Source organism: Nelumbo nucifera, chromosome 3 (assembly GCF_055504915.1).
Source record: "Nelumbo nucifera cultivar China Antique chromosome 3, China Antique-T2T, whole genome shotgun sequence".
Classification (NCBI taxonomy): Eukaryota; Viridiplantae; Streptophyta; class Magnoliopsida; order Proteales; family Nelumbonaceae; genus Nelumbo; species Nelumbo nucifera.
The window spans coordinates 63156967-63229055 of NC_142651.1; the positions used below are offsets into that span (position 1 = coordinate 63156967).

Here is a 72089-nt window from a genome sequence, read left to right on the forward strand (position 1 = left end):
AAAATTTCAACTGAATCATAGGCAAGTAAATTATTTCAGTTTTGTAGGAGGCCATATGAGCCTATATTGTACTGAACTCTGCATATGTTGCAGAAATTCATTAATGTTTGGTTTTAACTTCTGTAACTTTTTATGTTGCCCAAGTTACAGAATAGAACAGAAAATTATAATCCTGTTGCAGAAATTAATCAAAGTTTGTTTTTATTTCTGCTGTTTTGCCGAAGTTAGAGATCAGGATAAAATTTATAATCATTATAATTGTTCATTTCTAGTATTAGAACCAAAATTCCTTTGTGAGGTTTGTTTCATGGTTAGTGAGCCTTGGAATATATAAATTAGTACACATCCTAGAATTGGGTATTGCCTCCTTCCACTCTATGTAGTGATTGACTTGTAGCATCCTGGGGCTTAAAGGGGTTGAGTAACAATCAAACTAAATGCTCAGAATCTTTAGATGACTCCTGCTGCATTGTTTCACCTATGTAATGAAGGGTCAATTGTCTGGCCACTAGGAATTTTGTTTGGATGGTACCTCCACATTTTGGAAGGGCTTTTCAATGTTACCTTTGTGGATTTAACACCATGTGGTAAAGGACAAAGAAAAGCATTTTTTTATGTGGATTCTAATGGCCATCTTTAAATGGTTAATGGGGTTTCTAGTTTCTGGTGGCACTGTTGATGAGAAAATACCTTTCTTTGCTGTATTGAAATTATTCAGCCAAATGCCTGAGGCCATCATGCAAGATATATGTTTATGTTGGAGGGTGTAAGCATCTGTCCAAATCTCAAAATGAAATTTTAACTGCAGATCTAGAAAAGGGCAAGGTGCCAACCAGCTGGTTGGTAAGGTCTCCTGCTGGTCGTAGTGGAGACTTGGGATCGAATCCCGACTGCACCTGGGTTGGGGGATGGGCTACCCCTGTTGTGTATCCCTTCAAAATATAAAAAAAAAACTGCAGACCTGGAAAAGGGCCTACAATAATTGTGTAGTAATATTGAAAAATGACTTATTGACAAATTAATGATGAGCTTTGGCAGCATTCTGATTGAAGCAGATTTCTTCATTTTTCCAGGTTACAGACAGAAGGTAAAGGATATTTTGTTCATGGAGCTTTATTCCCTGAAGCTGGTTTGGATAATGGAGTTGGCCATGCAGGGGGAGCAGGTGGACTTGTAGTTGTTCGAGACCTTGACCTATTCTCTTACTGTGAATCTTGCTTGCTCCCATTCCAGGTAAAGTTCCATGTTGGTTATGTTCCATGTGGGCAACAGGTGGTTGGCCTAAGCAAGCTCTCCAGGGTGGCTGACATCTTTGCCAAGAGGCTTCAAGACCCTCATCGTCTGGCAAAAGAAGTCTGTCTAGCATTACACAATGCAATTAATCCAGAAGGTGTTGCAGTAGTCCTTCAGTGTTGGCACATTCAGTTTCCAGAGGTAGAATATAGCAGTCAATATCAAAATAGAGACCTTACCAAAGTGGACATGGAAGGGTGGGAGAAAATATCTGTTTCTTCGGGTTCAGGAGTATTTGAAAATGAAAATGAAGATTTTTGGGGTGATTTTCTTTCTCTTCTGAAGTTCAGAGATGTAACTGTAGAAATCAACAATACTCAATCTTGTTGGTGCCCATTTAGGTCTTCGGATTGGCTTGCCTGTGATGGTCACATAGGCACAAAGAATTCCAGTTATAGGGATTCCACCAAGACAGTACCTGCCCAGCCCTCCATGATTGCTGCAGTAGCTGCAATTCTACAGTCTTTAGGTGAAGACCCATTAAGGAAAGAACTTGTGGGTACTCCACAACGTTTTGTGAATTGGTTGATGAACTTTAAGCGATCCAGTTTTGAAATGAAGCTAAATGGTTTCGGTTCTGGTAGAATTGGTCCACTTAAATCCGACCTACATAGGGACAACACAGAGATTCATTCTGTGCTGAACTTGCCGTTCTGGTCACAGTGTGAGCATCACCTCCTGCCATTTCATGGTGTGGTACACATGGGATACTTCCATCCCCGAGGAGCTGATCCTGTTGGGAGATCCATTTTGCAGTCAATAGTACATTTTTATGGTTACAAGCTCCAAGTACAAGAAAGGCTGACCAGGCAGATTGCTGAAACAGTTTCTTCATTGTTGGGAGATGTGATGGTGGTAGTAGAAGCCAACAACATCTGTATGATATCCAGAGGGATTGAGAAAGTGGGTAGCAATACGGCCACAATAGCTGTATTGGGTCGATTTTCAAATGATCCTAGTGCAAAAGCAATGTTTCTACAAATTATTTCAAACAATACTGCCAATGGAGCAACACATCTATAGTTTTACCCCCTTATTCTTAGATTTTCAAAATCTTCTTTCTCCCCCACAAAATTGTTAGCTTCCGCTTTATACTATTTGCAATGTGTAGGCATGCCAGGAATAAAAATTCATACAGATTCTTTCATGTATGAGTTCATGGTAATCTGGGTCTTTGCCAAAATATTCTGTTGGTGGTGCAGGACTTGCATTCAGTAGCTGAAGTCCTGAATGTATCATATAATCTTCAACAAGGATGTGATAGTTGAAGATCCATTTGCTCAAATTCTTTTTCACTCATCTTCTGCTTGTAGCATATAAGCTCTCAGATGATAATTATAGGAAAACTTGTTTTACTTTTGACGTCTTTTTATTTTTTGATAGGAAATGGTGACTTTCATTGAATTTAAATTAAAACACAGATACAACTGTCAACCACCCACGTATAAGGGTGTTGACCCCAATAAAACAATCTTGAGTTACAAAATTGCCCAAAACAAGTTCTCTCTAAAAGTCCCTTGCTTCGCCAACATTTCAGCTAACCCATTAGCCAACCTTCTAACCCACTTGAAAGAGACTCCCATCTCCCTTGATAGCCAATTTATTTCCTTCATGATTTGTCTGTAGACCCAAACCCCCAAACTTTGTGATTGCATCACCCAATGCTAGCTGAGAATCCCCTTCTACCTCAACTTGATGAAGGCCCATCTGCTTAACCAATCTTTAGCCTTGAAGTAGAGCCATCACTTCTGCTCTTAGTGAATCTCCACTTCTATTGGCCGCCCTGAGAACATAGCAATAAGTCTGCCCTCTTCATCCCCTAGAACTTCACTTATTCCAGAAGGGCCTGGGTTGCCTAAAGAGTAAAGAGCTCCCATCAAAATTTACCCATTGGGAAGTAGGAGTCAAAAAATCCTGGGTTCCAACCCTCAAAGAAGCAGATATTACCACTACACTCCATCCTCTTGAGATGTCATCAACTGAGAAGCCCTTGAAGAGCTTTAATGTTTTCAGCCAATGTATAATTTTGATGGTTATTCCATCAATGACTTCTTCCTTAGATTTTCCAGCATCTCTAAAGATGTTGTTGTTTCTTTCTTTCCAAACTGACTAGAAGATAGTTGCCCTTGTGTCTCTTCACATTATTTTACCCCTCTTCTTTGGTTTCCTAAAGAAATTTGGATAAATCAGGCCCACCACATCCTGGGGAGGATCCCACCTACAACCAAAGAGAGGAGAACCAATTCTAAATGTAAAATAAGTGGGTAGTTGTCTCACCACATCCCAAGCAAAGGCTACATACATGAGGTGAAAGGCACCAGTTTTGGAGGTGCTAGGCTACACTGACCTTATTTCGTGCCAAATTAGTAGATTGAAGATGAGTATTGTAAAAGGGGGAACAAGTGAAGTAACCAAAGGGGAAGGGGATTAGATTCTACTATCTAAGCAAGATTGATCTAAAAACACCTAGCTTAGAAGAGAAATAAGTTCATCTACCATCCCCATTTCAAATTCCTTTAAACCTCTTATCAACTCTAGATCCCAGGAATTGTCGACATTAAAGATAAATCACTTTTCCTTTATTAACAAAAAGGGAGTAAAGATAAATCACTAGAGAGAGGACGCCCCAACCCAAATATCTTCCCAAAAATGAACTTTATTACATATGCAGACATCATATCTGAAGTGTGGAAGGAGAGAAGGCAAAATGCTGCAAATAGCTTTCCAAGGAAAAGATCGAGTGGCCCTAGGGTCAAGACCTATCCCACCCATTATCTACTAATCCATGAATACTCACAATTACTCTATTCCAAAGTCTATCCTGCTCCAAAGGAAACCTCCATAGCCATTTCCCAGCAAAGCTAAATTCCTAATTTTGATATTGCCAATACCTTGTCCTCATTGTCCCTACTCCTTGATATCACCTCCCACTTTACCAAATGATCTTTCTTTGTATCACCCAGTTCCCAAAGAAAGACCCTCATAATCTTTTCTAATTGGTTAGCCACTTTAATAGGAATTTTGAAAGTTGAGAGAAAGTGCACTGGCAAATTAGTAAATGTTAACTTAATTAAAGTAATCCTCCCACCCTAGGAGATGCAATTTCTCTTCCAACCTACAGGTTTCTTGTTTTTTTTTTTTTCCGGAAAGGTAAGATAAATTTTATTAGAAACAACAAGTGAAGGGGATGAGAGATCCATCCTATGGACGCCCAAAGATTGCGGAATAAGGGGCGAATTTCAAAAAATTTATCTCTCCCTTCAACTGGGAATCGTATTCCCTATTTAGAAAATCATATTTTCAAGGATCAATCTTGAACCATAAACTGAACCAGATCTGAACCAAAAGGAGTGGGAGAGGATTATACCTGATACGGAGAAATACTATCTCCCAATGGAGGTGTTCACGCCCAAGGAAGGATCCAAAATCTGCTCCCACTGAAGATGGCGCAGTGAAGGATGGAGCAGAATCAACAATGTTCTTCAAAAGAACTTGACCCTTCGCAAGAATCAACTGGACGGCTTGTGAGTACAGCCCCAACCAATATTTTCCCAAAAGATTGAGACCAAGATCAAATCTTGATTGCTCCCAAGAACTGGAGATCGAACTGAAGGAATGGCAATGGCAGGAAGGTGGCAGCAGGAGAGAATTCGCAGTATGCAGGAAATCTTTCAATCTCTCTTTCTTCAAAGAGAAGAATGCTGTTGATCATATAAAAGGCTGCCGCCCCCTTCCCCTTTTATAATCTCAAAGGGATCAGCTCCTAATCAGATTAGGAGTTGCTAATCCAAATCATGTTTGGGTTAGAAGTCCCTTAGTGATAAGGGATAATCCTTATCTTATCTGCAGATCAGATCAGCTATCTCCTAATATAATTAGGAGGTTTCCAGATCTAAATCTCATTTAGATCTTGGACTCTCTGAGTGGATAGGGTCTAAGCCCAATCCTTTTAGCTGACCCACTTTAGAATTCGCCCCCTTTAAATGACTGATCAAATCAGCCTAGTTCGAAATGGGCTTAAGGCCCATTTAAGGTTATGTACTCAAAAAGCCTTCCAAACTGCTGCCCAGTTGGGCTTCCTTGTATGGCGTGGGACCCAAGCATTGATCTACACATCAGCCACATGGGTTCAGCCCAGCCTTTGTTACATGGCATGGCCGAATGCACTGCTGAAGACAGTGTACCCCCTAAAACCCATCAAATGGGCTCAATGGGCCCAACACTTACACTAAGTGGTCCCTGGGCCAAGCCACCTTGTAACACCCAGGGACTGTGGGCAGATGCAAGATTAGCTCATCAGGTGTTATCCTCAATGGTCTTACACTTAACCTCTCAGCCCATAATGATCATACACTGCCCGACAAGAGAGGACCTCTCCCTCGGCTGCAAGGAACAGTGTTGCACTCTCCACTCATATGGATCCCGGGAATTAAAACCTTCTTGCAAACATTTTAGAAACCATAATATATATACTTTTATATCTTATATAAAATATATTTTGCAAAACAAATCTCAACGGTTGAAATCGGCTGCCGGCAGTCTTGGTTTCCATCAGTGAGAGTGCATCCCCGATCATTACCTTTGTCCGATAAAGGGGCTGATCCTGTCACTATGATCACCCACTCAGGTGAATTCTCGGACTGTCCCAACATACCCAGGTTTTGACCCCCGCTAAGGATCTCACTGATTGGTACATCAAAGATAGCCCAATCTGACACCTAGTGCAGTATCATAAACGAGTCTAGGGGTCGGGTGTAACTTTCCAGTTTTGCCCATCAATCTCCAAGGTCCAGGGCAATACTGGAAATCTGGTCCAGTTCAAAGATTCAATTAATCCTACACTGTATGTGCCTAGGGTCTCACCCTGGCAGCTAAGACAGGCCACCCCAACCGACTTGGTGGCACCACAGTGTCAGCCTTGTCAGGATAGGTCTCCCCAGACCGACCCACTGGCTGTGAACATTCTAAACTAACACGGGTCTCATTAGGTGTCCAGTTTAAGGGTATTACACAGAAACATACCAAGGGAACATGAATCAAATATGTATCTTTATTCATTTACAATAAACTCATAAAGTACATCATTCTGATTGAAGCTAAGGGCATACAAAACTGTCTAACAACAAGCAAATATTACAACAGCTGATCCCAACAGCATTAAGAAAGTGTTCCCACACCTTGGAAGTGACAAAACAGTGGATACTCAGATGATCTGTAGTTTCACGCACTAGGCCACAGAGGCCACAAGACATATCCAAGAGTTGCAGGCCCCTTCTCTCCAGACTTGTTCTAGTGAGAATTTGGGACAAAGACAAATCAAAGAGGGAAGCACTTTTTTTATTCTTATAGCCAAGACCTTGGAAATAATTTTATACATGCTTCCTACTAAATTTATAGGTTTAAAGTCCTTTAGGTGTAAAGCATCGATCTTCTTAGGAACCAAGGCTATGAATGAGGCATTTGCACCCAAGTTGAATTTTCCTCTCTCATAAAATTCCTCAAAGACCTCCATCAAGTCGGCTTTAATAATCTCCCAACAATCTTGAAGGAAATCCATTGTAAATCTATCCGGACCCAGTGCTTTGGATCTCCTCCATAGAATAGACTGTATCTTTAACTCCTTGAGTCTTAAATCTCTTTTCCAAGGTATCCATCAATTTCCTCATGCCTACCCTCCAATCTAGAGCCTCTGAACTATCTCTGTCAACCCTTTGACTATCATAGATGGCCTTGAAGCGGTTCACAAAAGCTTGTGCAATATCCTCCTTCTGTGTTAACAATTGTCCATTCCACTCCAACTTAGAAACAAGATTCTTCCTTCTACTATTTGACTTATCTGTATAACATTTTTTTGATATTGAGATGGATTCTAACATCCATGATCAAAATCAGAGTGTAACATGTATGAAATCATTCTCTTACTACCTTGAGAAGTCAGATAAGTTATAAGGAACTGACCTTGGAGACTAAATTCTAATGAGTAATGACACTTAAATGAGATCTTTGTTTATTTTGGTACTAAGATTTCAGGAAGCAACTTTTCAGATGGAAGAAAATATTGATGAAAGTATGTAAACAACTAAACATGCAGTCAGAAATCTTAACTAGTATTTGAGAAAGACAAGTCTTGGTAATATATTTGGAACTGCAACATTAATAATGGCTGGGGATTCAATTTGTGAATAGCATTCCCTCTGATTTTGACTGGCAACCCTTATTGAGAAAATAACATGGAAAACCAATGCTATATGTTGACAAATCTAATTCCTTTATGGTGTGTTTGGTTTAGCAGAAAGTGAAATAAAATTGATGAAAGTATGTAAACAACTAAACATGCAATCAGAAATCTTAACTAGTATTTGAGAAAGACAAGTCTTGGTAATATATTTGGAACTGCAACATTAATAATGGCTGGGGATTCAATTTGTGAATAGCATTCCTTCTGATTTTGACTGGCAACCCTTATTGAGAAAATAACATGGAAAACCAATGCTATATGTTGACAAATCTAATTCCTTTATGGTGTGTTTGGTTTAGCAGAAAGTGAAATAAAATTGATGAAAGTATGTAAACAACTAAACATGCAATCAGAAATCTTAACTAGTATTTGAGAAAGACAAGTCTTGGTAATATATTTGGAACTGCAACATTAATAATGGCTGGGGATTCAATTTGTGAATAGCATTCCCTCTGATTTTGACTGGCAACCCTTATTGAGAAAATAACATGGAAAACCAATGCTATATGTTGACAAATCTAATTCCTTTATGGTGTGTTTGGTTTAGCAGAAAGTGAAATAAAATTTCAGCCGTTTGGTTTGATACAAAGTAGGGGGATGAGAACAGAAATCTGTAATGTAATTTCTCAAAAACAAGGATGTGGGATCACCTTGAAAAGGTGTGACCTTGCTTCTGCAAGAAGCCATGAAAAAATTTTTTCAAGAAAGACAAATTTTCTATCCTCGAAGCCTCCTCCCCTTTCAACAACAGCAACCAATGGCAGCAACAGTCATTTGCTATCCAAGCTTGCTGATCAGCAACAGTCGTTGGGTGATTTTCTTATTTAGATCTTTTTTCTAAGCTTGCTGACCAGAAAGGTTTAATGGTAACTATTTGGTTGCCATGGCTTCTGAACAGGTGAGTTCCATCATGGAAACTTCTCAGATCATGAGAGATCCCAGTGATTGTTCTCAACAGATCACACCTTAGATTTGTGGATGTTCAACTTGGATCCAGCATAAAACATGATAGATCTGCTCCTTTCTGCCCAAATATGCAGTCGTCTCATGGGAGTTTCAAATCTATTATCTATCTTTCATTCTCATTCTTCTTTCAAATTTTGCATTTCTTAAGTTGTTTCATCATGTCTTGTATGTGTAGGTTGTCTACTAAAAGCATTTTACTATTAAGGTAAGCTCGTGATATGCTTTGTGAAGCAATCTGCAAGACTGCAACAATGGTAAAGGGAAGTAAAACAGAGCTTCATTAGAATGTTGAGGTAAGCTCTTGTATATTTTTGAAAAGTGATTCCTGGTTTTATAGATAAAACAAAGCTTCATTAGAATGTAGGTCTTTCTTAAACTCACCAGGTGGTATGTTCTAATCTTGCTTATTGAACTAGGAAAAAGATATTGATAAAAAAAACTAGGGGAAATATGAGCTAGCCATGAGTAGGGGTGTCAATTGGACTGGATTTGGTTCAATCCGATCTGATCCATTATAAGTCCATTACAGATGGACCAGGTCCAATCCAATCCAATGAATATTTTGGACAATTTTGGACCAGTCCAATTCAATGTCTGAACCATCCAATCTATTCAATTTAGTTTTATTTTAGATTGGTTCCAGCCCAAACCTGGTCCATTGTCATCTGTATTGTTATCTTCTATTAATGGACCAGATATTGATTCAATCCAGCCCAATCCAATATAAATCCATTATGGATGGACCAGGTCCAATCCAATCCAGTAAATACTTTGGACTATTAAGTCAGGATTGGTTCAAATTGATTTTGATTTGGACGGGGTCCAACCCAAAACCGGTCCATTGACACCCCTAGCCATGAGAGTTTGCTCTACAGCTTTAGCTTTGGCTCCTATTTAACTTGCTATTTCTAGAGCTTGATAGCTCAGCTATAGTTGACCATGGAAAAATGGCTCGTAAGTATAATGATTGACATGATAAGCAATGGTTTTTCACATGTCTTGGAGTTTCTATTCTAGTGTATCATAGGAGAAAATAGTATGGGCATGCCTTAAGTCCCATGTGATACCAGCTTTTTATTGCATTTTTGTTCCCATTCATTGCCAAAGCTAGTTGTAAGCCAATAGGGATAAGGATGGACTTAGAATCTTGGAAGCATCCACCAAAGGGAAAGGAAATGGGATTTAACTCAGAATAAAATGAAGTCAGATCCCCTTCACAGAGGATGGTCTCCCTATTTATAGAAGTGAGGGAAAGTGCAGCATTGCATGAAACAAGAATTTTGGAATATTCTCCAATTTGGGTAGTGTCTGAGAACAAATCCTGTCTATCCCTCCCTTTAGAATATGTCCCTTAGGACCACAAGGTTGTTAGAGCACAATCTTAGGCTTCCTCCAAAGGTGATGCATGTCAGTAATCGTGGCTTCCTTGGGGCACTTTGTACCCCTGATCTGATGTTACGAGGTTCAGCTGGATTAATGGGTTTTGATCTGCCTCGTTAGGTGAAATTAGTATTGCCTCATGAAGTTTGGTTCACAAAGCCAAATTAGTCTTGCCTCGCAAGGCTTAGTTTTGCGAGGTCAAATTGCTCTTGCCTCGTGAGGCTTGATTCGTGAAGTTGAATCCTTTTTGCCTCGCGAGGCTTGATTCGTGAGGTCAATCCTTTTTGCCTCACAAGGGTTGGCTCACGAGGTCAAACTGTTTTTGCCCCGCAACGCTTGGCTCACGAGGCTGAATAATTGACTTTGCCTCGTGGGATTAATTCACAAGGTCGAATTATTCTAATAATGTGAGGTTCAATTACTATTACGTGATCCTGTAAATCTCTCCTTTGTCTCGTGGGGTGTATTGTTCTGCTTCTAATACACTACAAAGCGTTAGTTTTGTTGTTATCATGAATCTCGTTGTTCATGCTAGTGGGGATTTACCTCTTTAGTCTTCGATATATATCCTGAAAGAATGGTAGGATCCATCTAATGGACGCCATAAAGGTTGCGGAATGGGTGGGGCGAATTTCAAAAATTTCCTACCTTCTCCCAACTGGGAATCATATTCCCTGAATTTAGAATACAATATTCAAGGATCTACTTGAACCCTAATCAAACCAGATCTGTACCAAAAGATAAATGGGAGGATTATACCTGATCCGGAGAAGCAGTATCTCCCAAAGTTGGTGTTCACGCCCAAAGAATGCTCCAAGATCTGTCCCTGCTGAAGATGACACAGCTGTGGATGGAACAGAACCAGCAGGGTGCGTCCTACACACTGGATCCTTCACAAGAATCCCCTGGATGTACTAAACACTGAATTCTTTCAGTCTTTCTTGCAAGACTGATGTCAAGAACTGGTTTCTTGACTTTCTTTTCTGCAAAGATCAAATCTTGCAACAATGCAGATGGCGGCGGCAGGAGGAGATTTCCAGAAACGAAAAGGCTGAACTGTTTTCTTTTCTGGAGAGAATGAGATCTAATCTCAATTCGCAGGAACCTTTCTTGCTTACCAGAACCTCTTGGATCGAAATCTTATTTCTCTCTCTTGGTTCATTCGAAAAAATCTCCTCTCTTTTCTTCTTGATTAAGAAATCTCCTAATTAGGAGTTATCCCAATCCAAATCAGTATTTGGATAGGGGATAATCTTAATCCCTTTCCCAGATAGAGTTAGCTTACTCCTGATCTTATCAGGAGGTTACCAGATTCAAATCTGATTTGAATTTGGTCTCTAAGAGTGGATAAGGCTAAGAGCCCAATCCTTTTTGCTAACTTCAATCTCAAATTCGCCCCATTGATGGGTGATCATATCAGCCCACTTCGAAATGGGCTTTTGGCCCATTAAGTATTCAGTGTTTAATTAGTTTCCAATCTGCTGCCCAGTTGGGCTTCTTTGTATGGCGTGGGACCCAAGCATTGATCTACACACCAGCCACATGGGTTCGGCCCAGCCTTTAATACAAGGCCCAGCCAAATTCACTGAAAATCTCAATGAACCCCTTGAGTCCATCGTATGAACCCTATGGGCCCAACACTTACATTAAGTGGTCCCTGGGCCAAGCCATCTTATAAAAACCCAGGGACTGTGGGCAGGTGCAAGATTAGCCCATCAGGTATTATCCTAAATGGTCTTACACTTAACCTCTCAGCCCTTAATGATCAAGCACTGCCCGACAAGAGAGGACCTCTCCCTCGGCTGCAAGGAACAGTGCCGCACTCTCCTCTCACATGGATCCCGGGAATTAAAACCATTTGCAAACATTTTGAAACCGTACATATATATGTAAATATATTAATTTTGCAAAAACAAAATTCCAACGATTGAAATCAACTGCCGGCAGTTTGGTTTCCATCAGAGAGAGTGCATTCCCGATCATTACCCTTTGTCCGACAAAGTGGCTGATTCTGTCACTATGACCACCCACTCAGATGAATTCTCAAACTGCCCCAACATACCCAGGTTTTGATCCCCACTAAGGATCTCACTGATTGGCATATCAAAGGCAGCCTGATCCAACACCTAGTGAAGTGTCATAATCGAGTCTAGGGGTCAGGTGTAACTTTCCAGTTTTGCCCATCTATCTCTAAGGTCCAGGGCAAGACTGGAAATCTGGTCCGGTTCAAGGATTCAAGTAATCCCATGCTGTATGTGCCTCGGGTCTTACCCTGATGGCTGAGACAGGCCATCCCAACACTTGGTGGCACACCAGTATCAGCCTTGGCAGGATAAATCTCCCCAGACTTATCCAACGGCTGTGAACATTTAAAACTAACATGAGTCTCTACAAATGTCCAGTTTTAGGGTTTTACACAGAATTAAACCAAACAACATGAATCAAACATGCACTTTATTTATTTCCACTAAATAACAAAAGTACATCAAAATGATTGAAGCTAAGGGCATACAAAACTGTCTAACAGCTCCCACTTGCACTTAGGTCCAATCTGGTACAAGCCGGAGTCCCATACTTTCCACGTGTTTCTCAAACACCTTCTGTGTCAGTGGCTTGGTCAATGGGTCTGCCACATTATCCGCTGATGCTACCTTTTGAATTAGGACGTCCCCTCTACCAACGATCTCCCGCAGTACATGGTACTTCCTCTCGATGTGCTTTGACTTCGAGTGGGCCCGAGGCTCTTTAGCCTGGGCGATCGCTCCATTGTTGTCACACAACAACGGGATGGGTGATGTGCTGGATGGAATCGCTCCTAATTCGTGTATGAATTTCTTCATCCACACGGCTTCCTTGGCAGCTTCACTTGCGGCAATGTACTCGGCCTCGGTTGTGGAGTCTGCAGTGGACCCCTGTTTGCTGCTTTTCCAGCAAACAGCACACGATCCTATCGTGAAAACATACCCAGATGTAGACTTTCTATCATCTGGATCCGACTGGAAATCGGCATCGGTATACCCTAGAACTTGCAGTGAACCACCATCGAATACCAGACAAAACTCTTTCGTCCTTCGAAGGTATTTGAGTATGTTCTTCACAGCAGTCCAATGCTCCTGTCCTGGGTTTGCCTGGAATCTGCTTACCACACTCACCGCCTGAGCTATGTCCGGGCGAGTGCACAACATGGCATACATGATGCTCCCCACAGCTGAGGCATAGGGAACGTCTCTCATGCTCTCAATCTCCTCAGAAGTCTTGGGAGACATCTTCTTGGAGAGAGTGACTCCGTGCCTGAAAGGAACGTTTCCTTTCTTGGAGTTTTCCATGCTGTATCTTTTGACAATTTTGTCAATGTAAGCAGCCTGGGATAATCCAATTATCCGCTTCGATCTATCTCTATAGAGTCGAAGACCCAGTATGTATGAAGCTTCTCCAAGATCTTTCATGGAGAACTGCTGTGATAGCCATACCTTGACCGAAGTCAACATTCCTACATCATTCCCAATGAGTAGGATATCGTCCACATACAAGACTAAAAAGGTGATCTTATCCCCACTGGATTTCCTGTAAACACAGGGCTCATCCGGATTCTGCTCAAAGTCAAACGTTTTGACTGCAGAATCAAAACGGATGTTCCAACTCCTAGAAGCCTGCTTAAGTCCATATATGGATCTATTAAGTTTACATACCATGTGTTCCTGACCAGCAGCAATGAAGCCTTGCGGCTGCTGCATGTAGATATCTTCACTAAGATCTCCATTCAGGAACGCTGTTTTGACATCCATTTGCCAAATCTCGTAATCATGGTACGCTGCTACAGCTAGCAGGATCCTAATGGATTTAAGCATGGCCACCGGTGAAAAGGTTTCCTCATAGTCGATGCCTTCTTTCTGAGTATACCCTTTCGCCACCAAACGAGCTTTAAAGGTCTCAATCCTGCCATCGGGGCCCTTCTTCCTCTTGTAGATCCATTTGCAACCAATTGCTTTTACCCCGGAGGGCGGATCCACTAGAGTCCAGACTCCATTGGTCTCCATTGAGTCCATCTCGGCTCTCATGGCCTCCACCCACTTCTGGGAGTCTATGTCTAACATAGCTTCCGCGTAAGACACGGGATCCTCTTCACTAGTCAAGGCTTCCACCAGGTAACTATCCTGGTCATAACCATATCGGACTGGTGGTCTGGATACCCGGGTGGACCTTCTAGGTTGGTCATTACCTGGAACTTGTGGGTCATCTCCCACTGCTCCTGAGCTCTCCTCATCAAGAACTATTTCCTGACGATGGGTGTCCAGGATGTAATCGGATTCTAAGAATCGGGCGTTTCGACTGCAGAACACTTTCTGCTCACTTGGGTCATAGAATAGATAACCCACCGAATCCTTTGGGTAGCCTATAAACAGGCAACGGCTGGTTTTAGATTCCAACTTGTCCGCACTTGTTCTTTTAACGTGTGCAGGACAACCCCAAATCTTCAAGTGTCTCACACTTGGCTTCCTTCCGGTCCAAAGTTCATATGGAGTTTTCGGAACTGATTTGGTTGGAACCCTATTCAGCACGTAGGTAGCAGTCTCTAATGCGTATCCCCAAAAGGATGTGGGTAATTCTGAGCGTACGAGAAGTGACCGGACCATGTCTAATAAGGTCCTATTTCTCCTCTCTGAAACACCGTTGAGTTGAGGTGTAGCAGGAGGAGCTAGTTGTGACACTATCCCATTGGCCTTTAAGTAGTCCCTGAATTCGTCAGAGAGATACTCGCCACCTCGATCTGATCGAAGGGCCTTAATTTCTCTCCCTAACTGTTTCTCGACTTCCTGTCTGAACTCTTTGAACTTTTCAAATGATTCAGACTTATGTCTCATTAGGTACACGTAACCATATCGTGAAAAATCATCTGTAAAGGTGATGAAGTACACGTGTTGATTCCGTGTCCTAACACTCAGGGGACCACATACATCAGTATGTATTAGGTCAAGTGTGCCTGCACATCTTTCAGGCTTACCGTCAAATGGCCGCTTAGTCATCTTACCTTGGAGGCAAGGTTCACAAGTGGGAAGATTTTCTACGGCTAGAAAATCCAAAGGACCATCCTTTACCAGTCTTGTGATTCGGTCGACACCGATGTGGCCAAGTCGGTAATGCCAGAGGCACGTGGGATTTACTGTATCACGAGTCCTTTTCTTGGGATTTTCGACCGACGTAGTTTCGGTTAAGTTAGTTTCCAAAGAAGGATGCAGAACATAGAGACCGTTCTCTAGCTCCCCGCATGCGATGAATTTATTATTCCGTTTAACAGTAATCATATTACTAAAGTAAACAGTATATCCATCAGCACACAATTTTGAAACAGAAATTAAATTCCTTCTCAAGTTCTGTACATAAAGACAATCTTTAAGTACAAGGACTCCTTCTTTAAAAACTAATTCTACGGTTCCTATTGCCGTAGCTGCAACACTTGCAGTTGTTCCCAAGAACAGTGTCACTTCACCTTCACTCAGCCTTCTGCTAACTTTGAACCCCTGCAGTGAGTTACACGCATGAGTTGAAGCCCCGGAGTCAACACACCAGGACACAGAAGTAACTAACATATTAGTTTCTATGACACAAGTTTCGATATTACCTTTCTTAAATTCCAGGTAGGTAGGACAGTTCCTCTTCCAGTGGCCGGTCTGCTTACAGAAGTGACAGACATCAGATGCCTTGTTCTTCTTCTGCTTCTTGGATTTGGTAGTCTTCTTCTGGGGCTTTTTTGCCTTTCTCTTTCTCTTGCCCGATTTGTTAGCTTCAGCAAGCATAACCACAGGCTCATCCTTCTTGAGTAAATCCTCGGCCCTCTGCAACATATTGCTGAGTTCCTGGACGCTGACATTCAGCTTATTCATATTGTAGTTCATAGTGAACGCATTGAAGGAAGAGGGCAAAGAATTTAGGATGGCATCCACTTGCGTGCCAAGATCTAGCCCGGATCCAAGAGCTTCAAGTTCGTTGATGTATCCCATCATCCGAAGACAATGGTCATGAACTTTCTGCCCTTTGGTCATCTGCGCGGTCATGAACAATTTCAGGACCTTCTGTCGAGTAGAACGGTTCTGCTCCTCATACATTGTCCTTAGACTGTCCAATATGTCCTTGGCAAGTTCGATCTGATCGAACTGCCTCTGTATTGAGTTGTCTAATGAGGCAATGACAAAGCAGCGGGCTAGGGAGTTCTTATCCTCCCAATCTTGGTAGTCCCTCCTACGGGCCTCAGAAGCCCTATCACCCGGACGTTCCGGGGTAGGATTTTTCACTACCTTGTCTAACTTTTCAGAAGTTAGGACCAGCATAAGATTTCTGTACCAGTCGGCATAGTTTGGGCCCTTAAGCTTGTTATCGTCTAGAAGCTTTGCAAATTGACCGTTTGCCATTTTCTGATAAAACAGCAAAATCATTAGTCCACAACCTTAGTTTGATTCATGTTTACCTACATAGATATGGCTTTTAATCTATGTTCCATTCCCATTTGTTCATCTCTGAGATTTCCCTCCTATCTCAGTGACGGAGACGACGAAATGTCTCTGGAAATGTGGGAAATCACATGGGGTGCGTGAAGCCAACTGTTTCAGCTGCATAACCCCACCACCTTTCTGTGACGGATCATATCCACTCATCAAATGAGTTTCCCTTTGGCCTCTGTCAGACAAGGTTCAGAGCCGTTTTCAGGTAAACCCTTCTGTCAGTGAGTGCACACCCATCATATTCAGGTTACGCCAAGGTACCGTGAGAGAATTCCCATTTTCTGGTGAAGCCCCTCCCACATCGGTCTATGACGCCCCTATCATCTTATGAAACACTCTAACAGATCGAACAGCAAATGGATAGCCCAATTTTATGGTGCGTTTCCTCATTACTGATGGACCCATCATTGTGCTAATGACGGAAGGCCTTTAGAGAGTCCATCATATGGATCTCCCTATCACTTGCATTCATATTTGCTGGAGGGAACAAAATCACGGCCTAGTTCTAATTTAGGTCAAACCAAAGTGGCTCCCACTGACTTTCATAAAGTCAGATTTCTGGTGGGCCTTAATCGGCTAGGGGTTCCGTACGCATCCCTTTTCAGGGTTGTGGGGCCCACCAGGCAAAGAGGGGGTCATCCAATGACCTTCAGGGACACCATGGCAATGATGTGCATTCAGCCATGGTGTGCGCAAGAGCCACTAACGAGTCATCACGGGCCAAGTACTTATGGCCCATGGTCGCAGCACATCAAACATCCAAACATCACATGTAAAGGAGGAATTGATCCAATCAATTAATTGCTGTAAAGCCCATTCAACGGCCCATTTAAAAACCAAGTCATTAACGATTAATGTCCACTAGGTGTATGGGCTGAATCGCAGATAGCAGTTCGGCCCATACAGCTTATCTCACAATAATGGGCTTTTGCAGTTTTAACCCTTTAAAACTGGGCTTTACAGGTGGGCCGAATTAATCCCTGTAATTGAACATCAGATTTGGAACAAAAGTGTGAGACAATTGGACTGAGAACAGCCCCTTTCGAAACCCAGATTCGGTCCAAACAGTTTTGGTCCAATCTAGTCCGAAATGGTCCAAAACTGATTTTCAATTCAAGAATTAATTATTGAATGATCTGAAATTAATAGTTTTGATTTCTAGCAAACACAAAACAATTATGGACTGTTCGCACCACCTGCAAAACAGAGGTTAATCACAAGGGTTGCAGTTTCATAAACTGCAAATCGCAGAAAACGATTTCTCCATCTGCAAATCTCCTGCGCCGCCATCTTCTTCCATCTTCTTTAATCAAGAAAAATAACAGAAATCCTATTTCTATTAATTACATTCTTGATCAAATCCTATACATTCAGTCTAAAAAATAAAAAAAAATTATTTACAGACCGAATTGAATGAAATAAATAAATAGAAAAGAAAAAGGGTGCGCAGACCATCTGCGCTAAAACTGCACTGCGATCTCCAGGTTTGAACAGTCCATTAAATCAAAATAAATAAAGAACAATTCCAAATAAATTTTGGATTTAATAGAAATTAATTTCAGATCAATCGCCCTTAACAAGAAACAGTTTCTTGAAAAAAAAGAAAACAATCTGCGCAAATCTTGAAAGAACACCTTCTATCCATCTGCGCAGGGTCAGATCTGATTTTCTTTTGGTTCAAGATTCGAACCTGTGGCTCTGATACCACTGAAAGAATGGTAGGATCCATCTAATGGACACCATAAAGGTTGCGGAATGGGTGGGGCGAATTTCAAAAATTTCCTACCTTCTCCCAACTGGGAATCATATTCCCTGAATTTAGAATACAATATTCAAGGATCTACTTGAACCCTAATCAAACCAGATCTGTACCAAAAGATAAATGGGAGGATTATACCTGATCCGGAGAAGCAGTATCTCCCAAAGTTGGTGTTCACGCCCAAAGAATGCTCCAAGATCTGTCCCTGCTGAAGATGACACAGCTGTGGATGGAACAGAACCAGCAGGGTGCGTCCTACACACTGGATCCTTCACAAGAATCCCCTGGATGTACTAAACACTGAATTCTTTCAGTCTTTCTTGCAAGACTGATGTCAAGAACTGGTTTCTTGACTTTCTTTTCTGCAAAGATCAAATCTTGCAACAATGCAGATGGCGGCGGCAGGAGGAGATTTCCAGAAACGAAAAGGCTGAACTGTTTTCTTTTCTGGAGAGAATGAGATCTAATCTCAATTCGCAGGAACCTTTCTTGCTTACCAGAACCTCTTGGATCGAAATCTTATTTCTCTCTCTTGGTTCATTCGAAAAAATCTCCTCTCTTTTCTTCTTGATTAAGAAATCTCCTAATTAGGAGTTATCCCAATCCAAATCAGTATTTGGATAGGGGATAATCTTAATCCCTTTCCCAGATAGAGTTAGCTTACTCCTGATCTTATCAGGAGGTTACCAGATTCAAATCTGATTTGAATTTGGTCTCTAAGAGTGGATAAGGCTAAGAGCCCAATCCTTTTTGCTAACTTCAATCTCAAATTCGCCCCATTGATGGGTGATCATATCAGCCCACTTCGAAATGGGCTTTTGGCCCATTAAGTATTCAGTGTTTAATTAGTTTCCAATCTGCTGCCCAGTTGGGCTTCTTTGTATGGCGTGGGACCCAAGCATTGATCTACACACCAGCCACATGGGTTCGGCCCAGCCTTTAATACAAGGCCCAGCCAAATTCACTGAAAATCTCAATGAACCCCTTGAGTCCATCGTATGAACCCTATGGGCCCAACACTTACATTAAGTGGTCCCTGGGCCAAGCCATCTTATAAAAACCCAGGGACTGTGGGCAGGTGCAAGATTAGCCCATCAGGTATTATCCTAAATGGTCTTACACTTAACCTCTCAGCCCTTAATGATCAAGCACTGCCCGACAAGAGAGGACCTCTCCCTCGGCTGCAAGGAACAGTGCCGCACTCTCCTCTCACATGGATCCCGGGAATTAAAACCATTTGCAAACATTTTGAAACCGTACATATATATGTAAATATATTAATTTTGCGAAAACAAAATTCCAACGATTGAAATCAACTGCCGGCAGTTTGGTTTCCATCAGAGAGAGTGCATTCCCGATCATTACCCTTTGTCCGACAAAGTGGCTGATTCTGTCACTATGACCACCCACTCAGATGAATTCTCAAACTGCCCCAACATACCCAGGTTTTGATCCCCACTAAGGATCTCACTGATTGGCATATCAAAGGCAGCCTGATCCAACACCTAGTGAAGTGTCATAATCGAGTCTAGGGGTCAGGTGTAACTTTCCAGTTTTGCCCATCTATCTCTAAGGTCCAGGGCAAGACTGGAAATCTGGTCCGGTTCAAGGATTCAAGTAATCCCATGCTGTATGTGCCTCGGGTCTTACCCTGATGGCTGAGACAGGCCATCCCAACACTTGGTGGCACACCAGTATCAGCCTTGGCAGGACAAATCTCCCCAGACTTATCCAACGGCTGTGAACATTTAAAACTAACATGAGTCTCTACAAATGTCCAGTTTTAGGGTTTTACACAGAATTAAACCAAACAACATGAATCAAACATGCACTTTATTTATTTCCACTAAATAACAAAAGTACATCAAAATGATTGAAGCTAAGGGCATACAAAACTGTCTAACATATCCACTGTCCCACACTAGTAGCTCTTTATTTTCTTCAGATAACAAGGCATTAGATTTCACATTCCTGCCTCTGCATAATTCTTATAATACTTCCTTGCAGAGGTCTTCATTATCTCCACCTGGTTGCTGAGCAATTTCTTCTCAATCCTGACATGGATCAGGTCCAATCCCAATGAAAATTAGAACTTCTAATTGATAATGTGGAGGTATCACCAAAAAGAAAACAGCCTTCTGGGTTTTTTAAAAGCTACAGGTAGTGTTTATTGGAACTATTGTCAGTTTTTCTATTGGAACACTGAAATGTGTCAAATCCTTTTATGCCACCTACATTAGAAATTTGAGGATCAGTTAAACCTGTTCATTTTCCAACACATTCCATGCTTGAAAATTAGGATGGTTATCAAGTGCTTCTGTTCTTCAAAACTGTCACTTTATGTTCTATGCTTCTGCTATTCAAATTGTCAAACATTAGCAGTTTATAGTATTCTTTGTGTTCTTGGTCTATAACTATAAGCCATAACATGTACTTAGCATGCGTAACTCAACAATATTGAAAAAAGGATAATAAAAATGAAAATTGACCACTGCCTGTTGAGTTTAGGTTAGGTCAGAAAATTCAAAAAAATGCCAAAAAATTTAAAAAATATTAAACATAATATTAATAAAAAATATAAACTTAAATTTTAAAATAATATTTTAAAAAAACTTATTATCTAAAATTAAAATACATAAACATAAGATGTAAAGCATATTCAAATGAGAATTTAAAAATAAAATCAAACATATAAAACATTTTCAAGCATGTAAAACCTCTAAATCCTTGTTTTTTTTTTCAAACATATAAAACTGACCATGCTTTTACTCAATCCTTATTTTTTTTTCTCTTGAAGAACAATAGTACTGGCTTTTATTAATTAAAAGGAATATATTAGTACATTATATTAGAAAGCCCAAATAGGGAAGCCAGCTCAGCTAACCTCCATAAAAAGTTGGTCGAACTAGCTGTTGATATCAAGGAATTTAGATGCAGAACTTGTTCTTAGGCTTCTTATTCTTAGAGAAATCTTTGGCTGTCCGCACATATAGGGTCTGTACCAGTGCATATCAATTCATAACTGTTGTAAACTGTAACAGGCCCACATTCAGTTGAGCCATTACAAACTATATTCAACTGTTACAAACCATTATGTTTACAGATTCATACTAAACCATTACAAACTATATGTACCTAATAAAATCCCATACTCAGCCATTATAACCAATAGAGACCATTACATACTCATAGTTAAACCATTATGAATCCATACTTACCCATTCTAAACCATATTCCAACTGCTACAAACCCATAGTTAACCATAACAATTTGAGAATGAATTGGTACAAATCCATAATCAACCCTTACAAAAGGTACTCAACTAGTATAAACCTTTACAAGTCCACTCTCAGTTGTTATAATCCTATACTCAACCATTATAAATCGATATAATCGTTACAAACCTGTACTCAACTCAACTATCACAACATATGCTCAACTATTACAAAATGATATAGATTGTTACAAACCTATGTATACTTATATATTTCAAATTTGAATTATCCTATTAACTAACATTTCTAAAAATTATTATAGATAAATGCAACTGTGAAACTTGAACACAAGTCACCACATGAAAGAGAGATTCTTCCGGTTCCACTAAGCTTTAATACTAAAATGTCAAAATGACATGTACTTTTAACTTTTTTACTTTCTAAGCCATTTATCAACTTTTCTTATTAATATTATATTTACTAGAATGAGATTGATTAATTCTCAGTTTCTTGTGCACAAGTTAGGTGGGACGATTGTGTGAATTGGGATCTTCTACCAACAGAACATATTACAACCCCCTACCAACTTGATGCAGATCTCACCATGATACTGGGACCCAAGGTTCTAAGTATCGGCCCGTATCAGCCGATACGTATCGTTCTGGGACCCCTCCGATATGCCCCTACAGTGGGTGTATCGGGGGTTTGACCGGTTTAGGGGGTGGAGGAGCCCTAAACCGCCCCCTGAACCGGTTGCAAAAAAAAAACAATAAAAATGAGTATCAATTCGCCCGATACGCCCCTACTGGTGTATCGAGCGTATCGATATTTTGAACCTTGCTGGGACCTGCCATGTATGAGATGTGCAGTGTGAGATCATGTTGGTAGGTTGTTGGAATGAATTTTGTTGGCAGGTGGTCCAAACTTAATCCAAGTCTAATAGTGTCACTCTTTAGGTGGGAGGACATTGAGACAGGCAGACAGGGAGGACAATATCTGCTACCCACAAATTGTTCCTACATCCCTACCCACAGGGCACCACCACCATTCATTGGTAACATGTTCCCAAGAATGACAAGGGAAATATTCTCAATATACAACTGTAATGTCTTGTGGGTAGAGATGTGGGAACAGCTCATGGGTAGATGATCCGAGACCGGAGGACAGCCCATCCCAACCATTGATACATGGACTCACGAACCTGAAGGCAATCTAGCCTTCTAAGCATTCTGATAATTGTATGGACAAATAAATTTAACCATTTTACTATCCCTCCCCTTTGTCTGTCTTGGTGTCCTCCCAGTGATGGAATGACATTAGTCTCTTATACGATCCCCCATCCCCATTATGCAAGCATATAAACAACTTGTCTCTCAATAAAAAACTAGCAGAGGGGGCCCTGCGTTGTAGGCTCATAAACTATCAAGCTTGAGCACGATTCGAATTAGAGACTTGAGTTCGAGCTCGAGCTCGGTTCGAATCAAAATCTCGGAAGCTCGATATGGCTACCTTTGATTGCAGGTCTCTCAAGTAACCAAGGTGCTGAGCCGAGGTCTCCATCAATTGTTGAGGTGCCAAACCGAGGTCTCCCTAAGCTACTAAAGTGTCGAGCTGAGGTTTCCCTAGCAGGCGAGATGTCGAGTTAAGGTCTCCCTTAGTTGATAAAATGTCAAGCTGAGGTCTCCCTCAGTTGTTGAGGTGCTGAGCCAAGATCTCCCTCAATGACTGAGGTGTTGAGCCGAGGTCTCCCTTAGTGGTTGAGGTGTTGTCTAGCTCGAGCTCGATTCGAATTAGAGACTTGAGCTTGAGCTCAGGAGTTCGAGCTCGACTCGGCTCAAGCTCGACTACCTTTGATTGCAAGTCCCCTAATAGTCGAGATGCTGAGCTGAGGTCTCCCTTAGTTGGAGAGAGAGTGGCATTCTTGTAATTTATAAGGAGAGAGAGAGAGAGAGAGATGGCATTCTTGTAATTTGAAAGAAAAATAGAGAAAGAGAGTTGGTAGGAGAGAGAGTGGCATTCCTGTAATTTTTAAGAAAAAGGCAAAAAATACTGTTAGATTCCATTTCTCTCATCCTCAGGCCTTCTTAGGTACACATTTCAGTTTAATATATTTATATAGATATAGATTAAGTCACCACTCCCGACCATGTTGTTATCTCTTTTCTCTCCCCATTTTAGATTGGACGAGTCTTGGAACTTTGGGAATATGTCAATTTCAACCCTAAAGAATAAAAGAAAGGGTTTTTACTGTTTAGTCTACCCCAACAAATCTTAGCTCCATCGTACAATTGGGGTAGGTGTCAATTTGGAATTGATGTCAATACACGGGCGAATATTGGTGTTATAGGTGGAGTTGTTTGAAATTTTGAATTGTTGTAAGTTTAAAATGGAATTCAAAATTCTGAGGTGGAGTGTAGTCTACTTATCCCTAAAAAAATGTCATTTTTAACTCAGATTTGATGAAAAAGTCATTTGTAGGCAAAAATAAATGGTGTTTAAAACGATGTTGATAGATCCATTGGGCAATGTTGAAAATGGGCTATTCTAATAAAGTTAATTAAGTAAATTACTTTAGGGTCTAATTAAATGACCCTAAAGGATAATTAAGTAAATTAAATAAATTATACTAATTAAGATAATTAAATAAATAAAAAAAATTAATTAATTAAATTTGACAAACAAAGCTAATCAATCTAAATAAGTAAATTAAGCCAATTAAGTAAGGTTTTAAAAACCGATCCAAAATGGAACTACTTTGGTCACCAATTTCTAGGTCAACAGTTCGATCATTTGGTCTGAAGAGATTAACTCATGATGTTTTAAAAATAAAAAATAAAATACAATTAAAATAAAAATGACCAAAAGCCATTTACCAAATTGGGCAATTTAGTGGTTCAACCATTTGAGTCAACGGTTTGTTAACCAAGTTAAAAACCGGTCAATTGTCTAGTTTTGTTTTATACTTGGCCCCAAAATTATTCAAAAAAAAAAGCATTAACTTGATCAACAAACCATGCCCCAAATAGTTGAAGTGATACATTGTTTGATCTAGTAAATGGTTTTTGGGTCATTTTCATTTATTTATATTTTTTTAAATGTCATGGGTTGATCCGTTCGAACCAAACAATGGAAATATTTACCTAGATATTGGTGGCTAAAGTGATTCCATTTTGGGTCTACTTTTAAAACCTTGCTTAATTGGCCTAATTTTCTTATTTAGATTGATAAGTTTTGTTTATTTAGTTTAATTAATTAACTTTGTTTCTTTAATTAATTTAATTGCTTAATTTACTTAATTATCTTTTCGTGTGAGGATAAAATGTGAAAGACGTGAAAAGTTTCATTTAAAGCTTCCCAAAATCAGCCTGAAATGGGCTTCTCGCGTCTTTTCAGCACTCTGTCTTTTGGCTGCTGGATCTTCCTTGAGCCAAATGGGAATAGATCGAAAATCGATCTTCCTGGCTTGTAAACATCCGAAAGACTGCACAGAAAGATGTGCCAAATGGGCCCTTAATTAAGTAAATCAAATACTTTATGGTCAATTAATTAACTTTATTAATTAATTTGTTTATTATACTTTAGGGTCATGAGTGGCCTTTTTCAAACTTTAGTAATCAACATCGATTGTTTTTACCTATAAATGGCCTTATTATCACCAAAGTTTGGGGTCAAAGATGAAATTTTTTATTTTTTAAAAGACCTTTTTTTTCACAAAGTTCAAGGATTGTCATAACCAAAAAACTTAATATCATTAAATCAAAAAAATTGGGATTTGCTTCTCATAGAGCGCACCTCACACCTACGTCAGAGTCCCATCTCACCACCTATTAGGAACATCTCCTATGAATAAAAACACATAAGTATAGAAGATGTTTCAGATACATGGTGGCTGGTGGGATTTGCTTGTGAGGTGGGTGTGAGCAAGGTTTAAAATTTTGATACGATATGTCCGATACGGGCATATCATATCATATCTTTTAATATAAGATATGGGGTACACAACATAATCGTGTGTTGCGTATCTATTCGACCGCATCGGTACCTATTGACACGATATGGTACTGTATCACCCGTTTCGGTAGTGTACCGTTTGATAAGCCACCGATACGAGGGTGTATCAGTTACGCCCCCAAAACGATATTGGTGGAAAACAAAAAGTTTGAACTAGAGAGAGAAGGCTTCTTTCTCCCGAAAAAACCCTTCTCTTCCTCCCAAACCACTCCAAACCTCTCACGTACTTGCCTAGACTACTAGATCTACTAAAAAAACAACAAAAATGCATCAAACTTGAAGATTTTTAAAGTTTTGGAAAATATTGCGAAAATGGGTGAGTTTTTCATTTAATCTCTTTGATTTGTTGTTTCTTTCTTGTTTGAATGCTTGGAAGTGCTTTAAACTTAGTTGATCTTAGTGATTTATGGCGCGTCGAGGTGCATTTTGGGGTATGCGCCTTGCCCACGTCCTAGGCGCACCTCTTTCAAAAGGCATGCGCCTAGTGTGCCTAGGCATGCGCCTGATGCGCCTTACGCCTTAACCCAGGTGTGCGCCTTTTTAAAATTTTGTGCTTTTTTTTTTTTTTTTTGAGTCTAACGGTTGGGTCGGGGGCATGCTACAAAGGCAACTCATAGAATCAAGAATGCAATATGTTTTACATCACATTAACTACTCGAAGCAATGCAATTAAGGAAAAAAAAGAGATTGTAGGAAAATGCTTTATATGTTTGGTTTTATTTTTAAATTTTCATTTGAATACACTTTACATGTTATGTTTATGTATTTTAATTTTAGATAATAGGTGTTTTAAATCATTTATTTTAAAATTTAAGTTTATATTTTTATTAACATTATGTTTAATATTTTTTAAATTCTTTTGGTATTTTTTGGATTTTTTTTTACTTTTTTTTTTGTAATTTTGCGCCTTTCTTAAAAAGGTGCGCGCCTCGCCTTGTGCCTTGCGCCTCAGGCGCAAAGTGGCCCTTGCACTTTTAAAACACTAGCTGATCTACATTTTTCATGTCAAAAATAACAATTTTTTTTGTTATATGTGTAGATCTATGGATTTTTATGAAGAAATATGGAAAAACAAAAATAAAGAAAAAAATTTTAAAAAAATGTTTGTTTTTTTATTTGAATGTAAGAACTTAATATGTTAGAAACCTATGGATGATCTACCATATCCATGTAAGATTTGAAATTTTCTATGTAATATTTGTTTTTGTTTTATTTTTTATTATGATTTGTCCATAACGATTGAATGTATTGTAGATCTATGGCTGATCTATCATATTCATAGATTATTTGGCATTTTGGCATTTATACTTTAAATATATGATTTTTTTTAATTTTTTTGTAATTTTTAGAATTAAAAATAAATATTAAATAATTATTTTTTATTATGATTTGTCCATAAACACTTAATATATTCTTAATATATGGATGATCTATCATATCCGTAGATCATTTGACATTTATCATTCAAATACAATTTTTTTTCGAAATTTTTGTAATTTTCAGAATTAAAAATAAATATTAGTTAATTATTTTTATTATGATTTGTCCATAAAAACTGAATATATTCTTAATATATGGATGATCTATCATATCCATAGATCATTTAACATTTATCATTCAAATATGATTTTTTTAAATTTTTTTTTGTAATTTTCAGAATTAAAAATAAATATTAATTAATTATTTTTTATTATGATTTGTCCATAAACACTGAATATATTCTTAATACATGGCTGATCTATCATATCCATAGATCATTTGGCACTTATCATTCAAATATGTTTTTTTTTTGTAATTTTCAGAATTAAAAATAAATATTAAATAATTATTTCTTATTATGATTTGTCCATAAACACTGAATATATTCTTAATATATGGCTGATCTATCATATACATAGATCATTTGACATTTGTCATTCAAATATGATTTTTTTAATTTTTTTTGTAATTTTCAGAATTAATAATAAGTAAAATTTATTTACATTTTGTTATGATATAGCCCTAAGGACTGAATATATTCTTAATATATGGCTGATCTATCATATCCATAGATCATTTGACATTTGTCATTCAAATATGATTTTTTGAATTTTTTTTATAATTTTCAAAATTAATAAATAAAATTTAATTACATTTTGTTATGATATAGCCCTAGGATTAAATATATTCTTAATATATATGGCTGATCTATTATATCCATGGATCATTTGACATTTGTCACTCAAATATGATTTTTTTGATTTTTTTATTTTCAAAATTAATAATAAATAATATTTAATTACATTTGAATATGAAATATCTTAATTTAATGCTGAACCTGCTGCGCCCCGGCTCAGTGGGCGGGCGCAGCAGCTACATGGACCCCTTCCTTTCTGTTGTTGCCAGCGCTTTCCCGGGCCGAGCGGGAATTTTTTATTAGAAAGGGCAGGCAAAGCCCGAAGGCTGCTATCCCAATAGGCCAGCGGGCGGAACGAGGAGAGGGCCCGGCAATCATACCACCGCGGTCGAAAAAGCGTGTTCCCTTCAGATAACACGCACCGTAGGCCATCCTCGGCCTTCTTCGTTTTCGATGAAAAACAAATCAAATCTCGATCTCCGAAAGCGTTTTATATATATAAAACTAGGCAAACTTGTGATACCCAATAATCTCTTTCACATACAACATTGCCTCTGCTAATTCCGTTATGTTCCTCGCCTGCGTGAACCAATTGTTGGATTTCCAAGATCTAGTGAGTACGATGAGCCCTCGGGGGAAAATGATTAAACTTGAATTCAAGGTTCAAAGTATTGACACGTATCAGCCTGTACCGATTGATACATAGGACCCCATTGATACATCCCTATAGTGGGTGTATCGGGGGTCTGATCAGTTCAGGGGATGGAGGAGACCTAAACCAGCCCCCCTGAATCAGTTTCAGAAAAAAAATAAAAAAATAATAATATCGATTCGCCCAATATGCCCATACCGACGTATCGGGCGTATCGATATTTTGAACCTTGCGAATTTTTGCGATTGAAGGCAAGGTTCAAAATATCGATATAGGGGCATATCGGGTGAATTGATACCTTTTTTTTTTTAAACTGGTTCAAGGGGGCCGGTTTAAGGCTCCTCTACCCCTTGAACCAGTCAGACCCCTGATACACCCACTGTAGGGGAGTACCAGAGAGGTCCCGGAATGATACTTATCAACCAATACGTAACGATTTTTTTAACTTTGGTTGAAGGTAAGTTTGCAAATGGATCGAATCGGATTCGGTAAAGGGTATAGATCTAATTCGACAAGAAATCAAACTGATCTGAATTCAAGAAAATTTTGTTAGCTTTTCAAGATTATGATTTTAATTCGGGTACCTAATAATATATTATAGTATATAATATAATTATATAAATAATGTAAATAATATATAATCTTTTATAAATGGATCGGCTCGGGATAATACAAAAGCTCTTGGATTTCCCAATGTTAAAACAAGACGCCAAATTTGCATTCAAAACTTTAGTTGTTGGGGGCCAACATCAGCTTTTCACTTGCACTTGCTGGATGCTGGTTAATGACACGGAGGCACTATCTATGAATTAGGAAAAAGTTGAAAATAAATCAATTGTGAGTTGTGACCCAAGCGGATTAAATTCAAAAGACAAAGGGTTGATCAAATTACTTTAATAGCTTATATATATATATATATATAACGGCCTTTTAATGGTCAAAACTTACAAATCAAATTCTCTCAGCCTTTTTGCATCTGTTCCATTCTTCAATTTGTAATTCTATCACTAAACAAAATTTAATCTTTTCATAGTTTCCCACCATGATCAATGCTGACTTTAAATGGAAACTTGGCGTCTTCGATTTCAATAGCGATAGGAGACAAAAGAGTCCATGAGAAATATGGAGATGGAACGGAGTGGTTGAAGTTGGGGATTGAGGCGGTGTTGGTTAGATTTCCAGCTATTGAAGAAGAGAAGAAAGAGGCAGTGAAGAAAGTCAAGATGAAACTAAGAGGTGCTGGTTAGATTTCCGGTGGTCAAGCTGGATTTGGAGTAGGGCTGATCATTTCAGCCTGGCCCGGCCGAAAAATCCAGGCTTGGGCCTAACTTTTTAGGCCCGGCACGGCCTGGCCTGGATATTTATGAATAATATATATCTTTATATATATATATGTTATTTAAAAATATTTGATAATTGATGTTTTATACTTTTATATATTAAATAGAGATTAATAGAGATTTGTAGGAGTTTAAAGATTTTAAGCCTATGGTCTTAAATCTTACCAAATTCTAATCTAGTATTTAAAAAAATATAGAAATTACTAAACCCTAATCTTCTCGGTTCTCTCTCTCTCTCACCAATTTCACAAAACCACCGCCTCGCTCAATTTCTCTCTCTCACCAAAAGACGAATCTTGTAGTGATGAAAACTCCATTGATGAAGATAAATATGAAGTTTAGAGTGGTTGCAAGTTTTGGGTAAAATTGAAACCATATTCAATTTTTTATTACTTATTTATTTATATTAATTTGAACTATTTTTTCTTAGCTTGCTAATATCTTTTTTATTTTACTTTTTATTTGTAAGAGTTGAATGGAAGATGGAGCCCCTTATAGAGATCTTTAAAGTTGTTTTGCAGATATTACATGACAATGGATGGTTATTTTTTGATAGATATTATAGATTTTAGGTTGATTTTTTGTTGATAAAAGATTTGGTTTGTTAAAATTATCATTTTTAACATACTAATGACCAATTGAAACTTATAAATTACAAGGTATAATGATTTAATTTCTTTTATGTTAGAAGCTTTTATCTTGATATTAAGTTTAAAGTTTCTACAAGTTACCATAATCTCTACAACAATAAGTAAAAAAAATATACAATTGTTTAATTTTAGAACTGAAATACAATAATTAAGCCCAGAATCTTGGCCCAACCCGGACCCATGTAAGACCAGGCCTGGGCCTAGCCTAAGCCCATTGTTATGAAGGCAAAGCCCAGCCTGACCCGGCCCATGATCACCCGTAACTTGGAGACGATGGGCATTCCGTGAGAACCAGAACCCAAGCCGAGTTCGTACTTCGTAGCATTTGTGCATCAGAACTCGATATGATGGAATCACCGAACCACAGAGACGATCTCACCCCCGTCACTAAGGTAAAACCTAAATCATTTAAAGGGGCAACAGTGCGGGTCAAGAAGCGTAGAGAGATATCAGAGCAGTCAGGAAGTCATAGAAGCATTTCCGGAAACCGCTCGCCTCCGCCTCCAACTCTATAACTATTAAGGCTATTCCCACTAGATACACCTTGTACAAGACATTGGTTGTCAAACCATGGATGATGGAACCAGGTAAACTTCAAACAAAATAGCCTGGATTTGCCACAGAATTTGCTGCACAGCATTTCGACTTTTGAGGACCAAGAATTATTCACCAAATGAAATTTAGCCATCTAACTCTAGACTCTTTCAATGGACCGGTCTTGGATTGGACCCATCCAGTCCAAAATCAATTTTGATAGACTCGAACAAGACATTAAATTAGACCAATCCAATCCAAAATATTTATTAGATTGGATTAAACCTGGTCCGTCCGTATTAAATTTATATGGGATTGGACTGAATTAAGCCAATATCTAGTCCATTGATATAAGATAAGAATATAGGTATCAATGGACCGAATTTGGGTTGAAACAAATCTAAATTAAAACAAATTTGAACAGATTGGACGATCCAGACATTGAATTGGACAAGTCCAAAATAATTATTAGATTGGACCTGATCCATTTGTAATGGACTCACATTGGACTGGATCAGATTGGACCAAATACAGTCCAATTGACACCCCTACTTGCAGGGATATTGTCTCTCACCTCATGCTATCAACCAAATAATAGAATAACTTCTATAGTATAAGATAATTATTTCTTCATGCTCACCAGTAGATTTCTTGCACATCAAGTAGTGATTCAGTTTGTGCATATCACTGTGCCTGTGCTTAAGGAAGGCTCTGCTAATTAGCCCAACATTTACCTCATTAGACCCGTACATATTATGCAAGCTTAGGTGATGACAAAACTAGGGACTCAAAACCAATCAAGAGGATAATCATAATTCATGGGGCAAAATTGAGAAGAAAATAGATCAATAAATGCTTACAAGAGAACTAAAGGATAAATGAATGGGAATACCTCTTGCTTTCTCTTTTCCCTCTATTGTACATTTCATGTAAATAAGACTTATGTTACAAAATCAAAATTGTGGTGGCGTAGCAAAGACCACTCCAAGCTTCTCTCAATTAGAAGAGCTTTTAAGCTTCAAAAAACAAATGGAAAATAATCGCACAAGTTAAGCCATCTTTCCAAACCACATTTCCCTTTTCTTTCTGTTAGCCTGACATATTGATTTGGAGTACATGGCATGTCTCTTCTGATACACCTATGATGGCTCTGATTGATTAGTACTCAACAGAAGGGGAAACCAAAAACCCTCTAATCCAACTCCTGTAAAGATGCACCAACGCATGGAGCAAGTGAAGGGTAATCTGACACATTTGATTCCATATAAAACAATTTCAGGACAAGGTGAAGGCACAAGCATATATTAATGCAACAGACGTCGGAAACATTTATACCTGAAAGAACAGGGCGTCTTAACAACTGGATAATGCAGTATGAGAAACTGACAACCTCAAGACCCAGAAGCTGCCATACCCTTCACAAAGGGTCTTTCCTGGCCCCTGCAGTGTTGAGATGGAAATGGCAAGAACGTCAAGTCCACTGAATATCAATCAGTATGGAATGACATATGGCAGTGCACAAACATCAGCCGACTCTATCTGCAAAGCTTCACCCCACACTTGTGTTGTCTCATCAACCCCCGAGGATTGCTGCTTGCACTTCTCCAGTCGGAGGTTATCACTACTGAATAGCCATTCTTGGTCATCAAAATCAGACCATTCCTCCATTTTAGGTACTGTCAGTATCTGGCTTAGATACTTCAAATCACGATGTGGTGGTTTTGCAGGTGCTTCACCATTCCCATTAGCTTTTACTGTGGTGAAAGAAGGCTTTGCTGAGAAAGTGGGAATAGGTCGATCTTGTATTATACCATTAACCTTGTGTTCCTTATCATCCACCTTATGGTTATTGGCTGCACCCTGCCTATCTGAAGAAAACTGGATAGCAGTTCGGCATGTTTCTAATTTCCTTCCATTCTCCGGGAATGGGTGAGAGGAAGAGCTGGGTCTTGGCAACTTATTAGGCTGAATTTCATTGTCTGAAAGAAAATTGAAAGAAAACAGTACAAAATTGCCAATCAGCTAATAAGAAGCTAAGACAGGAATAAACCCACAGAAGAAAATGAATTAATCAACAGAAAATGATCCTAATCAGTTGGAAATAGTTTAGTCAAAACCAATGGTCAGCATCCCCAAAACAAACCATTTATGACCATCAAGTACTGCAATGCATCTATTACATCCCTAGTTGAAAGCACATAGTACAAGATGTGCTTCCAACAATTTAAGAGAAACAGAGATGCTGCAGTGCTACAATAGTGCAGTACAAAAATCACTGACTCACCATGTAAAAATCCATTCATCTCAAAGTCTTTTCTTTTCTTGAGGTTCCCATCTGTAGCAGCACTTTTTTCATTGTCCTTGGGAAGGTGTAAGGTTTTGACATTTGGAGTAACTACAGGGTCTTTCTTGCTACTCTCCCTGGACTTATCCTGCTCATTAAGTCTGTGCTCGTTCTTGTCCTTTCCTTTCTCCTTTTCTTTTTCCTTCTCTTTATTCTTTCCTTTACTTTTCTTCTCTCGATCTTTCTCCTTGTGCTTATCCTTCCGTCTATCATTACCTTCCTTGTCTTTATTTTTTTCTTTCCCTTCCACCCTCTTCTCAGTATCCTTCTCCATTGGTCGAACCACTTCTTCAACTCTTCTTTGGTCCATTCTGGTGGAGCTCTGAAGCATAGCATTTCCCATGCCTTTTTCCTCATCTTTGTTCCTTTGCCCATCTGTTCTTCTATCATCACCTTTCTTGTCCTTATTCTTTTCTTTTCCTTGAACCCTATATTCCATACTCTTTTCGACCAGTCTGGACATAATCTCAGCTTTCCTATGACCTGTACCTGTGAAGTTCTCAACCATTTGATTTCCTGTCCCCTTTTCTTCATCTCTAATCCTCCTGTCCAACTCCTGAACAAATTTAGAATCCTTGATTTCCTCAGCACACTGAATGTTCTGACCAAGTTTCTCAGCATTATGCCCCTCAGGTCGCCCTTCATTTCTCTTGTCGTCCAAGGTCTTGTGTTTATCTTTCTCCCTTTCCTTGTCCTTCTTATCTTTGTGCTTCTCCTTTCGGTCTTTCTTCTCCCTATGTTTATCTTTGCTTCTCTCCTTGTCCTTCTCCTTGTCCTTCTTCTCCTTTCCTTCTTTCTTTTCTTTGTCCTTTTTCTCCTTTTTATGCTTCTTCTCCTTGTGCTTTTCCTGAAAATCACCACCCAGTTAGGAACAAGATAAATCCGACTAAGGATCCAAACAGAAGAAGGTTCACGGAGTGTCATGCACAAATCATATAATTAACTCCAAGCTACAACAAAATTTCCTTTTATCAAAATTTGATGTTTTCAGTTTTCTTTCAGGAAGACAGGCTTACAACGTAAGTAGAAAAATTACATTGTTGATCAAAGGAATGTAAATAACAAAGTCTATACATCAAGTACAAATGAGCACGAAAGCAGCTGCAAAATGGATTTCCAAACTATGAAAAAGTTGAAATACATTACTTTATAAACTGAGAATATATCATGCATATTAACTGGAATTCAGAACAAGGGGTGTCAATTGGACTGGATTTGGTCCAATACGATCCAGTCCAATGTGAGTCCATTATAAATGGACCAGGTCCAATCCAATCCAATGAATGTTTTGGACCAATTTGGACCAGTCCAATTCAATGTCTGGACCATCCAATCTGCTCAAATTTATTTTGGTTTAGATTGGTTTCAACCGAAACCCGGTCCATTAACACATATATTCTTATCTTATATCAATGGACCAGATATTGGCTTAATCCAACCCAATCCAATATAAATGTGTTACGGACGGACCAGGTCCAATCCAATCTAATAAATATTTTGGACCAGATTGGTCCAATCCAATATGTCTTGTTGGTCTGTCCAATCTGTCCAAATTGATTTTGGACTGGACGGGGTCCAATCCAAAACCGGTCCATTGACACCCTTATTCAGAACTACCCCTAATTAGTGTGACTCATTTTCCATTGAGGCCTATGGAGTACAGAGTACAGAGTACTACTACTGAATGGTCAACTTTACCATGGGAAAAGATGGGGAATACACGTAAGTCTGCACGGTCATATCAATAGAGAAGCAACAATAATGTCTAAAACCAAGACCAGACAGAGTGGTTCAAATATGTTTTTTGGACAAAAAACAAAAATAATGAAAATAAAATATATTCTTTAGGATTTCCCCTGTGACTGAATTTCTATCTTGAAAGAAATTTGTAAGCCAATAAGAAAGCTAAGTTTTCTAACTAAAAGTTGATCAAATCAATAAAGAAAAGATTTCCATATGTAAAATTTAATGACTAAAGGAGAGAGATTGTTTCTTTGAATTGTTCAAATTATTACTCTTAAGTATGGATCCTTTAGTTTAACAACTTATAAACTCATGATTTTTCTCTAATATTTCTGATTTTTCTGAAAGTTATTATATTTTTATTTTGCTCTAGTTTTCTCTTTAATTAACTTTAATTTTGGTGTCGCAGCTAAACAACCCAGTAGTTGAACTATTCACCCAAGACCCAGTCCTTAAACAAATCACTGCAGTTCTAAATTATTGGTACACAACCTAATAAAATTAAAATATTCTTTGAAATAGGCTCAGTTTGGGAAGAGTGCAAATACAAATGTGTAGAGTGCAAAACCTTGTAATCGATATTTCTAAACCTTGTATTTGCACTGCACATATTTGTATTTGCACTCTTCCCAAACTGAGCCATAGCTACAATATTGACTCCATATAAAATCAGTTTCACCTGAGTTGCTTGCCATGTTAAATACCCAGGACTAGAGAACTGAATGACTAAATGTTTTGTCTTTTAATGGATAAAATAATTAAATAATAAAATATTTGACAGAATGTAATTAACCCAACTTGAGTTTCAATCATTAAGGAGCCCACAACCCCAATACCTTACTAAAAGACAAGCAATAAATCATTCAGTTCAGCTATTTCAGCAGTTATCAAACAATCTCTAAAAATGCATTTCATAATACATGCTAGGGGTGAGCATGGGTCAGTCTAGTTTGGTTCCATGGCAGAACCTGGAACCTACCCTGTAGGGGTTGGTTCTGGCCTTGGTGGTTCCAGGGTCGGTTCCGGGGTCTACCCATGGAACCTGCTTTTAATTTACTCCCATAAAAAAAAAGAAGCATGTTTTTCAAAAACATGATTTTCAACAAATATAATATATAGTTTAAAACTTAATTATCTTTATTTTTTTTTGATCAACAACACTTAACTTATATTATCTTTATTGATTAAATTGAGTAACTTAATATGTAGATTATCATTATTCAAAACTTATAATTTAAATTTAAATTTTGTAAATATTACCTTTTACATTATTTATTGTACACATCCAAATATTAAAATGAAAACAAATGATCAAATCACTTAAGTAACTCAATGGTCAAGTGAGACCATGGCCTTTGCAATCATGAGTGCTTGGATTCAAATATTGACATCTCCAAAGTATTATGAAGTTTATTTCAAGGTAAGTTCGTTCCACCAAGGCCAACCAAGGCTGGTTAGGGTAGGTTCCACCCTGCTCTGTAACAGACTGGATAAGGTTGGTTCAAAGCCGGTTCGAGGTTGGTTCCATTCAGTTCCAGGTAGAATCTACCCATTTGCTCACCACCAGTACATGCAAGGACAGGCAACTTAACAAAGCCTTGAAAATATATGTGCCAACTACAAAAATCCTGTTTTGTCTTTTCACTCTATCAAGTGTCATAAAGAACAAGTAAATATTAAATAATTTCTTGGGAACTACAAACAAATTGTAACCCTCTGATTGATACCATATCTATATTAATGCCATAAAAACACCAAAGAAAGAGATACCCTTTGGAATTGCAATCTGTTTCCTTGTGGGTTTTCGTAACTGTCCCTAACCCCAAATGCAATCAATTATTTTATTTCAGGAAATAGGACTGCAGAATTTTTTATTATTTCTTCATAGGTAAGTATTGCAGCTCATGTTATAAAAAAATTGCTGGCCTGCGAGGTTTAAAGTATCAATACATATTGTATTGTATCATGCATATCATATTGGTATTGAAGGTCACTGAAAGCCAAAATATTGAGTTAGGGGATATTAACAGTTTCAACCATTAATATCCATCCTAATAAGCCCGTTTTTAAATAACTGAAAAAAAAAGAGAGAATCAACCAACTAATACGCACAATACACAATTTTTGGTATTGTGCATGTCAAAATTTTGAATCTTGCTAGTCTGTATGCAGCACAACTTCATATCCTCAAGCTACCACCATCATCATCATCGCCGATGCCTTATCCCAAGTATATGAGGTTGGCTACATTAATCCTGTTTCTCCAATCCGTTCTATTTAAAGCCATAACAATAAATCAACCAGGCATCTTGGGTGAGCACTGGGAAAGATATTCCAATTCAAATAACAAACTATTGGCAAGATAAAAGAGGACCCTGGTTCCAAAAAAATAAAAAGTCTGATGTGTAATTTTTGGATCCATAAAATCACAGTTGGAAAATTTTGGCAATCCAGATGACAAATTCAGTACTTAAAAGGCCATAAATGAGAAGTCGATACCTTTTTCCAAAATCCAGTACAACTAAATTAAACAAAACAACTGAGAACTGCACAAAAAAAGTCTTATGATTCATTCTATGCCTTGTCATATTTTGCAATTAGGAAATCAAACAAAAAAGGGTCCCCCTTCCTTCGCTTAAAAGGCCTTGAAATTTGGCAGTTAACAAAAGTGAGCCAGAATTACAAATAAGATGGCTCTGAACCTTCCTGACACTCTACCTTATGGTTTGGGAAAACAACTAGGTGGAGAAGATAAACATGTACATATCCACCTTTGCCACATTCTTCCTAACCTCATGTTTCAAGATTTAAGATTAAAAGACATGTATCAGTGTGAGACATGTCTGAGCCTAACCCCTGTTGAGTTCTGATAGGCCTGAGCACAAGAACTGCCCTGACAGAATTGAACTTAGGGGCAATCTGTTTATGGCCAACTCAAGCATGCACCTCTGAAGAAAGTGATGACTGATTTTTTATATATCAATCTTGTCTCTATGTTAAAAAATCCAACAAAATAACCTAATTTTTTGTCATAGTTAGATTTTTTTTTTAGTTTTGTAGAGAAACTGATGTGGGCCCCACAGCTGTGGGGCCACTCTGCCCGTAGGGTAGAATATACCTAGTCTATCTGTTATGTTATTCTGTTATTCTAGTTATGTTATTCTGTTACATGAAAGGACATACTTGCCCTTGGTGTTTACATCATAACACTTAACAATATAAAAAAACTGAAAAGTAAATAATAGAACTAGAATAACAGAATAACATAACAGATAGACTAGGTATATTCTACCCTACGGACAGAGTGGATCAGTTTCTCTACACTCCCCCTCAAGTTGGGAGTAAATGTTTATCATTCCCAACTTGGATAGATCCGCTTCTAGCTTCTTTCTTGATACAGCTTTAGTGAGGATATCTGCTAGTTGCATACTGGATGTGATGTAAGGGAGGCATATTTCTTGAGATGAGACCCTCTCTCGTACAAAATGTCGGTCAACTTCAATGTGTTTGGTTCTGTCATGCTGCACTGGATTATGTGCTATATTAATGGCTGCTTGATTATCACAATACAGCATCAGAGGCTTCTCATACTCAATACCCAACTCCTCAAGTAGAGATCTTAGCCATAGGATTTCAGCCACTCCGTTGGCCATGGACCTGTATTCTGCTTCAGCACTAGACCGGGAGACAACACTTTGTTTCTTACTTCTCCAGGAGACAATATTTCCTCCCACAAGGGCACAATATCCTGAGGTAGATCGTCTGTCATCAACACTCCCAGCCCAATCGGCATCTGTATAGACCTCCACCTTCATGTGGTTATTGTTCTTGAACAGTATACCCCTACCCGGGCATCTCTTCAAGTAGGCTAAAATTCTTTCTTCCGCAAGAAGATGTGTGGTTCTAGGAGAATGCATGTACTGGCTGACAACACTAACAGCATAAGTAATATCCGGCCGAGTGAGACAGAGATAATAGGAGCTTTCCTACCAACCGCTGGAACATAACTTTGTCTTCAAGCAGCTCCCCACTCTCTGCACTAATCCTGTGGTTCTGTTCAATGGGTGTATCTGCAGGTTTGACACCCAGCTTTCCAGTTTCAGCCAGCAGATCTAAAACATATTTCCTCTGAGAGACAAAGATCCCCTGTTTAGATCTAGCAACCTCAATGCCCAAAAAATACCGTAGTGTACCCAGACTCTTTGATGAAGGAGCTGTTTGAGGGACTCAATCTCATGGCTGTCATTTCCTGTCACCACAATATCATCAACATATGCTGCAAGTAGTGTCAGTGAAGACTCCACCCTCTTGATGAACAATGTATGATCTGACTGGGCCTGTACATAACCAAACTTTCCAAGAGCTAGTCTGAATCTGTCGAACCAAGCTCTAGGTGACTGCTTCAAACCATACAATGCCTTATTGAGCCGGCATAACTTCTTACCTGTCTCTGTATCATAGTATCCAGGAGGCAACTGCATGTAAACCTCTTCCTGCAAGTCCCCATTCAAGAAGGCATTTTTAACATCCATTTGGTACAAAGGCCAAGTGTGGCTTGCTGCAAGAGATAATAGAACCCGAATGGTGGTCATCTTGGCTACCGGGGCAAATGTCTCCAAGTAATCTATACCATAAGTCTGAGTGAACCCTTTTGCAACTAGCCGAGCTTTGTACCTATCAATGGATCCATCCGCATTGTGCTTCACAGTAAATACCCATCTGCATCCAACTGGTTTCTTTCCTTTGGGCAAGTCAACTAGCTCCCAGGTATTATTTTTCAACAGGGCATCCATTTCAACTTGCATTGCACCTCTCCACTCCGGGACTGATAGGGCCTCTTGTACTGTTCTTGGAATAGGGACATTGGAAATGGAACTAAGGTAGGACCTGTAGGTAGGAGATAGGCGATCATAGGATAAAAAATGGGAAATACAGTGGGCTGTAGATGTGGTACAATGTCGTTTCCCTTTACGGACTGCAATCGGAAGATCAAGGTCATCTGTAGGAGGTGAAATGGCAACAATAGAAGAAGTCTCTGTGGGTCCTGGGACTGTAATGTCTGGACCTGGAGCCGTAGATGAGATTGGAGCTGGCCTAGACTGCTGATGATCGGGATCAACCTGCCTGCACCGCCTGTGATAGACCCTCAACTCCTGATCCCTCTGACCACCCTCACCATTGCAGCTCCCATCACCCAATGGAATAGGTAAAGGAACTACCCCACTCTCACTGCTCTCCCCTTGAAGACAAGGACTTAAACCCCTACTCTCACTGCTCTCCCCCCGAGGAGAAACCTGAGGATAATAGGGTGTCTCCTCAAAGAAAGTGACATCCATGGAGACGAACTTCCTCCATGTGACAGGATCATAGCAGCAATACCCCTTTTGAGTTTGTGCATAACCAAGGAAAATGCATTTGGAGGCCTTGGGTTCAAACTTGGAGTGATGGGGTCCGAGAAGCTTAACAAAGCAGGTACAACCGAATGTTTTAAGGGGAATAGAAAACAACTCCTCATGTGGGTATAAAAGGGAAAAAGGAGATCGCAAATCAAGAACTCGGGAAGGAATCCGATTAATAAGATATACTGCCGTGAGGATAGCATCACCCCAGAAGCGAATAGGGACATTGGAGGTAAACATAAGACTTCTAGCCACCTCCAAGATGTGCCTATTCTTCCTTTCTGCAACCCCATTCTACTGAGGTGTATGAGGGCAAGAGCTCTGATGGATAACCCCATGAGCAAGAAGGTAAGATGCCAATGACTTAGCAAAGTATTCCTTTGCATTATCAGATCTAAGAACTTTAATCTTGACATCAAACTGGGTTAGGATCATTTGGTGAAAGTTTTGGGTCAGGGTGGGAACCTCATCTCGTGAACGCATAAAATAAACCCAAGAAAACTGGGTATGGTCATCAACAAATAACAAAAAATATCTGTACCCACCCATAGAAGGAATGTGATATGGCCCCCAAACATCCGTATGCACAAGATCAAAAGGACGATTACTCCTTTTATTACTCAATGAATAAGAGTTTCTACAATGTTTAGCAAACTCACAGCTTTCACATTGCAACTGAGACAACTCAACAAACTCAAACAGAGTAGGAAACAGACTCTTTAAGGACCGAAAAGATAAATGACCCAATCGGTTATGCCAAAGCATAACCGAACTCACACTCTGGGAAACAAGTGACCTCTTACCCACTGACTCTTCCCGACGAGAACTCTCCCCGAGCAGATAGATCCCATTTGTCTCACGGCCAGTCCCAATCACCTTCTTTGTCTCCAGGTCCTGAAAAACACACCGGTCAGGGAAGAAAGTTACTGAGCAGTTCATGTGTTTGGTAATACTACTGACTGAAAGGAGGTTAGTATCAAGCTTAGGAACATGTAAGACCGAAGACAAGGAGATCGTATCTGATAACTTAATGTCCCCCTTCCCAGAAATAGGAACCAGGGAGCCATCAGCAATAGATACTTTATCCCTACCAGATGACAAATGGTAAAAGGTAAACAGTGAAGGCAAGCTAGTCATGTGGTCGGATGCACCTGAATCTATTACCCAACAAGGTTCAGTAGTACCTGGAACTGAGGCAGGGTAGGCTGAAGCTAGAGTACCTGAATTTACAGTTGTAATCTGACCACCCATCTCAGAAACACTGCCATAACTGATACTCCCAAAGCTGCCTTCTGCCTGATTTTTAAACTCCATCTCGGTCAAGTCTTAAAACAGCACTTGGACTACCAATCACAATCAAAAACAGTATAGGCCTGATCTGTATTCACAGTGTATGTGCACAAAACTGGGATAACTCTGATCTGAAATCAACTAACAAACACAACAGTGGCTGTCCATAGAGCTCTAACCCCTTTAAGAGAGTTCGAAAACCCCAAAAAACTCTGAAAAACAGCTTAGAAGGAGGTCTGATTTGCCTTTGCAGAATTAGGGTTTTAATCAGTCCTTAAAGTGATCAATTCAGTTGCACAATCTAATCAGTACTGTATAGATAGACTTGTAGTAGGGTTAATATGAAACCCTAGAATCTGATCAATGCTAACAATAAACTTGAGGACAGCTCTAGATAGATCACAAGATTCAGTCCAGCACTAGAGCTTGCCGCAAGATCACTTTCAAACTTCTAGTGCAGAAAGAAACAAGGCTAAGACAGTTCGGTGTAAAACAGTAGGGTTTTAATCACAGCAGAACAGTAGGGTTTGCTGTAAAACCCCAGTGAATCGAAGTGTAAAACAGTAGGGTTTTAATCACAGCAGAACAGTAGGGTTTGCTGTAAAGCCGTAGTGAATCGAAGAGATGAAAACCTAGAACGGTTCAGCCTTCCTCTCCAGATAGGTCCAACCTATCTTTTCTTAGAAAAGTAGATGACTTACAAGAAAAGAATTGTTCGCTGCCTTCTAGGGTTACCCGAACCCTAGTCTTCTCTGATCCTTCCTGACCACCAATACTCTGCAACCATAACAAAACTTCCAACAGCTGCTAGCACTTCTGGCGATCTCCAAGAATCAGTCTGCGAACTCCACCTTTTCAGCTTCTAGTCCTAGGAGATTCTCATGTGGTCGGCCGGTATTAGACTCACATAAGAAACCCTAACTTGGCTCTGATACCATGAAGATGATCAAGACTGCTATCAGTCTTGGACACTAAGGAATTTCAGGTTCGAACAGAAGAGAAAGTGAAGAAGAAAGAGGAGAAAGATTAGTGAGAGAGCAGTAGAACACAGGTTTGAAAGGAAGGACAGATTCAGAATAATCTGCCGCCACCACTTCAATTTAATATTTATATGTTATTGCTAGTTACATGAAAGGACATATTTGCCCTTGGTGTTTACATCATAACACTTAACAATATAAAAAAAACTGAAAAGTAAATAACAGAACTAGAATAACAGAATAACATAACAGATAGACTAGGTATATTCTACCCTACGGACAGAGTGGCCCCACATCAGTTTCTCTACAAGTTTCTGTTAGGGAAAGCATACTATAACTCAAAATTTTATCCTCAAATTAGAACAGAAAATCATACATGTTAAGGCCAAGTCCAATGATTCAAAAATAGCACTTAAGGCTACATTTGGTTGCAGTGCAAATCTCAACCAGAAGCAAATTTTGCACCTGGTTCAGTTTTGCATCTGTTTGTTTGTAACTATGATTTGCACTCCTACCTGATACAAAACTTGTACCATCTTATTTGCACTCAGTAGCAGTGTAAATTTTGTGACTCAAAAACTGATCCAAATTTGCAACACCTTCCTCCTACATCAATTCTCTCTCATATAAAATAAGGACCACATCATCTTGCTTCCTATCTCACTTCCAAACAAATAACCCTCCTCCTACCCCATTCTCTTTCATACAAGGTGGGACCTCACCAGTTACTTCCTATTTGACTTATAGTAAACAAGACAAGGTCAAATCTGAAGCAAAAGTAAACCAGAATTTTCACACAACCTATTTGCACTCCCATGCAATTACAGCAACAAAATGCAACCTAAAGAACTATAGAATATAACTTCCATGCCACTCTTTGTTCTTTGAGCTGGTATAAGTATCAGAGTAAAGCATAAGGATAACTTTCACAGAAAGTGAAAAGGCAAGGTATTATCAAACCACTATTAAACTCATTATCTCAAGTATAAAAGAAAAAATTATTGAACTATGAGGTATCATTTAATGGAATAAATAACCATACTGGTAGTATTTGCCAAAGTGTAACTTTCTTCTAGTGAATAGTGAACTAGAACTGAGAATTCGTGGCATAGGAGGACAACTAAAAAGAAAATATTGAACATTTAAAATGTAGCACCAGAATCCAATGGTCTTGGAACTTGACTAGTACCCAATGTGTATACTCCACCTGAAGATCCTAACCAAGTGGATATCAACTCCAAGTACCAAAACAAATCATTTTGGAGTGCAAACGTCCAACCAGTTTTGCAACTATTTACCTGGACATGGTGTAAACACTGCCAAAACCAAAATAGGTTTGCATCCAATTTTGCACCATAATCACTACAGATCTTCAGCCTTTATCAACAAAAAAACTAAACCTCTATTAAATTAGTCGCATTAAAGTACATTCTCCACAGCCTGCGCACATACAAAATAATATTAATGGCCTATTGCATGGGGTGGAAGAGGATTGTTGGTTCCCTAGAACTAGACAGCTAACCTACAGCTGTGTGGTTTATAGGAGGCATTGAGAAAGTGATGGTTTTGGTTGATAAGGGAATATTGTTCATGATTGGAGGTGAACATGCTTCTGGATGGACAGGTGGTGCACCAGTCAGTGCCTCAGCCATCTATTCCCCAATGTCTTCTCCCATGCCCTAAACAAAGAGGCAAAAGTGGTGGACTGTTATGAGTTCAGGGGAGACCAGGTTGTTTGGTGTCCAAACTTCCATTAAAATCTAATGACTGGGAAGTTGAGGAGATGGCAGAGTTATTTGGAACTATCCTCAATTACAGACCCAGGGTGGGAAACCAAGACAGTTGGATTTGACTTCAGGACCCTTCAAGTGCATTTTTGCTGAGATCCTTGGCAAGATGACTATGTAACTCTGGAAGTGAGTCTCTCTCAGCCAAAATGATATAGAATCCACCTATCCCCTCAAAGGTCTCCTTCCTATTGTGGATGGCAGTTTGGGATAGACACTTGAGACAGATTCAGCTGGAGAGGCATGAACTTGGTCAACATATGGGTGTTGCAGTATTTGAAGAATGCTCCAATAGATGCAGATCGGCATGGAACTTCATCAACAAAAGATCTACAATAGGTGATTATACATACTTGGGAGGTAACTTGGTAACTTGGAAGGTTAAGTCGTTATAGAGTGTAATAGCCAAGAGCAGTGCCAAAACAGAATATAGAGCTATGACTCATACCACATTTGAGTTAATGTGGCTGAAGAATGCACTTAGTGAAATTGGGATATCTGTCAAAAATCCTAAAGAGTTACTCTGCAACAATCAAGCAGTTGTATAGATTGCATCCAACCTAGAGTTACATGAAAAAAGCAAACATATTGATTTAGATTGCCACTTAATGCATGAAAATGTTCTTAATATAGAGATTTCTACACCATGTATGAAGTCTGAAGACCAGCTTATTAATTTGTCAACTACATGTTTGAGTAGTAGAATGGGTTATATTTGTAATAAGCCAGAGTTGTATGATGTATATGCTCCAACTTGAGGAATAGTGTAAAAATAAAAAAGCTTGAGGAATAGTGTTAAGAGTTTTTGAAAGTTGAGTGTTCGAGTTTATACATGTTTTTCTCTTGTTTAAAAAAGGCACTCTTGCTTTCCCTATTTTATAACATAAGTAGGGATAGACTTGTAATGGTACTTCATCATTACTAATCCATATATACCACATGCCTGCCATAGTTGTCAAGGCGATGCCTAGGCGCCCTTTGAGGCTCGCCTTGCCTAATCGTCAAGCAGTTTTCTACTTCCTACTATAAAATACTTTTTTATTCATTCTTTTTTGATATTATAATTATAAAATAGACATTATTAAACTAAAATAATCATTTAGTGTTTATAGACTAATTTCTTTTTATTATTTTCTTATTTATTAGAGTTTAATCAATAGAAACATTGCTAAATGCTGTATTGAACCCTCAAAGACTAGAACTCATTCATTTCAGACCTTCCCCAACCTACCCTTTTCTTAATTCCGACCCCAAATAGACCTACCCTCAATCTATCAAAAACCTTCCAAATTATCACAACTATGCAGATATTCTCGTGTATGAATCTTTCGTCTATAGAAGGATTGGCCTTAATCCTTTTCCTCTCCCCATAATTATCATTAATCCTTTCTAGCCCTACGACTGCATTATTCTCAAATAGTTGCTCCGTTGTGGAAGTCATGCCCTTCTGAAGCTCTTTGACTGATGACCCAACATCAGGATTTGGAACTTTTGCCTTATCTTCCAATAATCCCACGGCCATTTCTTTCACTTCCTTAAAAGCTTTTCTAGAAATTTCCTCTCCACCCAGTTAAAATAAACCCAGTCTTTTACTGACCTCCACCTCTTTGTTAATAACCATTTCCTGATCTGCTTTCCCCTCGACTTCATGTTTTTCATTCGTTATAACCACATCCTCTTCATCTTTGTCATCCAAGTCTTCATTGAGAGGTTTCATTCTATAGACCTTTTTCTTTGATAGACCTTTGATCCTTCAACCCCACTCACTTCTTCTTCCCCCCTCTATCATCTCCTTCACTAGATCCATCCTTTTCCAGCTTCTCTCTCCATCTATCCTCGTCAACATCGCTTACACTTTCCTTTTCCTTTCCTTTTGCTCTCCAAAACTTCTACCCTTCTGCCAGCGGCAATTAAACCAAGCCTTTTTCCATTTTCTTCACCAACTGGTGCAATTCGCTGCTTGCAAGAGAAGCCCACTCCTTGTTCACCTCCTCCATAAGTAGCCCCACTACCCTTTCTACCTCAGCTTCTTGAAGACCACCATGTTCAAGCCCATCAGCAACAATCCCCAATTCATCTTGCCGAACTCTAATAGAAGAGGATAATGATAGACCCGAATAGGCGTCCATTATCACCGCCTTGCCTATGTCCCTCATGTGATCACTTAAGATCAAATGCAGTGTTTTAAAAGCGCAAGGCACAAGGCAAGGTGCACGCCTTTGAGGCAAGCCGCACAATTTAAAGAAAAAAGCTAAAAATTAAAAAAAAATGCAAAAAATTCAAAAAATTATAAAACATAATATTAATAAAAATATAAACTTAAGTTTTAAAATAAATGTTTTAAAAAACCTATTATCGAAAATTAAAATACATAAATATAATATGTAAAGCATATTCAAATGAGAATTTAAAAATGAAATCAAACATATAAAACATTTTCAAGCATATAAAACCACAATCTCTTTTTTTTCTCAATTGCATCAAGTAGCTAATATGATATATTACATTCCTAATTCTACGAGCCGCCTTTGTGCCACGCCCCTCGAGGCAAGCCCAAACAAGTCCATGTTAGGGTCTCAAATTCTTAGTTTTCACACAAAAAATAATAATTTTATAGTTTTAATTGCTTTTAAGAAGATATTTTATTAGGATGAATAAATGGACAACGTTACCAAATAGGGGATTCTCGAAGCTCTGATTAAAACTATAAAATTATTATTTTTTGTGTGAAAACTAAGAATTTAAGACCCTAAAATGGACATGTTTGGGCTGGCCTCGAGGCCCCCGGCCCAGTGGCCAGACTCAAAAATAAAGGAAAAAGCGGCAAGTTTTCAAAAGGCGCAAGGCGCACGCCTTTGAATGGGCTGTGGCTAGGACCTGGGCAAGGCGCCTACCCTAAAATGCACCTCGTCTGTGCGCCTAGGCGCGCTTGAGGCACGCCTTTTAAATCACTGATCACATGAGCCTCCTTTCTAATCAAAGGGCTATTAATAATTAACCCTTGGTCCTTACCTGGCCCAACATCTTGGAGCTTCCTCACATTGGGTTCAACCACCTCAATTGAGCAATCTCCCACATGAGCATTAAAACCACCACGTGAACTAGCATGAACCAATTCAGCTGCTTGACTAGAGCGAGTGACCCAACCCATCTCCAACTCCTCCACTCTTAAAATTCTCCTTCGACACTTATTGTGTATGCTCAAAATCATTAATACCATTTGTCAACGCATAAATAGAAGGCCTTCTCAAGCAATGCCCTTTACCATTTCCCATGTGGAGAAAATGTTCCATCTGCATCACCCTACTTCTAGCCTCCTACCCTACCTTGCCATCTCCAAAAAAAGTCACACTACCTCTCAACCCACCATCTTCTACAACCCCACGTAAGCAAGCTTTCTCCATCCCTTCATCTTCATCCCTACAAGTTTCTCTCCACAGAGAAGCTTCCATTGAGGTAGCAATCCAAACAGGGTAGGATCTACCATCTGCAAACACGTCAATCCTTCTAGGAATATCCCCTAGTTTCACTCTTTCAAGCATAACCGCTGCTGACTGGAGATCAATTGCAAACACCCTATCAAGCCAAGCATTGCAGATGCAAGCAAGAGACTTAAAGAAATCTTCCTTCCAAAGATGAAATGGTAATCCAAGTATTCTAACAAATACTTCATCCTCCATCCCAATCTCTTTCAAGTTTTTATTTGGACACCAATTCAAGACTGTGATTGGACCACCCTCCACCTGAATGTTAATTGTTGCAATTTCAACTTTTTTTTTTGATAAATTTGTTGCAATTCCGACTTTGTCTTCCACCATTTCTACCAAAGCCTTGCAATTAGCAACAGGAGAAATGACTATCACTCCTTTCACCCTCAAACCCCGTAAAATACCTTTTGCAACCTTTTTCCAATCTTTTGGTTGATAATGAGTTTCAACCAAAATTTTCTTCATCCACTCCTTGTCACCCAATGCATACAGATTTCCAATCCAAAACCCTTTCCCTATAACCAGGTCCTCTTCCCTCCTCAGTTCCTTCAACTTGTAAACATTAGAGCCATCCATCATATCATTTTTAACCTGAACCGAGCCCTTATCATCCCCTTCAGATTTCCAAGCCAGAAATTCCTTAAGCATAGCAGGCACCTTCTTCCACTCTTGTACTTTTCTTTTTTCAGGATTCAGGAAAACACACTAACTGCTTCTTTCCTCCCCCAAACACCTCAAACAATGCAGTAAATCTTCCTTTCTTGTTAATCCTTCACTCTGCCCGATACTCTCTGTGACTTTCGCACTCCGAACTTTTCCATTCCCTTTCATTTCTTAAAATCAAAGCCTCATAAACTAATATCTGCAACCCTTTTTTGATGAATGATTAAGCAATTTTATTAAAGAGAGAAAAAGGGGAAGTACAAACAGCCTTGGAGGAGGCACAAGATGCTACATCCCCATAGGTATGAGTGCAGACCCAAAAACTGTGAAATTAAATGAGCCCAATACAAAGATACCCAAGAAACCCCTTACTTAGCCAAAGAGTCTGACAAAGCATTAGCTGATCCACTGACCAATTGGAAATTGACAGTCATGCTTCTTGTAATCCATTTTACTTTCCTCAGAAGATCTCTGTAGCCCCAAGTGACAGTGTCCGGATTCTGCAACCAACTATGACCTTAGATTCTCCTTCAACTACCAGATTTTCCACTCCAAGTTGGCTTGCAACCTGTAAACCTTGTACAGCTGCTAGTAACTCAGCTCTTGTTGAATCTCCAACTCCCACTGGGCCTGAGAATAAGGAAATAAGAACGAAACTCTGCAACCCTTGAACTACTTCAACTCCTACTAACAACACCGTCGCCTTTTCCTTCTCCCTAATCTTAAGGGAAAATTTAACTTTGATTCTTATCTCCTCAAACAGCAATCTCTTGGCTTCTATCTTCAGGAACCTTCTCCACAGAGACTCCATTTGCACGAGTGTCCCTAACATTTGACTTTACAAATGTGACTGATCAATCACAATTTTGTAAACTATAAAATAGATTTTTAAAAGATTACCTTATACCTTGATAACATTTTGTAGGAAAAACGGCATTTGATATGTACATTAATTGTTCATTTATGTTAAATAAACAAGGAGAGGAAGAAAAATGTCATGTAGAAGTGTCCCTCAAGAATCAATGGAGTGTCGGAGTCCAATGCATGTCTGACACAGGCTCTTCCTCCATTTGGGAGATTGCAAGGAGAGAACTGTTTTCTGTTTTATGTATTTCTTTTTGAGATAGAGTGCTAGCTCATCACCTTGGCACCATACTCCTCTTTATTTTTAATGGAATATTTCTTTAATTTACCATCCAAAAAAAAATTGTAATATGTTCTTCAAGAAGCCTATGTGCTCAAGAATAGTCTCAAGTCCCTAAGCATAAAGCCTGTGGCATGATATTCCCCTCCAAGACAGAAAAAAAATCAGGTCCAATATTTGTAGATTCCGTAAGCATGCCAACATGGATACAATGTTCATCCTCAATTGCTGTGGTACCAATTTTGATGCTCAAATACTTAATGGAAGGCAAGATGCCATAACTCATTCATGGTGAATATTTTTTTATAGGAAAATGTAACTTTCACTAATTAAATTAAAATAAGAAATGGTAACTTTCATTCATGGTGAATGTCATCTACACATCTAAGCACCATCTCGAACATCATAAGTGGTGAATTCATTTATCTGAACCAGAAACTCTGGGATAGGGTAGTTCTGAAAAATATGCACAACTAAGCCCCTCATAAGGTCTTGATATAAAAAACATAGATAGCTCAAGTGGCACCAATTATGTATAAAGGATAATTAAAGTCAATTTAGCTTTCTCTATGGGCACATGGGACAGACCTATTAAATGGCATTACCTAGCTTGTTTATTGGGCTGCTTTTATAATTAAAACTTTCCCATTGCTACCACAATTACATGCAAATAGTCTGATATTCAGATATTGGCAATTAATCATATTAATGCAGGACAACTGTCTGCACTAGATTGAAAAAGATTTATTGAGTACCCAAAAATCAATTGTAAATACAATATCTCCAGGCATATGAAAGAAGATACCATGACCTGATTGTGTTCACATTTGCGCCCCACAGCACATCCGAACCATGTATTGGGATCTTCTACTCATAAAACATCTATGAGTAGAAGATACCATTGACAAGTACAGGAGATGTTCCCAATGCAGGCTGAGATGTGCACGTGGAGCACAAATGTGAACTCGACCTGATTGCCTTTATTTTCAACTGCACTTTAAGGTGTCAGAATTGAATTGCAAAGAATAAATGTGAGGATATGAAAAACAAAAACTTGCATTTATTTTTTGTTGTCCTTTTTTGTTTCTAGCCTTTCTCAATGGTTTTATTCATCTATGAGTAGACGATAAACACCATATGGCCCAATTCATAAAACACCTGCAGGAATGGATTGAACATGCAAAAAGTGTTATCTGCAATAAGACCCTGAGAACATGGGGAAGAAAATATGAACCCATGAATTAAAATACTTTGCTTGATAACCTAACTGTTTCAGAGACTCTTGAGAAAGTAGCCAATTCAACACATAGAAACCATCAGCATATACAACATAAGTTACATAACAAATTCAATGGTTTAACCCAGACAGAATGTCATACCAAAGCTTCACGAGATATCTTATGTCACCAACCCATTGATAAATATCATTGTAAAACAAGAAAATAGGAAGCTACAATAAACAATTCAATGCAAAATAACTGTAACTGAAGCCAGCAAATATGTTCAATCAAGAGAATTGAGAAAATAAATAAGAGATGAACCTTTGTCAGTACGTCGGCATCATCAGTCCTAGCCTTCTTTTCATATCCTGGTGGCGGAAATGGAAAGCAGCGAGACATTGCACGGAATCCCAGAATTAGCAACTTGGGCTCCTTCTACCAACAAAAAAGCGCGACTTAGTTTCCAATACTGTTGTTCCAAGAAGGGAACGGACCAGCAGCAGCGCTCCTGTCCATGCACCATGTCCCCGCACTCATTTCCAGGTTCAATAACGCCCCATGATACTCTCAGCCCCAAAATTTCCCAAATTCTTCTCTTGCCAGAAATGGAACCGGGGATGGAGAAGATAAGTCTAAATTCCACGCAAAGCAAAACTAAATGAATTCAACCGATCATCTACTGCAAGGGATCAGTGAACTAGCTTGACTGGTGCCCAATAAGGAAAATACCAGGAAAAAAAAAACAAATCTACTGTATCCAGACAGTGAACTAGCTTATCTCATGCCAGACAGAGAAAAAACAACTGGATAATAAGATAGCATCTAAGCTAGAGAATACATCAAGCTAAGTCAATCCGAACGGCTTCTTGAGGAACGAATAAGATCCACTGCAATCCGATCCTATGCTTCCCCTTATGGGACAATAAAAAACCACCACCTGTACCTTATCAGAGAAAACCAATGTCAAGGGCATCTCCCAGCACAGCAGATCAACTACTCGGAGAGCACAAGATACAAGCACCCAAACCTTTCAATCAATGAAATACTTAATTCTGCATCACCATCTTTACAAATTCTAAAATGCAATCTTCTTCCATGTCCAAAAGAACAATCTTCCACCATCGCCTACTGCAGATTCACCGTTCTAAAACGTCATTAAACACAAAACCAGAAGAGCTGAGTCCACAAAGCCAACTCGTAACAAAATCCAAGCTTGCACCCATAATATAACGCTTCTCGATCTTGACTTAACACTGAACGACACCACCTCAATAATCCAATACTCCCCTCCTTATTCCGCCCACCTGTATTCTGATCGTAACCCTAACAGTCGAACCCCACAAAATTAGAGCCGTCCCGACTGACGATCCGACCACAGAAAAATCCACCAGCAGAAACACGCCAATCGCACCCCAAGTAAGAAAAACCCTAATCTTAAATTCTTCAAAAAAGAATTAAAAAACAACTATGTCAAACCCACAAAAAAAATAAATACAACAAACAAACTGTTATTCTCTCTCCCCTTTCTTCTCAGCTTCCATCGAAACAGAAGACGAGTTGCAGAAGCTCGATTGAGAGCGTTAATATCAAAATAATTAGAGATTTGCAAGGAGGAGAAAGGGAAGAGAGAAGACTTATGATGATAAAAACTTTATTAATTTTTACGTTTATTTACCTTGTCCGCTACAAAGAAGACATTGTAGGAGGACAAGATCTCAAAAATCAAAACCGATTTCAAGAGCTGTTCTTATTTCTCAATCTCCCTGTCGTGGGGTGCCTCTCTCTCTCTCTCTCTCTCTGTGTGTTTGGTTCTTGCTTCTCTCTCTATATATATTGTTTTTTTCTTTTTTTCTCTTCAGACCTCAAATGGGTTTTGTTCGGAAATCATACGCGATTGAAAGGAGTGCGGCTTCTCTCTTCTCTCGTCAAAAGAAAACCCGAAGAGGGGAAGAGAATTCTTTGAAGGATATGATCTAGGCCTATTTATAAATGATGAGAGGAGAGAGAGAGAGTATTAAGGGAGAGAAAGTGAAAAGGGTTAATTAAAGCTTAAGAACGAAATAAAACAAGTTGAGATTTGAGAAGAAGATCCGATCATAGAACGGTAGTGATAATAAAATGGGATGGAAAGAGAAGGGTTTTTGAGTCGTAAGTCGTAACTCGTAAGTGGGTAAAACCGTAAAAGTGAACAAACAGGTCTCACACGCACACACGCACAAGAGAAGCAATAGTTGGGAGAACACGTGGGCTGGTTTTCTTCTCCTCTGCAACCAAGGTATTGCTGTCTGACACGTGGCAGTCTTGATCTAATCAATTCTATTGGAGTTTTAGAGCTGTCCATACACGTGGCCGTTGCTTTGCTAGGGAATGGACAATCCATGTGAGGCTGTTGGTGAGAGTTCTGTTTGGCATCGTTTCCCCTTCACCGGTTCCATTTCATGAATAAATAAACATGCAGCAACCAAACATTTTATGACCGTTTCTACTAAGGGGGTGTTTGGTTTCATTGTGTTTTTTTTTTTCAAAAAATGCCACTGTATTTTATAAGAAAATGGCGCCACAATAGGACCCACATCAGCCATCATACCACAAAACATCTTGGAAAGAAAAAACACCAAAAACGGTGTTTTCAAAAATGAACAGTTTTTTAGAAAATGGCAAAACGTTTTTTACTGTTTTTTTGAGAAAATGGTTGACCAAATAGCATATGCCAATTTCTTTTTTATCATTTTTTGAAAATCTGATGTGGTACCATTTTCTGAAAAAAACGACAATGATCCCTAACACCACTTAAAATTACCATTAGATGCTGATTAGGCACTTATTGAACGGTTTTACAAAAATCATATTTCATATCTAACTTAAATTTTTTTTCCTAATTCCAGTTTTCGTGCACACAAGTACCAAGGAAGAAGCAAGTACACTGTTTAAACGTACAATCAGTGTCTAAATTCTCATCTAACGGTTGTGCAATAATTTGGAACACACAAATGGCAGAACATAAAACCTCCAAATAGTGTTTAGATTAGAGATGCCAAATTTCCCCATTCCCGCCAGGTACCCATCCCCCTCCCCAACTTAGGAGTGAGCAAGAAAAGATGAAAAATCGAATCAACCCAAAAACCAATCGAAACTGAATCGACTAGTTCGGTTAACCAATTTTTTTTGTTTCGGTTTTGGTTAACCAAAAATAGAAAATCGGCTTTTAACCGAATCGATCGGTATACATATATTTATATATATTTTATATTTTTTATATATTATAAATTAATAAATATGTATTATATATAAATATATATTTATAATATATAATATATTATTTATTATTTAAAGTATAATATTTCATATATATTTCTAGTGCTTTATTATATATTTATATATTTTTTATAATTAATATTGTAAATAATAAAAAACTGACGAACCGACGAACCGAACCAATGGTTAACCAAACCGATCAACCGGTTAACTGATCGGCTTCAGTTCAGTTTCAGTTACCAATTTCCAAAAACCGGTAACCCTAGTTTGGTTTAAAAAATAAGCCTAAAGTTCGGATAATTGAACCGTAAGCACCCCTACCCTAACTCGATGGGGTCAAGATGGAGATTGCCTTGGCGGGGTGGCGATGGGGATGGGAAGTGAAGTCCCCACCTCGCCTTGACCCCGATTATATATATTAAATATATATTACTATAACTATTATTGTTATTATTATTATTATTATTATTATTATTATTATTATTATTATTATTATTATTATTATTATTATTATATTATTATTTATATTATATATATCAAAATATATTTAAAATATTATTTATATTTTAAAATTTTCTTTTATTTTAAGTAAACTTATTTTTTTTTCAAAAAACATTGTTAATTAAAAAATTTTAGGGATTTAGGTCCCCATGGGGAACCCATCTTCATCGAGGACCGAGGTCAAGGATGGGGATTTATTTCAAAATCGGGGTTAGAAATGAGGAATGTAATTCCCACCCAAACCCGCTCCATTGTGATTCCTAGTCTAGATTTTCATATAAGGAGAAAGGATTGGTGTGAGCTCCATAAAGCTCATGGTTGGCTCAAAGAAATGGACTCGTCACCCATTTTTCAAAGGAAATGGGTCCTCATTTTCAGTATATGAAATTTGACTTTATTGCTTTGATGGTGACCCCACCATCCTCCACCAAGGAAGGCACTAAAATGAAAGATTTTGGATCCCAAAGGTTGGGAGAGGAAAAGTGTTAGGCAACCCTCTCTCTAAGCTGTTGTAGTAGCCCCATACGGGAACAATTCAGGCTTAAATTCCAACAAAACACCAATGAAAAGGATTGCTCAAAACTCTTGAAGTATGGACAAAACATTCCCAACTTCACCCAAAATCAATGTGTTAAAAACCAACCCAAAGGCTAAACCATTTTTGCCTCCAAGTCATGAGTTACCGATTCAACTAGTCGGGTCAAACGGTTCAAACAATTCCACATCATATATATATATATATGTGTGTGTGTGTGTGTGTGTGTGTGTTGTAAATATATATTTTATCAATAAATAATGTACAAATATGTTTTAGATATGTAATATGTATTTTTATATTTGATTTATATTTTTTAACTCAGTTTTTAATTTTTTTATTTATAAAAAATATTAAAAATTGCAATTTGAGGCTAAAAAAAATTTTTTTTGCAAAAATAGTGGGGCAAGGCACCGACGACACCTTGGGATGCATAAATCTCGAAAAGTTACCCAAAAAAAAACTCAATCGAACATCAGAGTACAAAGTTATGGCCTTCGAAAGTTTGCATACATTGAGTGTGCAACCCACGACTCGGTGACTGGGGCGAACGGGTCAACGGTTGAACTGGCCGGGTCGAACGGTTCTTGACCGTCTGATGGGTCTTGACTAAACCGGACCCAGAATCTTGTCGGGTGATGGTTCAACCAACCAAATCAACGGCGGGTTGAAAACACTACCCATAATTGATTTAAGGTGATGTTATCGGGTCTTAGGTACTAATTTCCCTAAGACCCTTGCCTCTATACCTCTTTTTCCAAATCTGGAGGAAACTAGGAATGCAAGTTTCCCATGATTTAAATACTTAAAGCAACTCAAAGCTAGATAAAAAACAGAGATCACAACTTCTAGTTCAAATAATAGAATGAGAGGTTTAGTTCTCATATATGACATTGCGGGAAGCTTTCTAGCAGCTGGAAAAAGTTTAGATGTAGTTTGGATGAGCGATTAAATTGGGGAGAATGCTTCTGGTCATAAATTTTCAATTTGAAAGCAACGGAGGTGGATTTGAGGCTTGAGCTTTAAAAACTTTGGAATTTCAAGTATATTTGAAGCATTACAGAAGCTGGGGGAAATGTTATTTCTCCTCCTCAAGTTTGAGATAGACCTCTATTTATAGAGGAAAAGGGAGGGAAATTGTACGAAATTTGTCCAACTACAGTGCATGGGATTCAACAGAGTTCTTTCACCAAAATAGACAAAGTTTTTGAGAGCAAAGAGCCTTTAGTTGACCTCTCCTTCTTTGTGCAATAATTTTCCTCGAGTTTAGGTAGTTTTCTATGAACTTTGTATGTCCAATGAGTATAAACTTCGTGCATCCACTTAAAGCTTAGGGGCATGCTAGACATTGCAATCCTATATTTGGGCCTAATAGTGGCAAGAAAAGCAAAAATTTGATTCATGTACAAATGTGGTTTTTGTCTTTTCTTAGTTTTAAGTGGGGTTTCTTTGGTATTTTTAGCTTTTTAAGCCTATTAGTCACAAATCCATTGGTCCATGTGTTCTAATGAGTTAGGTAGGGAGCTGACATCAGTTCCATTGAAATGACATTTTCCTAGTTTTACAGTCAAACAAGTGAATTAAGTCATGAAATTTAACATGTTGGGGTTTTTTGGGTCTCTAAACACGATGGTGGGGTTTGATTAGCCAAATAACTCTTGAATGGTGGAGATTCATGGAAGGTAAGCTCTTGATAAACTATATTTGTTAAAGCGGAACCATAGCTTGATGATGGATCAAATGAAGGGTTTTTGAGTTGAAATTTGGTACAATGGCATGGATTGGGATTATGAGGCTGTTGGGAGGGTTTAACTGTGTCAGGAATATATGGATCATAGGTTTTAGGCTCGAGAAGTGTTGTAGTGTTAGACACATCAAAATGGAATCTCTGATAGATAAATGGTTAAACCAAGGAATTTGGAGTTGAAATTTGGTAAAATTGGTTGTTTATAGATTTTGTTTCATGTGATGGAATCTGATCAAGGATCAAGTATGGTGATGTGTCATAATCATGATCATCAGAAGGGAATCATGTGGATTTAATAGTGGATTTGAGGGTATTTGGGCTGAAATTTGGTTTCTTAAGGTTTTGACACGTTTTAAAGAGATTGGTATGGTATGATCAGACATCCAAAATGCAGGAGATGGGTTAAAGAAGGATCAAGCAAAAATCGAGCACTAATAATTGACACGTAAAGAACTTTCACATAAGGCTACAAACCGTTCTTTTCCTCCTCCATTTCATTCTTGTTACTTCAATTATCATTGAATTCAGGATCAAATTCACTAACATCTAATTCCTCTACCATCTACCATAATGCCATTCTTATGAACGATTCCAAATCTTACTAACTTCCATATCTCATTCTTATTCTTCAACAGATCTTAAATAAGTTCAAAGGATTAAGATCCCTTTCATGCTTTGCAATGTTTAAGAAATTCTATGATGAGACTTACATAAGCTTAAAGACTCAACATCCCTTTACATGGGTGTGATAGTTTGTTTTTCCTCTAGTACAATTCTCTTTGATTACATTTAGTTTAGGTTGAAGGATGTTGGATTTGAGGAGCCATAGGAAAAATTTGGTCCTACCTTTTTTATCACAGTCTTCAGTGTTGGTTGGTTGTTTTGAGTTGATGTTATCATTTGAAGTTTTGTCAAGGTCTCCTTCATCCATTACTAGTTTTGTACCTTTTTTTTTATTTCTATATCCATATTTTCTCATCTCTAAGCGGTGTTTGGAACCAATGTCTTTTCCTAAGAGGTAGTTTTTGAGAAAATGGTGCTGCATTGGCATGTTGTTTTTTTAGAAAATATTTTTTTCTTTTTTTTTTCTATTTTCTACCATTTTTGTTGCTACCACATAGGCATTTTTCAATGCCATGTCAGCATATTATTGCTAACAATAGTGAACAAACAAGAAAATAGGTGTTTTCTCATACCACACCTTCCCTGATTTCCAAGGCATGGTCTAAGAAAATGTTTTTTTTTTTGGGAAAAATGCATAACCAAACATGAGGCGTTATTTGAAAAAACAGATTTCATATGTGATACTGATGTATCACCTTTTTTTTAAGAAACGATATCAGTTCCAAACACCAAGTTAATCCCCCATTCAAATGGAAGATGGAGTTTCATTTGTGCAGGTATATATGCCATCGAAGATGTATCATAGTTGCACTTTTAAAGTAATCATGTCTAAATTGAGCCACATGGTCCCCCCATTGGAAGCATGTTCTGACTTTCCACACTCACCTTCGAAACTTGATTCAAGAATTGTTCTTTTGATGCTTCTTCCAATGGTTGTTGATTCCAATTTCAAGCAATTCATTACATGGACGTTTTTAGCTCAAGTACCCCCAACCAAACTTGATTATAACCATTAGATTAATAATGCCCATGTAGTGTTGATGTGGCACCATTTCTACTTGAAATAACTACAGTTTCAAATAGGACAAAAAGTTGTATGGAATTCTTTTCCTTGAATTTAATTAGGGAGAATATATTGGTCATGTTTGGTAACATGGTTGTGTAAGTACATGGAGTTGGTCACCCCACTTCTTGCAATGTGTGATGAGTGCAATGAACACCTAGTAACACGGTAAAGCATATAGAATTGTAGCATTGCATTGAAACTCATTGCATCGCAACCTCACATCACATTTAGTCTCTCATTGCATTCTCTTTAACCCCATTGTGCTTTCATCACATTCTCCAAACCCTATTGCATTCATCGCATCCTCTATGACTTTATTGCACCCTTGTCATATTTCCTCATCATCGCAACTTCTTAAGGACCTGGGAAGGGTTGTAGCTATTCACATCCTCATGTGTGCATGTTCGGAAAAGGTGGGAGCCCAAGTACTGAAGTAATTGCATGGGAACATGGTAAAGCCCTAACTAGTCCAGGTGGCATTAACTAAACTACCTTGTAACAAATTCAAAAAGACCTAGAAGATGTGGGAACTAAACCACTTTGTAAAACTCAAAAAGGAGCTTTTAGAATGGTAAAGCTTCCTTCCTAAGGAAATCTATAAATAAGAGATATTGTTAAGAGACTTACACCTTTTACTTCCTAGTTTTTAAGAGTTCCTATGAGTACTATTTCCAACATCCGAAGACCCCCCTCACCCTCTTGAACCTCGAGACTGAGATCTAAACATTTCTCCTGCAACTTCCTTTAGCCTTCCCTTAACCTTCCCTTGTGCCATCTACCATCTTTCAAGTAGACTACCTAATGCCTAACTCCATAGTTCTACATTTAGAATCTTTGGTTACCACCTAATCACATAGATGGCATCAAAGAAAGTTAAGACTTCTAAGAGGACTTGATGAAGGAGAAACAACAACAACCAATCACTAGTGTGCCCTACGAGTATGAGGACAGGACAATGGGGAACTAAAGATCCTTACTGATAAGGTGTATGGTGTCAATGACCGAGTAATTGGAATGGAGAGTTAATTAGAAGGAATTGCTACTGGACTCCAGAAAATGAACCAAATTTATCGCTTAGAACAACAATAAAATAAAAATAAAAATAAAATCAAGGAGACGATTTGACAACTCCTTCAATAGTCACACCAGGTTCAGCGAAATCATCATTAGCAATAGCATTAAGCAAGGCCGCCATAGACATTACAACTAGTAGTTTCTGAGGTATCAAATCCAATACTCTAGCCACCAGATCCTCATAGGTCCATGTTCTTAGTGAAGAATGCAACTTGAGTCATTATGTCTACATTGTCACCATTAAGAGAAACTACACAATTATGTGCAAGGGTTGATTAAAACCAAGGAGGTAAATCCCATGCTACCACAATATTGTAGAAGTTGTACACTACCCAAATCCTTCAAAAATCCTACCTAATGGTCTACCATCTTTTGTAGTAGTGGTCTCTTTACGGTGGACAGTTCGAAAGCCTACAAGAACACATCAAAAAGTTTAAGGACTCATTATGTCCCTTTGCTCTAGACAAAGACCTCAAGATACGTGAATTCTCAAAATCTCTTAAGGGTCTTGCTTACTCGTGGTTTGTAAATATGGACTTAAGCAATATTTATTCTTAGGAAAAACTAGTAGAGAGGTTCGTTAGAAAGTGGTTTATGTTGGAGTGAAGAATGGTAATGGCTTACCAACAAAACATCGAGCAAGGGTACGAGGAAGAATTGCCCAACTATGTATTTATTGCATTTCAAAAGGGTAGCTTCCTTGTGTTTGACAATCATGTCCTGGAAAAGGATTTCATTAAGCAGTGCCTACGAGGGAGGGATGAGGCTCTGGTGTAAGGGAATAGACTTATATATCACAATCATATCATCATAAGATAACCATAAATAGGATGCCACAACTCTCTTACCATAGGATAACCGCATCCATGAACTAAAGATTAACCGCAATCATCCTCTTTATAAGTTACAACCCTCCACAACAAAGCACAAACAAATACTAAGTCATGGTACAAAAGTATAGTCCATAAAAGATAGTGATGCCATATGGGTGTGCAATATTTGCAACGCACAACATGTGGTAGAGTTGTAGAGGAAGAAGTAATTGCAGCTTTCACAGGATGACAACTTGTCCCCACCCTATGATCTAACGCATGTTCCCATCGAATTAACTTGGGCACTCGAGCAAGTAACTATCTTAGGAATATTCTAGAACTCTTCACTCCATGCATGTATGTACCCTCCTCTCCTTCTATAAATAAAGGTCCTCCTGATAGGGAGGGGGACATTCATTAAAACACTCATTCACTCATTTGGTCATCCATTCTTGCTTCCAAAGCTTCCCTAACCAAACCTTAATCTCCTTTTCTCATCTCATCATCAACTTTAAAGCCAAGACCTCCACCACCACTGCCTTATATTAAGAATATTTGGTTATAGTTCTGTCTTGATGAGAAGATGCCACCAAGAAAAGCCATGGTTAGGAAGAATCTCAACAACAACCTCCATTAGAAATGCCACTGAAATCACCCGTCCAATCACCACTTGAGTAGCCAAAAGGCAAGACATTCTACAACCATTTGGTCGGTCTTGCTAGAAAGGTTTATGAAATGGATGAACGCTTAGACAAGTTAAAGGGTTTGCAACAATAGAAGTTTGGAAAACTGAAGGGAAAACAAGACTAGTTCTTTAGCTGGTTAAAAGAAAAGTTCTCATTACTGTCATCCAAAGTAACAACAATAGTAGGAGAGCCTTCTTCCTCAATGAAGGCATCCATTCACCAGCAACCAAATCCAAAGATGTCAATCATATTGAATCTTCAATAGAAGTCAAAGCAGTAGTTGCTAGTCAAGTCAGTCCGTTAATAGCCACATCATCCACCTTTGTCTCCCCACCCTCCTTCACTGACATTTGTTCCAATTGTGAGTCTCAGATCTAGTCCCCATAGTGGGAGGAGAGTGGAATGAAAAGATCTAGAATCTAGAAAAGAAGAGCTCTAGACTATTTATAGTCCATCATTGGAGGTAGTTCCACTAGTAGGTCCTACCAAGCTCTATATAGGAAACCCTATCGTCAAAGAATTGCATTGAACACTGAAACATCATCCTCCATGCTATTTACCACCTTCTACTTGGCAACAATATGATGGAACAACCAGGAATGCTCGAGAGCATGAGAGTAAGTTTGAGGATGCACTCAGATCCTTTGTCATGGATGGAGACCTGAAGACATAAGGAATGTGAGAGATGGATGAGGGAGATATTGGAGTATGTTTAGAGATTTAGATGTGCAACCCAAGAGCTACACGATGGCTAAGCACTAGAGTCCGATTTGTTGGAGGAGTGCATAAAAAACATGCACCTTTACTATAGGGTCAACAGAGAGAACCTGGATTTGCAAGGCCTTGGTAAAAACTATGGGAGTGCATACAAAGGACAATCAAGACTTTGAAATGGTTGCAAGATGACTAAAAATGGGTGTCAAGGACAGAGGAAGTGTATACAGTAGAAGCCAAACAAGGAAGGTTACCCTCTATAGCCTTTTCCATGTGGAAAGAGGGAGGTTATCACGGTCATGAATAAGTTGCTAAAAGGCAACAAGATTGAGAAGCTATACTTACAAAAATTAATAATGTAGAAACAAGTGAGACCGTCGTAGAATACACGACAAAGTTTACACCTACTCCAAGATGTATGAATAGAGCATTGATACAATTGAGGAAAGGCTAGAAGAAATAAGTGTTTTACAAGGCACCTACATAAGCCAAATAGGGCTAATGTAGCCAAAAGTGCAAATTTGCAATTTTGACAATTATGGACCATTATGGTGGTTCCATTAGCTAGGTGGACATAATATTTTAAGGGTGGATTTGGAAACCAATGTTTTAAAAAATGACCTAGAATTGGAACTGTTCTGGCCACCAGTTTTCGAGTTGATGGTTTGACCATCTGGTCCGAATGGATAGCCCATTCTGACCAAAAATTAAAAAAATAAAAAATGGCCAAAAACTGTTGAACGGGTCGATGGTTTGACCACTCAGGTCAACGGGTTGTAGGTCGATTCGACAGTTTTTTGCTAGGGACCAGGTTTAGGATAAAACAAAATTGGTTACCTAGATGGTTATTGGGTTGAATGGTCTACTCTTCTGGGTCAAAAACCATGTTGCAAACTCATTTCACCGACAACAAAGTTGGTTTCAACACTTGCACACGTCAAGAAAGGCCAGGTCAACCAAATTTTTGAATGATAAGTTTTAACCATTAAGGACCATGGTGGTGGTTCTATGGTTAGGTGCACACCTTCTTTTAAAGGTAGATGTTGAAACCAATTTAACAAATGGCAAAATTAGTGGACACTTGGACATGCTTGGCAAGCTTGGACAACCAAAATTATGATTTCACAATTCAATTGTCAAGGACTATCATGGCCAACACAACTTGGCAAGGCATGTCACGGTGTTAGACCAACTCCATCATCCGTTAGATGGGTTTCTACATCTAACCATAAAAAATAGTATCCATCCGACCATCAGAACCACCATAACGGTCCATAATGTTAGAGACTACAAAATCATAATTTTGGCCAAACAATCCTTTACTTGAATGTTAAGTGTCAAGACCAACCATCCGTTAAATGGGTATCCACATCAATCACTAAAAGAAAGTACCCATCTGACCCCTAAAATTACCACAACAGTTCTTAACAATTAAAACTTCAAAATCATAGTTTTTGCTATCCCAACCCTGCCCAGTGTGTTCAAATCTCGATACCAATTTTTCCATCTATTAAATGAATTACCATATCCAACCATAGAATACAATGCCTAACCAACCACTAAAACCACCATAATCGTAATTAACAGTTAAAACTATAAAATAGCAATTTTGTCAATCCGACCATGCCTGATGTGTATATGTGTTGAGACTAATTCCCCCAACCATTAAATAGGTTTCCACATCACCCCTAAAAGGCGGTTTCCATTTGGCTGTCACAACCAGCATAACGGTCCTTAATGGTCAAAACTTTAAAATTGCAATTTTGGTTGACTCAGACTTGGAAAGCATGTATAGGTGCCAAGAACAATTTTGCTATTCGTTAAAAGGGTTTGGACATCTACTACTAAAAGACTATGCCCATTCAGTCACTAGAACCACCATAATAATACTCACACAAAACTACAAAATTACATTACTGGCAGTGTAGACACCCCATTTTTGTGCCCTTTAGTCTTTCTACAACACTTTAAACTTCAACCATGCTTCAACTAACTTCTCAATTGACCTAGGGGCATTTTTGGAATTTTATAAAAGTTTGGACCTCTAGGATCCAATATCATAGGTATGTAGAGCCCAAAATTCTAAATCCGATGGCACTAAGATCACTCAAATCCAACACCATTTACCCCTTAATCTTAAGACCTGAATCCAAAACCAGTTCTAATCGTTCAATTGGGGTCATTTCGATCTTGAACCTCATCTCACATTAAGCCAGAAATCCAACACCATAGGTATGCATATCCAAAAATTCCAAATATGATGATACCAAGGTCACCTAAATCTGACAACGTTTACCCCTTCGTCTTAAGACTTGAAACTGAAATTGATTCTGATCAGGATCATTTTGATTCTAAACCATATCTCACATATAATAAAAAAATCTAACCTTCTAGATCCATAGAGTTCAAAATTCTAAGTCCAACAATACCAAGAACATCCAATTTCAACATGGTTAACTCCTTCATCTTGAGACCCGAAGCTAGACTTGATCTGAATCCTTCATTTGGAATCTTCTTTACTACAACTTCAAACTTAGGGACGCACACAACCAGATCTTTCTCCATAACTTTCTTTAAATTTAAATTCAACCAGTTAAGGAGTCGCCAATCACCTAAACTTGGAATGTTCATTTTAAGCAAGTTTCTAAAACATTCCATCAATTGTCTTGATTGATTAAGAAGACCTCTCACAAGGCTGTCATGCCATCCCTTTCTCACATTTAATCTTCTCAAACTCAAATCTAAGCCATCCATTCCCTTTTAGAAATCTCTGTAAAACTCTAAAAATACCCATTCTTTCTCACACAAACACACACAATGGAAACCTACAGAGAGCCCTCACCACATCCAAGGGACCAAGGCAATCCTTACACCCCTATCACATCCAAACTTGAGAAATCTTTTCCACATCCCCACAAAGACCCCTTGGATGCTATGAAGCAAAGAAAGAACCATGCTTGAATTCAAACAATGTAACGATAATATGACTTTCAGCAGACATTCTACACCACTTGGGCCATATAACCAACTTCCTCATCACCTTTTAATGGTTAAGGTTTTCCACCAAGCTAAGATTGACATTTAAAGAGTTCAAGACAACCCAAGGAACGTGTAAGGAGATTTGTCATCTTTATCATTTTTTTGTGACCATGCCTTTGGTATGTCCTTATGTTCCAATCAAAATTAATCTCTTACATACATTTTCTCTCATGATGACATTGTCAACACCTAATTTTTGCTTCGCCCGCTGCCTGAACCCCTAATTCACTCCAAAAGCCCGATCAGACCTTTTTGATCCCTTCAAAACACCAAAAACCTAAAGAACCTGAATTTTAGCCTAGAAGCCCCTAGATCCACTACTAAATCTACCCAATACCAATATGATGGCCCCGATCAACCCTCATCTACACCTCAACCCTTAGATTAGAAACCACCATCATACCAGGACCTCTTATAATACTTGCCTGTAAATTTTGATTCAAAACCCCTATTTACCCTTCATCAATTCATTGGCTTCATTTTCTTCGATTTGGACCCTACTAAACAAATCAGACATCACCATTAGATACTAGATATCCTAAAGTCCCCTACATACAAAATTTCAGCCAAATCTACCCTTTATTGCCCGGTCATTATATAGAGATTCCGTTTTAAAGATTTAGATTAACTAAATCACTTCCCCTCCAAATCTGCTTGATGTGGGACCGATTGAACCAATCTAACCTACCAAGTGATCCCAAATGCATAAAAACCTCACGCTGCAAAATTTTAGCAAAAAAATATCTTTGTTTGCTCCTCCATCGCATAAAGATTCTGTTTCAAAACTCTAGATTAACTAAATTAAGCCCCTTCTAGATCTACCTGATCTGGACCCAATTGAGCCAATCTGACCCCACCATTCAACCTAATACTTAAAAACCCTAACTTTCCAAATTTCAGCAAAAATCCCCCCGATTGCCCACTTATCTAAAAAGATTCTATTTTGGACAATCTTGTTAGCCCCCACACACAAAACCATTGTGTATACTCAAACCCATCTCCACCCTCCACATTTTAAATCAAAATCCCCACCATTGGATTGGAATCACGGTTTTACCTAAATTTTCTGAAATTAAAAAAAAAATGCCCTTACTCCTCTATAAATCTAATCTAATGTTTTGAAATTTAACCTAAAGAGAGGCACTATTTATCCTAATAGCCAACCAAAATCTCTCCACTCTCTCGGTTTTCTCTCTCTCTCTCTCCCTCTTTTTCCTTCTCTCTTTTCCTCTTCTTCTTTTTCTTCTTCTATCTTTAGCTCTACTCATCGTCTTCTCAATGAGAACAAAGGAACGATGACAACAACGCCCACTCTCATTCTCCCCTAATTTCTAGCATATACTTCATCATTTTTTTTAACTCTTCTTCCCCCTCGCCATTTCTTTTCATTCCACCATTCTCGTCTCCCCAAAATCAATTACTGAAGCTTCTATTGTTTGCCGATAAAGCAGAATCGTTGGTGATAGTCGTTACCCGGATTGTTCCATCTTCTTCTCAACTCCAAATAAGATTTATACCTTGAAGATCGCCTCTCTCTCTCTCTATTCCCACGGTTGCAAGCTAGTACCACCACTATTGTTATAGAAGACAATCAGAGGCGAAGAAAACCGAGATCCTCTATAATTAGAACTCAGGCTATAAAGTAATCCAGGTAGGTTCCCTTTCCCCTATAACCATCCTTTTTTTCTTTTCGATTTTTTTTTATTCTCTCTCTTTAGCCATAGAATAATAGGAATTGGGTTGTGGAAGTTGGTGATGAGACTTCCGCCATACCAACTCCCGTGAAGTCTCGGGCATTAACCCAATCTTATCAGTTCATTCATGCATTTTTATTTTTATTTTTTCTATTATTATCATTTTCTTTCTTTGACGATCAAATTCAGTTCGAATGGATGGCTAATGAACTCTGAATCTTAATATTATTCATTCTATTTTAATACTGTCTTAGTGGATCAATGTTTGTTGTGTTCGACGTGTTAAGGACTGATATGATCATGATGTTTTCCTCTGCTTCTTTGTTAGTTAGTGATCTGTTTAGAATGGGTATGATATCGTTTTCTTGGTTGTAGGAATATGTCATCTATTAAATTGAATGGTTGCCTGGTTAATTTTGTCGCCTGAAATTGTGACTGAAGATGTTGGGTTTATTTTGATTATTTGGCCTCAATGACGTTGAGGTCAAAGAAACTCTTATGTAGCCCCAGTTCTAGAAACCTGTTTTGATCATAAAAAAACATCTAAAATAAATAATCACAAAAAAAAAAATAATGGTAATAAACTAATAATTAAAAGGGAGTAAGTTTAATGTGTAAAATAAAATGGGTGCAGAAAGGCGAAAATCGAAAGAGGGGAGCGGAGTTGATCTCTTAGTGTGACTGGGAAGAGGGAATAATGGACCAATGAATTGGAATAGTGGTAAAGAAAATAAATGTAAAACAATATGAGTAGATAAAAATAAAGAAAGAAATAATAAGTGTTCACAAAATATCTTAAGGTAGAATAGGATAAATAAATTCAATAAATAATTGGTAGATAAGTACATAAATAGAGTTCCATGAGAAAATAACAAAAAATAAATAAATAGATAATTAATAAAAATAAAAAAATATTGAAAATAAAAAAGCAAAAAAATATTAAAATAAAAAGATATATAATAATAAATAATAAAAAATATATAAACAAAAATAAAGAAGATTCTCTTTTGTGTTGGTTTGTTATTGCACTTTGCTTTATTAGTATGATTGATTAAATAATTGTGTTCATGCTTGTGCTTATTTCAGAATCCCATGTGGGCCCACCTATCGGACCTAGGGTCTTAGAATATGAGACTTACCCAGATTGGTTTAGTCGGTGCCTTGGGTCTTGGAATCACTACAAATAAAAAAATTGATTTTCTTGATACCATTCTAGGAGGCCCCATCGCCTCCATCTCACATAATTGATGGGTGGCCGGTGGCGGATCTATGTAGAACTTAGTGTGGGGAATTGCCCCCACTAATATTTGAAAAAAGGTTTTATATAATTGTAAAAAATATGAAGAAATTTATTTATTTTTTACAATTACCCCCACTCAAATAAAATAATAGGGAGTCAAATAAAATTTGGCTTCCTAAGTGGGGTCATTTTTAAAAGGTGAATGGGTAAAAAAACAAAGTGTACGAGAATGACACTTACGTCTCTATTCCATATTGACCAAGTTATGAGGTTTGGGATCTAGGATTTTAAGTTATATGTTTTTTAGTCCTTTGATTTGTTTTGCCAATTAACATTCCTCAACAGCTCAATCTCATCCCTTTACTTCATTTCCTCTAACCTAGAGACGATAGGTTTCCTTGTCCTCATTGGGTACCCATGGGTCTATTTTTGAAACTGAACCGATTTTATTGGTTTCTAGAAACCGGTAATTGAAATTGAACCAAAGCTGATTAGTTAACTGGTTGACCAGTTCGGTTAACTATCAGTTCAGTTCATTGACTTTTGGTTTTTTATTTACAATATATTATAAATATATAAATAAATATCCAATAAAAACTATATATATATATATATATATATATATATATATATTATATTGCTTATCTACTCACTCACGCTCTACACACATCATCCTGCATTAGATTTAGCATTCCTTCATCCTATAGGAGTGGGCCTATAGTTGTTTATTGCTTTGTTTCTTTTATTGCTTATCTACTACTCACTCACACTCTACACACATCATCCAACGTTAGATTTAGGGTTCCATCATTCTATAGGAATGGGCTGGAAGCTTATGCTACTCACTCACACTCTACACACACCATCCTACATTAGATTTAGCATTCCATCATCCTATAGGAGTGGGCCTAAAGCTTAATCCACGAGATTAATGTACTTGCTGGCCGCTGAAGGTTCTTAACCAGCCATCAACCTGAGAAGCCCATTTGTTCAATGGGCAGAGAGGTTCGGAGGTTGGCAACTTTGTTGGACCCATTGAGTCTGAGTATCAAACCTCCCCTCATGCATCACACTCTACATGTCAGCGTAGTCAGTTAGGGTGTCAGCCACCTCAACTTTATTTGCTTGCATACCCCATGTGGGTCCCACAAAAAGTAATAACATAAAATAAAATGTAATAAAAAGTAAAAAATAATAATACGTCAAGAGTCCAATAAAACTAAAATAGAATAAAACACTAAAAAATAAAAATATCACATAAAATAAAAATGAAATAACTATATAAATCAAAAAATAAAAGAGAGAAAAAAAGAAAAATTGAAAGAAAATGGGTAAGGAAGATTTAGCATTGTTTTTTGGATAATCAAGATGAGAAAAGCATTATTATCACAGATACACATAAAAAAAATAAAAAAAGTAATAATAAAAAATCCAAAAAAAATCAAGAGAGAAAAAATAAAGGGGAAGTTTTGAAAGAGAAAAAAGAATAAAGAAAAAATGAAAGGAATAAATATTAAAATGTAAGAAAATCAAAAGAAAAAACAACAAATTTTTGAAAAAGAAAAAAAAACAAAATGAACTATCAAAAATAACAAAATAAAATAAAATGCCAAAAAAATAATATAACAATTGAAAATAAATAAAAATATCAACTATATGAAAAATAAAAATACAAAAAACATAAAAACAAAAACACATTAATAAATTATAAATTAAAAAATTCAAGAAAAAATTAGCAAAAAGTGAAAACAAAAAAAGGAAAAGGAAATGAAAGAAAAAAAAGAAACAAAGGAATAAATAAAAAACAAAAAACAAAAGGAGGAAAGAGAGGAAAAAAAGAGAAAAAGAAGAAAGAAACACAATCATAAAAATTCACAACAACAACAACGACAAACAAATAGGTACAAAATCATAAAAAATAGAAAATCTAAAACAAGAAAAAAAAAAGAGAACAAGAAGAAAAAAGAAATTAAAACTACAAAAGAGAAAAAAAGAAAAAATGAAGAAAAGAGAGACAATTATTTAAGTGGAAAAAATCAACAATATTTCTTTTGGACAATTAAGTAAGATAGAAGAAAATCAATCATATTACAAACAAATAAAAACCATTATAATAAAATATTAATAAATAATAAAATAGTAACATAATTAAAAATAGAAAAAAATCAAGGAAAAAATAAAAAATGAAAACCCAAAAAGATATTGAACAAACAAAACCAAATAATATTATTTAAAGATGGGTAAATGAAAAATATAATGATAAAAAACACAAAAATGGGGGAAAACAATAGAAACAAAAAATAAATAAAAAAGAAAAAAAAGAAGAAAGATGAAAACAAGAAGAAAGTAACAAAATTATTTTAGTTGGAAAGGTTAAGAATATTTCTTTTGGATAATTAATTAGAGAATAAGGAAAATTAGTCTTAGCACAAATATAAAAAAGAATATAAAAAATCAGAAATTAAAAATCCAAAAAGATAATAAAAAATAAATAACAAATAATGATAAATAAAAAAATTTAAGAAAATAAGAGAAAATAAGAAGAGAAAAGAAATTAACATACAAAAATTACATGGGAAGTTGTAAAAAGGAGAAAAGGAAAGAAAGACAAAGTAAAGGAGAAAAGAAAAAAGAAAAAGAAAAATAAAAAAAGAAGAAGAAAGAACTAAATTATTTAAATAGGAAAGATTAACAATATTTATTTCTAGATAATTAATTAGAAGATAAAAAAGCTAATCATAGCATAAATATGAAAAAAGTAAAAAAAGATCAAGAATTAAAAATGCAAAAGTGATAATAAATAAATAATAAAAAGTAAATACAAAATAATAAAGAAAATAAAAATGTAAAATAGAAAAGGGAAAGAGAGAAAGAAGAGAGAGAAAATAAAAATATAAAAATTAAAAGGAGAATTCATGAAAGGAAAAAGAAAAGAAAAAAAGGGAGAGGAAATTCAAAAGGAAAAAGAAGGGAATTTATAAAATAATAGTGATAATAATAACAAAATAAAACTTTTATACTAGAAGCTCTTCGACATTATAACCTTTTAAAGGAAAAATAAGGGAATTCAAAAGGAAAGAGAGAAAGAGTCTGGACTTTTATAGATCCACACACCCTTGTGGTGAAAGCACAGGGTTGCAAGTGGATCTACAAGAGGAAGAAGGGTCCTGATGGAAATGTTGAGACCAATAAAGCTCGGCTTGTAGCAAAAATGTACACTCAGAAAGGAGTCGATTATGAGGAGACCTTTTCGCCCGTGGCCATGCTTCCAGAAACTGGAACATCTAATTTGACTCAACAGTCAAACAATTTGATTTTGAACAGAATCCGGATGAACCTTGTATTTATAGAAAGGCAGTGGTAGATAAGGTTACATTTATGATTCTGTATGTAGACGACATTCTACTCATTAAGAATGATGTAGGAATGTTGACTATGGTGAAGGTATGGCTTTGCAGCAATTCTCCATGAAAGATCTTGGAGAAACCTTTTATGTCTTAGGACTTCGACTCTATAAAGATAAATAAAAAAAGATAATTGAATTATCTCAATCCGCTTACGTTGACAAGATCGTCAATAGATACAACTTGCAGAACTCCAAGAAGGTTTTTTTCCTTTCAAGCATGGAGTCACTCTCTCCAAAGAAAAGTCACTTACGACCCTAAGGAGATAGAGGACATGAGAGAGGTTCTCTATGCCTCAGCTATAGGGAGCATCGTGTATGCTATATTGTATACTCGGCCAGACATTGCTTAGGTTGTTAGTGTTGTAAGTAGATACCAATATTACCTAGGACAAGAGCATTGGATTGTTGTGAAAAACATACTAAAGTACCTATGGAGGACTAAAGACTATTGTCTTGTCTTTGGTGGTGGTTCACTACAGATGGTCGGATATACTGATACCGACTTCCAGCCTGACCTAGATGATAGAAAATCTATATCTGAATACTTTGGGACCCTATGTAATAAAAAAGATTGTCCGCAGTCGAGGCCAAGCACATTGTCGTAAGTGAGGCTGCCTAATAAGTAGTATGGATGAAGAAATTCATCTTGGAATTTGAGGTCCTACCATATTCCTACTCCACTATTGTATGACAATACTGGATCTATGGGAGAGTGTTGATAGAGGGAATATCCAGATTCAGAAAGTAGCATTAATGAAGAATGTGGTAGACCTATTGACTAAACCACTAACATAAAAAGTGTTTGAGGAACACATGGATAGTATGGGACTAAGGCTTGTCGATTGGACAAACTCCTAATTTGATTAGGAGAAGTGCTCCATTAAGAGATAAAAGAAGAAGATGGTGAACCAAACTAGAACACCACTCTTTCTTCTCATCTCTTCTTCTCTTTTGTCTTCCAAGAAACCCTATCATGACTTAGGCTTT

The 72089-nt window shown here is 37.9% G+C and overlaps 1 protein-coding gene and 1 pseudogene across 3 annotated transcripts in view; one reads left to right on the plus strand and one right to left on the minus strand.

The window, feature by feature from the left end:
* The window catches only part of LOC104609443 (GTP cyclohydrolase 1-like), a 10226-nt pseudogene extending 7569 nt beyond the window's left edge, over positions 1 to 2657 (plus strand). Inside the window, exon 3 of the transcript XR_016083535.1 lies at positions 1074 to 2657. The product of XR_016083535.1 is annotated as a GTP cyclohydrolase 1-like (transcript). The remainder of the gene's footprint in view (positions 1 to 1073) is intronic.
* Positions 2658 to 31466: 28809 nt separating this feature from the next.
* On the minus strand, positions 31467 to 52815 carry LOC104609444 (uncharacterized). Of its 2 annotated transcripts, XM_088901318.1 has the most exons (5): positions 52385 to 52664; positions 51031 to 52150; positions 32936 to 33842; positions 31987 to 32630; positions 31467 to 31896 (listed from the first exon to the last, which is right to left on the minus strand). In XM_088901318.1, the coding sequence occupies exons 2-4, from the start codon at positions 51106 to 51108 to the stop codon at positions 32143 to 32145; spliced, it is 1473 nt and encodes a 490-aa protein (XP_088757444.1). In that variant the 5' UTR covers positions 51109 to 52150; positions 52385 to 52664; the 3' UTR covers positions 31467 to 31896; positions 31987 to 32142. The 2 variants fall into 2 exon arrangements, with proteins under 2 accessions (XP_088757444.1, XP_088757443.1); XM_088901317.1 differs by having other exon boundaries at positions 51031 to 52815.
* Positions 52816 to 72089: the final 19274 nt, after the last annotated feature.

Bases quoted from the DNA above. Each gene is read 5' to 3' on its own strand.
- LOC104609444 (XM_088901317.1), bottom strand. From the start codon at position 51,108: ATGTCTCGCTGCTTTCCATTTCCGCCACCAGGATATGAAAAGAAGGCT. The intron at 33,843-51,030 runs GTTCATCTCTTA...GGTGATTTTCAG, and splicing joins ATGCCGACGTACTGACAAAG to GAAAAGCACAAGGAGAAGAA. The intron at 32,631-32,935 runs GTGAGTCAGTGA...ATTTTCTTTCAG, and splicing joins GATGAATGGATTTTTACATG to ACAATGAAATTCAGCCTAAT.